Source organism: Hyperolius riggenbachi, chromosome 3 (assembly GCF_040937935.1).
Source record: "Hyperolius riggenbachi isolate aHypRig1 chromosome 3, aHypRig1.pri, whole genome shotgun sequence".
Lineage (NCBI taxonomy): Eukaryota > Metazoa > Chordata > Amphibia > Anura > Hyperoliidae > Hyperolius > Hyperolius riggenbachi.
The window spans coordinates 55,910,321-55,982,409 of record NC_090648.1 but is presented as its reverse complement, the minus strand read 5'-3'; the positions used below and the strand labels follow the sequence as shown (position 1 = coordinate 55,982,409).

The window sequence follows — 72,089 nt, the reverse complement described above, 5'->3', positions numbered from 1 at the left end:
CTTGTTTGTGGAAGTCCATGTAGAGAATTCAAAATGGAGAATTTCCAGCCCCTTCTAATATACAACCCTGCTTTGAGGGCGGTACTCGGAGCCTGCCCCTGTCCTGGAGGGTAGGAGTCCCCTGACTTTTTGGAGGGAAAATTGCTTTTAAAATGTATGATCGTCCATATTTCAGGCATCACACATCGCCGGCATACAATAATGGCATATTCATGATCCATGACAAATTTGCAGCATTTTGGTTCTAAGCTTAGATATTGTAGGGCAGTGATGAATAACCTTGGCACTCCAGCTTTGACAAAACTACAAATCCCATCATGCCTCTGCCTCCCCGAGTTATGCTTAGAACTGTCAGAGTATTGCAATGCCTCATGGGACTTGTAGTTCCACCACAGCTGGAGTGCCAAGGTTAGCCATCACTGTTGTAGGGTATTCCATTACAAAGCCGTTTAATAACTGGGTTCCTGCTTTTGGCTGCCCAATGAAAGACACACAGTACAGTTAATTTAATAGTATTCTTAAACAATGAAACACCCCAATCTGCACTCATATAAGTATGGTTAAAAAAGTCCAAGCAAGCAAAGGCCACTAATCAGTCCAATATAGACAGGATATATGTAGTGGGAGCGCTTCTTCCCAGATGCATGTACCATCAGTCAAGTCTCTTAGTATGTAGGTGTGGATAAGCGCTCAAGATATTACTTGCACATTAATAAGGAGTAATAAACGGGTCAAGTGGCCTCCCTTCGGGGAAAGACTCACCAGATGTTGCGGCCTACGGGCCCGTAGTCACTTCTGGGGTATTGGCCACCCCGCAGCCTCACAGGCAATCCACTGACTTCCGTTTCAGATCTGCATAAGCAAGAGATGGACTCCTCATAGCGTAAAAGTGTATAAAATGTATTGATACATCTAAAAGCTCAGCGCAATAGGCTGGCAGGTCCAATTAAAAGTCAGAAGAAAAAACAATTTCTTTCAACAGCCAGTCCCCATAACATAGACATCCACCGCAGAAGCGGGGCAAGAGGTGCAGGGTTCCTCTGTGCCAAGCTTGCGGCAAGGCGTACACCTCTGCCGCTTCGTTCACCCTCTGGATCTATTAGGGGGGTCCCCACTGGCTGATACTCTGGTATCAGCCAGTGGGGACCCCCCTAATAGATCTTTCCCTGAAGGGGGGCCACTTGACCCGTTTATTTCTCCTTATTGATGTGCAAGTAATATCTTGAGCGCTTATCCACACCTACATACTAAGAAATTTAATAGTATTAGTTGTTTTGAATCTCCATGACATAAATGGATCATTCCTTTACCTCACAGCTCTTATCATTTAGTGTTGTGTAACGTCAAAGTATGTTTATTTGCACAATTAAGACCAAGAGAGAGAAAAAGGTACATTGCAAGGGGCATATGAGTGACACGAGGATACAATGGTAATAAGAATATGTAAGTGACACCACATTGCTCTACAAACATAACACAGATTTCTTCACATAAGTACACATAGTGTAGGTCTGTTGTCACAAGAGCATTGCTTCCATTGTCTCTGCTTTTCATGTATGGCCAGTGCTATAGCTGTAGGGAGGGCCAATAAGATGCAAATAACTCTGACTTGTATGCAAATGTAATGCAAATTGTTTTCAGATAATCAAAATGATTATACTTGGGATTGAGGGAATTTCTAGCTGATAAAAGGCAAAGTTATTGTCGTGATTGGCCGCCTGTAGTGAGCACAATTCTCTGTCAGGTTGATAACTAGTGATCGTCAGTGGCATGCAAATAACTCTGAGATGGTGCAAATTGTATGCTAATTATATGCAAAGTTATGCAGCTGCTGAAATTGGTCCATTTCTTATCTAGATAAACTTTGTATCAATTTGGAATTATCAGCAGCTCACTGACCAACCCTAATAATTGTTCCTCTTGTCAGTCTTCTCTAACAGGAAGTGATTATCTTTTTCTATTTGCAGCGTGGAGCCCGGGCATCAGGAACCTCTCAGAGGCTCATCTCTCTGTATCCACAGACTGTACAACGAATGATGATGTCATTGGACAAGAGTCTCCTGCAGATATCCTGGTTACCCCAAAAATTCTCTTAGACTCCCCTCACCTGTCTAACTCTGAGGGGCCTCATACCCAGTACAGCTCTCCCACTGCTGGAGGATCTTATTCCTGTTTCACATGTGGAAAATGTTTTGCATGGACATTTCAGCTTGTCAGTCATGAAAGATCTCATACTGGAGAGAAGCCATATTGTTGTGCTGAGTGTGGGAAATGTTTTGCATATACATTTCAGCTTGTCAATCATGAAAGATCTCATACTGGAGAGAAGCCATATTCATGTTCTGAGTGTGGCAAATGTTTTGAACAGAAATTTCAGCTCGTCAGTCATGAGAGATCTCACACCAGTGATAAGCCATATTCATGTGCTGAGTGTGGGAAATGTTTTGCACAGAAATATCAGCTTGTCAGTCATGAGAGATCTCACGCTGGTGATAAGCTATATTCATGTGCTGAGTGTGGGAAATATTTTGCACATAAATGTAAGCTTATCAGCCATGAGAGATCCCATACTGGAGAAAAGCCATTTTCATGTTTTGAGTGTGGGAAATGTTTTGCACGTAAATTTCAGCTTGTCAATCATAAGAAATCTCACACTGGTAAGAAGCAATTTTCATGTGCTGAGTGTGGGAAAAGTTTTATACAGAAATCAAATCTTGTCACTCATGAGAGATCTCACACAGGAGAGAAGCCATATTCATGTGCGGAGTGTGATAAAAGTTATGCACGTAAATCACATCTTGTTATACACAAGAGATCTCACACTGGTGAGAAGCCATATTTATGTGCAAAGTGTGGTAAATGTTATGCAAGCAAACCGCATCTTGTTTTGCATGAGAGATCTCACACTGGAGAGAAGAACTATTCATGTACTGAGTGTGGGAAATGTTTTATACAGAAATCTCATCTTACCAGTCATCAGAGATCTCATACTGGGGAGAAACCATATCCATGTGCTGAGTGTGGGAAATGTTTTGCACAGAAATCTCACCTTGTGAATCATAAGAGATCTCACACTGGTGAGACGCCATATGCTGAGTGTGAGAAATGCTTTCCTCAGGAATGTCATCTTGTCGGTCATAGAAGATTACTCACTGAAAAGAAGCCACATTCATGTGCCGAGTGTGGGAAATGTTTTGCACAAAGAGCTAAACTTGAAATTCATGAGAGATCTCACAGCGGGGAAAAGCCATATTCATGTGCTGAGTGTGGGAAATGTTATGCTCAGAAATCTAATCTTGTCAGGCATAAGAGATCTCACACTGGAGAGAAGATGTAATCCTGTGCTGAGTGTGGGAAATGTTTTGCACAGAAATTAAATCTTGTCAATCTTGAGATATCTCACTCTGGTGAGAAGTCATATTCTGGCACAGAGTGTGGGAAATATTTCATACAGATATCAAAACTTGTCATGTACAGTAATGAAAGACCTCACACTAGTGAGAAGCCACATCCATGTGCTGAGTATGGGAATTGTTCTGTATGGCTTAATATTCTTGAGATCTCAAGCTCTGTTACAGCACTGAGTATGGGAAATGTTTTGGCCATAAGTGTTCTTTTCCAATGTTTCTTTTATTTCTTGCTAGACGCACATAGCAGCATATTTACATATTTACACAGAATCCTGAGGACTCTTTCATGCTGCTCAGTGGATAGATTTGTAAAGCATTAAAGTCCCTGAACTGAGGTGATATGATGAGATAAACATGGGTACATATAGTACTAAGCCCAGTTACACCTTGTCCTGTGTTCACTTTCTATTTATTCCGTTGTACAGATTAAAGTAAATCTGTAATTTGAAATAAAATTAATCTGATTCATTTAAATGCTGCTTCACTAAAAATCTTTATTCAGAACCCCCCCCCCCCCCAATACACAGAGATTCCTAGGAAATGGAAGACCCATATCTTGTTTTGACAGTGAAGTTCATTAGTATGCAGGCTGAGAGGGGTTCCTATACGTTTTCATATGATTGTATATTCAGAAAACATGAAGAGTTATGAGCTGAATGCACACAGTCCAGTAAGATGAGAAGAGAGGGATTTATCTTCCAGCCATGGTAAGCTGGACACACACAGGACTGATATTCAGAGAGATCGGATCACTGGGACTGTGACGGGATCTTCCAGGGATTTCCTGATTGCTCTAAATAATTTTAGGGGTAGCCTTATAGATATTTATTGTTAGATCCTTACAGAGGCAACTTTTTTTTTTTACATGATAACATCCTAAATATGATAGCAGAAAAAAAATAACATATTAGAAGTCAAATGTATTCCTAGGTCATATTATCCTCCAGCACAAATAATGCAGATTTACCCCAATGCCTCAGTGCTGTACCCCAAATGTAAATTAGAAGCAGATGATTGGACACAGGTGTTAGTCTTGAGGTGAGATCCAGGAATTCTGGGGTGGCGAGGTGGACAGGTTATTGTTATATGTGTTACAATCACATGCTATAGATAAATGTGGGAAGCTGCTGCTGGAAATGATTCTGCATTATTCAACAAAATAAATCGGGTGCATCTGCAAGTATCTCTCTTGTGATTAAAGTGGCTTATAAATGTATTCCTCTGAATAAGAAAAACCTTCTTTGGATGCTACAGTCCTCTCTAGCTGTTGTCCATTCTCACTTCTTACCTTTGCTTCCTAACTGCTGGAACAACACATCTGTTCAGAACTGTGCATTTGGGGTAATCGTCCCTTGGTGCTGGTTGCCTGGGGTTCCGCTTTGTGACTGCTGTCTCTGATGCCCTGGCCCCGCCGGTTCCTCCTGTGTCTGAATTCATTTCGACCCCGTGAAAATCATGGGCCGATCCTGTGCTTGAACCTTCTGGTTGTGACCCCTCAGAGGTCTTCGCAGTAGTGCTTCCTCTCCCGCTGGCAGTGGGGTAACGCCACTCTGGTCACCGCTTGCATCTGTTAGGCTTCCTGGGATCACTTCCGGGTCGCGGCTTTCCGCTTCCAGTTGGCGGCTGGAGGGGAGGAAGTCCCGGTCCGGCTCCTGTCTTGCTCCCCACTGGTTCCTGAGGCTGTCGGCATCCTGCTGCCAGGTATACACACGCCCAGCCTTGTAATCCTCTGTCACACCGCAACTTGGCCTGTTTCACCGCTGCTGAATCCTTTTTTAGTGTGGCTAGCTGTAAGTTGTGTTGAACATTCAAGGAAGTATATTCCAATGGTGGTAAGGCAGACACCAAACAAATCCTCCTGTAGCCTTGCTACGTCTGTGCGGATTCCAGTGATAGGCACTTGCAATCATTCTATGGTTAAAACCATCACATCTAGACATTGTTGTGTGTTTTGCATGTTGTACAGCATTATAGAATATGCCGGTGCTCTGTAAATTAAAACACTAATAAAATAACAATGTGCTGAATATCAGCTGTTTACAGTTCACATAGTGTGAAGTATTTTGTTACTCTGCCTGTAATGTAAGATGTACTATTAACTGCATCAATCTACTGTAAAAAAATAAATTGCATTCTTATAATTGAGACTAAGGCCCCATTCTTAGATGCGCAAAACGGTTTGCTGGAGTGATTTTTCCACGATTTCACACGGAAAAATCTCTGGACAGTGCAGCGATTTCTCCGCGAACGCGTTTAGTGCTTCTATAGCACTAAAACGCGATCGCCGGGAAATCGCCTGAAAATTGTGCAGGCTACACATTTGCGTTTTGCGATTTTGGACGATTTGCGGTGATTAGCGCAAATCGCCCAAGTAAGAACAGGCCCATAGGGTTTCATTACACTAGCGCTTTCAAAAGCGATAGCATTTGAGCATTTTGCCGAAATTGCCGGCAAAACACTCTAGTGTGAATGCGGCCTAAGGGCCTGTTTCCACTACACGCAGATTGGATAGAGAAAAACGGACTCCCATGAATGCTTATGGGCCTGTTTCCACTAAATGTGATTTTTCTGAGGCTGATTTTCCAACAGGCATTTATTGGAGTGAGTTTTTCTGCATCCAATCTGCATGTAGTGGAAACAGGCCCTAAGCTCAGTGTTTGTAGCCAGAGCACTCTGTAACATTGCACGCCTGTAGTATGATGATGGTCAATGATATGCAATTAATTCTGAGTTGATGTAAAATACATTACATTTTCTGTAAATGTATACAGCTTGAAAGTGGACCAATCAAATGGAGCTGGGGTGGGAAACGATTGGTCCATTTTCAATCTGCATACATTTGCATAGTCCTGCAGCAACTTGGAGAGACACAGGCTTATTCCCCATCCCAGCAGGGTGACCTCCCTTCACCTCCATCCACTCCAAGATTCTGCCACAAATTACCAGATGCCATTGCCGACCTTCACACTGCAAAGCTGAATCAAAGGGTTACTAGTAAAAAAAAGAAAAATCAGACACAGTTTTTATATTTGTTTTATTATTGTTAATAATACATACTTCCATGTAATGAATGACCTTATGCCAATATCCTGTAAATCCCAATTGAAGAGCCCCTGATGCGCGTCCGCACGCTGCTCACCCACCACACTAGCTACAGTACAATCTCATTATAGTAAGCTCTGATATAGTAAATTCAGTCTGCGGGTCCCGGAAAATGTGTATTTATAAGTATACAGTACAATGTATGACCAATTTTGGTATAGTAAACCACTTTTCCTGGACCCTTGGATTTTACTATAAAGGGATTCTACTGTATACGAAGTGCAGGGCTTGTGGTATGGCAGTTTATCAGCTCTAAGTAGTTTATTCCCTGACGACGGCTTCAATTTAGGGAGCCGAAACATGTTTGATTTGTGGTGGGGGGAATCTGTATAGCACATAAGCAATCTATCTGAGGAGTAGGTTGATCAGAACTTATTTTGGCCTTAATAGTCAAATGTCTGATCGAGAGATTGGAAACTTACCTCAGTTACGATGATTTTATTAAAAATGAAATACATATGATTTTTTTTAAAAATGAGAAAAAAAGTTATTTTATACATATATAAATTACTCTGGACAGGAATCAACTCTTGTTTTGCGGTATGGCAGTTTATCAGCTCTAAGTAGTTCAGGGCTTGTGGTATGGCAGTTATTCTCCTATGGCCAGAAGCCCACTCGGAGTGATTTCTAATCGCTAGTGATTTGAAAAAGCTCTTGCAATGTTATGGGGGATTTTTAAAAAATCACATGGCTCAAATGGGATTACACTCATAGCATTAAATTAGCAAGTTTTCAAATCGCAAAGCGCTCAGGAAATCGCTCCTAGTGGGTTTCCGGCCTATAGTGAGTGCAGGACTTGCAACGTGGGAGTTATTCAGCTACACTGTGGCTGCAGAGTTGCTGAAGGATATCTGACCTGAGAAAAATACTACCTAAGGTAAGCACAGAGGTGTATTCATGCTGGATCGCTGCTTCATTTACTCCCCTTAAAGTGTCCCTGAGCCAAAGCTTAGGTACAAAATGAGATACTTAACTAAAGAGAGGGAGGCCTAGCATCCTATTGAGGCTTCCTCTGTGCCCTGATGTGCCCTCTTGCTGTGCGTTCCTCCTCTGTTACGAGTGTGGCCATCCAGTAACTGCGTAAGCACGGCCATGCATGCGCAGTACCACGGAGCTGCTCACAGGCGAAAAGCTCCGCCTTACTGCACATGCGTGGGCGGGATCCTGCAGCCACATTGCAGGAAGAGGAGCTGTATGGCCTCAATATGATTAGTAACAATGCCTTGTCGCTAATCTTCCGGGGGCCACGCTCAAGGACAGCAGAATACGGAGGGAAGCCTTAATAGGATCCTGAGACTTCCTTCTCTTTAGGTAAGTATCTCATTTTTTACCAAAGCTTTGGCACAGGTACAAAATATGACACAATGTAGCTGAATAACTCCCATGTTGCAAGTCCTGTGAATAACTGTCATAAAGCAAGCCCTGCACTCCCTGTAGCTGATAAGCTGCCATACCACAAGCCCTGCACTCACTATAGCTGATAAACTAATATACCACAAGCTCTGCACTCACTATAGCTGATAAACTGCCATACCACAAGCCCTGCACTCACTATAGCTGATAACCTGCCATACTACAAGCCCTGCACTCACTATAGCTGATAAACTAATATACCACAAGCCCTGCACTCACTATAGCTGATAAACTAATATACCACAAGCCCTGCACTCACTATAGCTGATAACCTTACATACCACAAGCCCTGCACTCACTATAGCTGATAAACTAATATACCACAAGCCCTGCACTCACTATAGCTGATAACCTTACATACCACAAGCCCTGCACTCACTATAGCTGATAAACTAATATACCACAAGCCCTGCACTCACTATAGCTGATAACCTTACATACCACAAGCCCTGCACTCCCTATAGCTGATAAACTGCCATACCACAAGCTCTGCACTCACTATAGCTGATAAACTAATATACCACAAGCTCTGCACTCACTATAGCTGATAAACTAATATACCACAAGCTCTGCACTCACTATAGCTGATAAATTAATATACCACAAGCTCTGCACTCACTATAGCTGATAAACTTACATACCACAAGCCCTGCACTCACTATAGCTGATAACCTTACATACCACAAGCTCTGCACTCACTATGGCTGATAAACTAATATACCACAAGCCCGGCACTCACTATAGCTGATAAACTCCCATACCACAAGCCCTGCACTCACTATAGCTGATAACCTGCCATACCACAAGCCCTGCACTCACTATAGCTGATAACCTGCCATACCACAAGCCCTACACTCACTATAGCTGAGTAACTCCCATACCACAAGCCCTGCACTCACTATAGCTGATAAACTAATATACCACAAGCCCTACACTCACTATAGCTGATAACCTTCCATACCACAAGCCCCGCACTCACTATAGCTGATAAACTAATATACCACAAGCCCTGCACTCACTATAGCTGATAAACTAATATACCACAAGCCCTGCACTCACTATAGCTGATAACCTGCCATACCACAAGCCCTACACTCACTATAGCTGATAACCTGCCATACCACAAGCCCTGCACTCACTATAGCTGATAACCTTACATACCACAAGCCCTGCACTCACTATAGCTGATACACTAATATACCACAAGCCCTGCACTCACTATAGCTGATAACCTGCCATACCACAAGCCCTGCACTCACTATAGCTGATAAACTAATATACCACAAGCCCTGCACTCACTATAGCTGATAAACTAATATACCACAAGCTCTGCACTCACTATAGCTGATAACCTGCCATACCACAAGCCCTACACTCACTATAGCTGATAAACTAATATACCACAAGCTCTGCACTCACTATAGCTGATAAACTGCCATATCACAAGCCCTGCACTCACTATAGCTGATAAACTAATATACCACAAGCTCTGCACTCACTATAGCTGATAACCTTCCATACCACAAACCCTGCACTCCCTATAGCTGATAACCTGCCATACCACAAGCCCTGCACTCCCTATAGCTGATAAACTGCCATACCACAAGCCCACACTCACTATAGCTGATAAACTCCTATACCACAAGCCCTGCACTCACTATAGCTGATAAACTCCTATACCACAAGCCCTGCACTCCCTATAGCTGATAAACTGCCATACCACAAGCCCTGCACTCACTATAGCTGATAACCTGCCATACCACAAGTCCTGCACTCACTATAGCTGATAAATTCCCATGCCACAAGCCCTGCACTCACTATACAGTAGAGATTCGGCTTTGCATCACTTTAAGAGGAGGAAATAAGAGGGTGATAGGCCTACATTTAAAAGTAATGCAAGGTAAAATGGGAAGGAGATATTGCTAAATGTAGAATATATTAGATATTCTACTATTACCTGTTATTGATAATGGAATGTCTGTAGTGTTACCAATATTCTACTACAGTGTAATCTCATTATAGTAAACTCCAAAGGACCGGGAAAAGTGATTTACTATTTCAGAAGTTTACTATATGAGAAATTCTAGAGATGACCCAGAATGCCCTGATGCATTCTCTTCTGCAAAGAAGCAACTCTATCCTCCCATTGGAGGTATAGTCAAGCAATTGCAGATTTGGTGGACTACAAGGTTATGTATACCTTAGAGCTGCATAATCAGACTGGACAAATTGCTGGTATAGTTTCCAGGGCGCAGCCGTCACTGAATAGAGGCAGCCACTTGCTGGCTCTGATACCTCAGTGGGTGGGACTTGCAGGACATGTCTTGCAAACATTCTGCTTACACTTGGGCCAATCTTGAAACTGTCTTCAAAATGCAGCCAATCATGATATGCCACTCGCATCTGTAATGCTTCCGGCATGCGCGCTGCTATGGGAGCTGCTGCGGGTCATGTGGATTCTGAGCTCTGCTAAGGGCTCTTTCACACCAGAGCCCTTTTTCGGCGTTTTAACGCAAAGTCTATACTTTGCGTTAACCAAGGTAAAAGGAAAGTCCATAGACTTTCATTTTACCTTTCACACCCGACGCTGCGTTTCGATGCGTTGCGGTATGACGCATTCCGGTGCATTTTATCGTCGGGAATCGGCGTTTCCCCTTCGGGTAAATTAACTACTACCGCTTCTACTCAGCTTCGCAACGCAGATTCCTGACGACACGCCGCAACACCTGCAGGAGCCTTTCTCCTGCACGTTTTGAGTGTGTAACCGGCCTAAGCAGAACACGCAAGGGGAACCGAGTGAGCCTGTCCTAAGTGACGGTCTGGGAGGGAGGGAGTTTCTGCAGGGCTGGGGGAACCTGGTGGCAACTATACTAACTACCTATCCTTTGCCAACTATACTAGCCACCTATACTGGAGGGCAACTATACTAGCTACCTATACTGGGGCAACTATACTAGCTACCTATACTGGGGCAACTATACTAACTACTTATACTGGGGCAACTATACTAGGGGCTACTACAGTATACTAGCTACCTATACTGGGGCAACAATACTATATATTCTGGGGCAACTATACTAACTACCTATACTGGTGCACCTATACTAACTACTTATACTGGGGCAACTATATTAGCTACCTATACCGGGGTAACTATACTAGCTATTCTGGGGGCAACTAAACTAGCTACTTTCTTTAGATTGTAAGCTTGCAAGGGCAGAGTCATCCTCTTAATGTTTACTGTTTTATTGCAATATTTGTGCTGCTTGAGACTCTGCTGTACATTTTTTGGTTGTACCGATGTTTCCCTTGTCGTCTTATTGTGCTTTGGAAAGCGCTGCGGAATATGTTGGCGCTATATACATAAAAAATAATAATAAGCTACCTATACTGGGGCAACTATACTGGCTACCTATTCAGGGGGGCAACAATATTGGCTACCTCTACGGGGGGGGGGGGGGGTGAACTATACCTGGATACCCTATACAGGGGGCACCTATACCTGGTTATCTACCTACCTATACTGAGGATGAAAATTTCTGGGTGCTGTGTGATAATTCCAATTCAAGGGGGGGGAGGGGGGCACGCATCCTCACAAGTTCAAAAACTCTAGAACCAGCCCTGCTCTTATCATGTTACCAGAGAGTCTCAAGCTGCTGGAGAGTGATGCAGACTGAAGCGGCTGGAAAAGGAGGGATAAATTAAGATACGGCGCTGCAGTGGAGCCTAAATGCAGTATTTCTGTGCTCGCCACGCTGCTGGACTATAGGCTCTCAGTTGCCTTGTAAGTAATCCGGCCATGATCATGTCACTGACTGGCTTTAGAGGAATCACTAAATAATCCCTTACATTGTACAGCACAACAGAAAGTGGGAGAATGTCACATAAATAGATACGTTTGGGAAATGCCGTCATGATGCTGGCTATGCCCAAATTATATTGGCCCCGCTCTTATCCCTTGCTACACCCCATTATCTCCTGGATACTCTCTGGCTGCTCTCTGTTAAAGGAAAGGACCAGGAAGAAAAGAAATCAAAAATCTACTTACCTGGGGCTTCCTCCAGCCCCTGGCAGCCGTCTTGTGCCCTCGCCACAGCTTTGGTGGCTCCCGGTTCCCTTGCCAGGTCGGCATCTGCTTATGCTCACTGACATTCAGATTGTACTGTGTAGGTGCGGAGCTACTGCGCCTGCACAGTACAGTCCGGATGATGTCAGCGTGACTCTGAGAGCCGCAGGCGCAGTGTGAATCTTGAGCTGGAGGGGACGCTGGACCACCAGCGTGGAGCGGAGCTGCGGCGAAGGCACAGGACAGCTGGCAAGGGCTGGAGTAAGCCCCAGGTAAGTGAATTTTTATTTTTAACCTCGGATGTGTCATTTAAGAAGGCAAATCACACCAAGCTCTCTCTTCCTTTAACAGATTATTGACCACTAGTAAAAAGGCCCGCCCGTTAAACGGGTGCTAAGCTATACCCCGCAATGCGCGCACATAGGCGTCCCGCTTCCTCGTTCCCCAACACTGTCTGAAGTATATGCACACAGGGAGCTGCTTGCTTGGCAGTTGGAAAAAGCAGTTATTTCCCACAATGCAATGAAAACCTCTGCGAACCACAGAGAGCAAACTGTCAGGTCCGGTGTAATATCAGATAGTGCAGCCCGGAAGCAGCCTTCCTCACTGAGTATCACGCATGCTCAGTGGAAAGTTAGATATTATTTTCCTGAAATATATCCGCTTTCACACCACATACACTCCCAAAATTTTCAGGGTAGGGAGGGGACCCCCTGATCTAGCTCTGTGCCGAATTGCACCCCCCGAGCCCCGCTAGTTCCCGAGATAGGTTTGCTGTAATCAGTCTCGGGAACCAGCGGGGCTCGGGGGCTGCAATTCGGCACAGAGCTGGATCGAGGGGTCCCCTCCCTACCCAGGCTCCTACTGCACATGCGGGGCTGCACTATCTGTCATTACCGTCCCTGTGTCCTAACTGCCCTGGCTGCGCACATGCTCAGTACAAAAATGCCAGGGACACACAAGACAGGGAAACACGGTGACGCAGGGACAGTTTTTATTATAGAGGATGCAGTTAGCTCACTGACCACAAGATGGCGCATGAACACCACTTACCAGCCGGAACGCAGAAAACGGAAATACAGAACCACAGAGAGGAGGTGATGAGATAGGCCCGAAGTTCAGAGGCATATTGTCTTGCAGCCCAGCCCCAGCAGCCTCTGGTAGCGCTACAATAAAACGGGATAACACGTGAGTATAATCCAAGCCCAATGCTCTCTGTCTTTCCTGTTTTAGGGAGAAAGAGACGGGAAGTGGTTACATACAGAGCGGAAGTACTGAGAGCAGAGCACGTGCTGACAGCAAAGGAGGGGGTGGAAGTTTATTTTATTTTCATTTCTGCCGTCTGTAATCAATACATCAAATATAGCATATTTTCATAGAGTGGGAGAGTGGAGGACAGGTATTAAGATGAGGGAGGCGAGGCTCGGTATTGTGGTGGTGGAGGAGCACATAGGCTATCATAAAAGCATACCTCCTAACTTTTTGAGATGAGAAAGAGGGACACTTAAGCCATGCCCCTGCTAAACCCATGATCACGCCCCCGGCACACCCCTAGTCATGGCTACTATAAAGATTTCATAAGAAAAATATGATGTTTTATAATTCAATTCACACTTCTCCTTTCTATCCTGGTTCATTTTCCTTCATATTAACATTTTAAAATTAGTAATATATCAATTTAAAGGATGAGAACAAAGTTTAGAGTCAAACACATTTTTTAGTAGAGAAATATATATATTTACATAGAAAGAGGAACAAATTCCTGAAAGAGGGACAAATGAGGAGGAAAGAGGGACAAAGAGGCACGGCTCCCAAAGAGGGACTGTCCCTCCAAAAGTGGGACAGTTGGGAGTTGAACTGTGTGCAGGGCCGGATTTGTGGGAAGGCCAGATAGGCACGTGCATAGGGCAGAGCCAAGCAAGGGGCGGGTTGACAAGCAGTCAACCTACCAACCAGTGTCCTCACTGCCGCTGACACTATTCCCCACAGTAATGAAGTGCTAGTGCCATGTTTGTGCACAGCCGCCCCCTGCTTTGCTCTGCACACAGTCCCATGTTTGTGTGTGCAGCAGCAGCGGCTACAGACTGGGCCAGCTTTACTAATGTGAGTGTGACAGGAGCAGTGGCTGTATCGCTGCAGCCCTGCTCGCTGTCATTGTCTTTAGACATCAAATGGTAAGGCTGCCCCCCCCCCCCCATCTTCCTCATCCTTGCTTGTGTGCCTGGGTAATATGAAGCAAGAAGAGATCTGTTCTGTGTTCAGCAGACACGAAGTGAAAGGAGGCTCATCTTCTTCGCCTCTTTCCACATGGTTACACACTACTGTGTGCAGGAATTGTACAGCTGCTGGGTCCGTCCTGGTGTGACATCCTGTAAGGGAGTGAGAGAGCACGTATGATTGAGTGGAGGACCCAGGACACTGTAAGTTGATTGAGATGAAGAAGTACTGTGTGTTTTAAACAAGAACTAAAGCTAAAAAAAAGCTTAAACAGGATTTACACATTTCTGTTTCTTCCAACCCCCCAGAGTGTTCTTGCCCCCAGTTTCTTAGGACTCCTCTCTGTCATATAGCTGTCACCCCTCTTAACCTCCTTGCCGGTTATCCCGAGCTGAGCTCGGGATAACCCGCCGCGGAGGATTGCTCTGGCCCTGCTGGGCCGATTTACATAATTTTTTTTTTAAAATCATGCAGCAAGCACTTTGCTTGCTGCGTGTTACCTGCGATCGCCACCGATTCGCCCCTACTTGCCGCGGTTGAGGGCCCCCCCCCCCCGGCAAGACCCCGTGCGCAGCCTGGCCAATCAGTGTCAGGCAGCGCTGAGGGGTGGATCGGGACTCCCGCTGACGTCGGTGACGTCATCACGATCGTCGCCATGGCGACGGGGGAAGCCCTAAAGGAAATCCCGTTCAGAACGGGATTTCCTTATGGGTGAGTGTGCCGGCGGCGATCGGAGGGGTGGGAGGGACGACGCAGGGAGGGGGGCATCATGTAACTAGCGCTAGGCTAGCTACATGATAAAAAAAAAAAAGATGCAAAAAACTGCGGACGCGGGAATTAGAACGGCAAGGAGGTTAAAAAGCTGACTGGGCACAGTCACAGCTATGGCACATGCAATGTCCTGTGTGCACAGCTCCTCCTTAATCATGCTCCCCAGTGACTGCACAGCAGCGATGGCTAGTGAGGTTCTGTGCTTGTACGATTTGGATTATTTCCCAGCTAAGCATGTGCAGAATGCTCTAGACCACGGTTGCCTTGCCGCTTGGAAGCATAATGGAGAAGATTGCATGCATGCGCCATAGCTGCAACTGAGGCCAGTTGCAGCTTTTTAAGTGTGGCTATAGCAGATGGAGAGGAGTCTAAAGGAACTGAGGGGCCAGAAGCAGTATTCCACCCCTGATGCGGGAAGAAGCCCCAGATATGTGTAAATCCTGTTTTTGCTTAGTTCATGTTTTCTGGAATTGTGTGTGGTGGTGTTTTTTTATTCTTTAAAGCATACCTGAGCTGTGTTTAAAACTATGCATTTTTACTTACCTGGGGCTTCTTCCAGCTCCCCGAAGTCCATGAGGCCCCACAGCATTCTCTGGGCCCCCTCCATTCTTTCGCAAGCGGCTCTGTAAGTTTGGCACTCTGACTGCGCATACACAGTCCCATTCACGCGCCCTTCTCAAGTATGCCTCTCATTCCATCCTGGTCCTTTAGCTCACACTGCGGCCCCCAGTTCTGATCCACACATCCCTCTAATGCTGGGTACACATGTTACGATTTCCCACTCGATCCGCAGGATCGATCAATTATTTTCGACATATTCGATCGGGTTTTGATCGATACAGCTGTTGATTTTGCATACTTAACATGCAAAATCGTTGGCTGTATCGATCGAAACCCGATCAAACATGTCGGAAATAATCGATCGATCCCGTGGATCGAGCGGGAAATCGCAACGTGTGTACCCAGCATAATGCATGGGTGGGAGGGGAGGTCATCCAATTACCTATAATGAGTGTGTACAAGCACAACTGTACTCGGTATGTGCAAGTACATGCCCAGTAGAACAAAGCAGCTTGTGCAAAGAGGAAAAGGCCATACACAAGTGGGTTTGTGTTACTGGGCATGTGCAGACCATACTCGAGCATGTCAAGTACAATGGGGCTTGTACACAGAGGGAAGTGCAGACTCGAGAAAGAAGAGAGCCTCAAACAGCAGTGGTGGGGTCTGAATATGTTCAGAGGTTCCCAGCACTGGAACAGTGGGCTCCAGGAGGATCTACTATGGTAAGTATCTAATCTTTATTTTGCTATATGTTAGGGGGGAAAGTGTGTGTAAGTTGGGGGTTGTGGTTGGTTGAGATGCTGTTAGGTTGGTCAGGGGGCAGCTGGTGACAGTGGGCCTTGGGCGGTAAAAAGTAGATATCCGGCCCTGACTGTGTGCTTAGCAAGCAGTTCCCAGGCAGCAGTGAGCAGTTATCAGGCAGCAGTGAGCAGCTACCAGACAGCAGCAAGCAGTTGTGAGAGTTTGAGAGGCATTTCACTGCTTATCAACTGTCCGTGACAGAAACCTATGAGGTTTAAATGGCGCATCATTTGCATCTCAAGCGAACTCAGAACGGCGCAGAGTTTGTGGTTCAACCACTGAGAAACAGAGCATGCGCACACCCATTAGAGGCGGTGCCTTCACTACATTAGACGACGGCCGCGCTTGTGACGTCAGCCCCTGATGAGTCCACAGGACGAAACGCGTAGGGTGGAGCCAGGTGCGTCTGGCGTCACTGGAGGCGGGACCTCACCGATCGGAGGAGTTTGTGTGGAAGCGCAGTAAGAGGAAACGGGATGCCGTGACCATACAGAGTGACCGCTACCACTGGGCTGGGGAGCCCGATAGGCCTGGAAATTTCTGACATATGTGATTGGATTAGCGCAGGGCAAAGCGCCACTTTTAAAAATTGTTTTACACTATGAGCTTTTTATTGTCTTTTTATATGTAAACTATGGATTAAACCTTCTGCTACTGGAATATGGAATTTGGTCGTAAATTGGTCCACTGATATTACACGCTAGATCCACCTGGATGTGAGGTGTCCAGTATCCGATGAGCTGCTACTATATAGGGGAGAGTGTGGACATGCACAAAGTGTGGAGCACAATTTGATCACTGGACACCCTGGGTGGGCATGCATAATATCAGTTTAACAGTAATGCACTATGTGTAGTATTCTTTGAATTGTGCATGTTTATGGATTGCTGCCAGTGAAGAGGATCGCTGTCTTTTATATTATCTGATTGTATGGTGGACATTCTGATAGCGAAGACTCTAAGGTGGATTTAAGATTCTAAAAAAAACGGGCTGGTGCAGTTTACCCATATATAGTAAAAAAAAGAGAGAATCCTTAGCTTTTCCCATTTTAAGAGTGGCTATTTTTAAGCCAATCCTGATGTAATTTCCTCCCTAACGCTCCTCTTCCTGATTTGCCCACCCCTCACAATAGAAAGTGCATTGTCTCAGCATGAGAAATATTGGCCAATCAGAGAGGAACAGAGGTGTGGGAGGGGAAAACATGAGGGGAAGAGGCTTCAGCCAATTAGGCTGCATTAGTTAAGTCTGAGGGGAAGTAAAGAAGCAAAAAAGGACAACCCAGCATGCCCTGCAACTTCTTTTGTGTACCAAATAAGAGTCAGGTAAACTGGGGAATGATCATTTATCAACAAGAGAAGTAATAGTGATTTTAACTGTTGGATTGCCTGGTTAGCATCCTTATTACTTCTTTACCAGATAAAAATAAAGAATTGATTTTTTATTTTATGCCCGACAGTTAGACTTTAATGAGAGCAGACTGGAAAGGTGAGGGGGGATTCTGGAACTGTCACATGACCTTATTTTCAGTCTTTTCATACAGATTTTTCCTTCTGTGAAGTCTAGTGACCATCACGGTGCCCCCACCTCACACCTGTTATTTGAAACTCACGTGAAGCAGGATATCCTCGTTGATCTGCTATTGGGGTGAGTTGAGTATTTCCAGGAATTATGGGACCGTATGCAGTGACAGTGATTTGTATGGGTAGTGACTGTATCCTTTTATCTGTAAGGTTCCTATAAGGAAGCACAGTCTCATCTATTTCTCTATGGAGGAAGGGCAGTATATAGAAGGACACCAGGACCTCTACAAGGGCACCATGATGGAGAATTAGCCACCCCTCACATCACCGGGTAAGAGGAGACTTTCATTTCTTATAAAGGGGAGAGCAATACTTGGGGTTTACCGAGATTCCCCCCTTATATCCATCATCCGGTAAACACATACAGTTTCTCACAAAATTGATCTCTCTGACTTTTCTAAATATTTTATATCTATTCATGAGACAACACTGAATATATGACACTTTGATACATTGTAAAGTAGTCAGGGTACATTTTGTATAACAGTGTGGATTTGCTGTCCCATCAAAATAACTCAATCCATTCCCAAAAGAGTTAAGACAGTGTTGAAAAATAATGGTGGGCACATAAAATATTCTATTGATAGAATGGCAAATTAGACTGTTACAAAAAGCTGTACACTGTCTACTTGACATTGCATCACAGTATCATATCTCTGTGTGTGATATGTGCTCGCTTTTGTGAGGTACTGTAAATTCATTCAGTGAGTGTGTGTTACCTACAGATATCCAGTAACTGAAAGCCACCAGAGAGGTGTACAGTCTTTTTATTCCCAGTATTGTCCACCTATATCTCCCATCATCTGATAATCACATAGAGACCAGGTATTCAGTCTGTGTGTTTTTCCTACAGCTATTTTAAAGTGGATCCGAGATGAACTTTTACTCATTGCATAATTGTGTTCCTTTTCTATTGTTTTATAGGGCATTCCTCAAGCCAAATGCTTTTTTGTTTTTGTTTTAATACTCTAATTCCCTATAAACTAAACAAGCCTCACCCACAGCTTTTAAGAGAACTTCGGCATTTTCAGACAAGTAGCAAGGGCTCATGGGATCTCAGTCTGGGCAGGAGGAGGGGGAGGTATTACTAGCCAGAGATTTCAGAGGCAGAGGGGAGGAGGGGGGATTAGTTTTTTTCATAGGCTGAGTGCTGAAGATGCAGATAAGCCTGCCTGTGTGTAATGTTTACAAACAACATGGCTGCTGTCATTGTATCACTGGAAGAAATAATCATATTCTATTGAAGCTGTTTGCAGCTAGATTTGCTGTGTAAACTTTAGATGAGATATATAGACAAGTTACTTCTGATAGTTAGTTTTTGATCTCGGATTCGCTTTAACAAAAACTCACCAGCGAAATTTATAGGTTCACTTTACTCCCAAGATTATCCACCTATATCTCCCATCATCAGATAAACACATAGGGCTCGATTCACAAAGCGGTGATAACCCAGTTAAAGACTTTAGGCGTGATAACCATTTTTATCATGCCTAAACTCAGTTTAGGCATGCTAAGTTTAGGCATGCTAAGTTTAGGCATGATAAGTTTAGGTGTGATAAGTTTAGGCATGCTAAGTTTAGATAAGGTTATTACGTGCGCAAAGTCCCGCACGCAAAGCAGCGCCATTAAACTCTATGCAAAGTGCACCAGACTTTGCTAGCACAAAACTTTTGATCAGCTGTGCACTGCGGTGCTAACCCAGTTGGTGCTTAAACTTATCACGCCTAAAAACTTATTACACCTAAACTTATCACGCCTAAACTTATCACACCTAAACTTATCATGCCTAAACAGAGTTTAGGCGTGATAAAGAGCTTTTCACCACGGTGCTAACTGTTAGCACCGCTTTGTGAATCAGGCCCATAGAGACAACGTATTGAGTCAGCGTGTGTGTTTCCTACAGATGAATCAAGCAACAGAAACCCATCAGAGAGAAGTACAGGTCCTCTTTATTCTCGGGATTGTCCATTGGCAGGTCACACCACCACCCACCATTATCAGGTAGGTACAACTGAGGGTCCCCAGAGACTCCAAACTGTATTACATTATCCTTCTCCATACGCTGTTATCTGTGTACATAATATACAATTAGCTCTCATTTTGTGAACTTAGGGTGGAGAACTGATACATGCAAGTGTTGTTGTTAAAGTGAAAGAAGAAGAGACATGTGTGAGGGTTGATCATCAGATGCCTATGGAGAAGTGTGACATGATGAAGACCATTAAGGAGGAAGAAGAAGAGGCCTATGTGAGGAGTTATCAGCAGCCTGCAGAGGAGGGTGACGTGAGGATAATCAAAGAAGAAGAAAATGAGATGTTTGTGAGGGGTGACATGATGGGGACAACTAAAGAGGAAGAAGAAGACACCATTGTGAGGAGTGATCAGCAGTCTATGGAGGAAGGTGACACTATGAGGATAAAAGAAAAGGTGACATATGTGAGGAATGATCATCAGTCTATGCAGAATTGTGACATTAGGAGGAGAACTGAAGAGGAAGAAGACGACACCATTATGGGAAGTGATCAGCTGTCTATTAAGTTGGGTGACATAATGGGGACAAGAAAAGAGGAAGAAGAGGAGACATATGAGAGGGTTGATCCACAGTTTATGAAGAAGTGTGACATTATGGAGACAAGTAAAGAGGAAGAAGAAGAGATGTATGTGAAGAGTGACCCGCAGTCTATGGTGGAGTGTGAAATAATGAGGACAAGTAAAGACAAAGAAGAAGAGACCTATGTGAGGGGTGATCAGCAGTCCATGGAGAAGGGTGACATGATGACGACAATCAAAGAGGAAGTAGAGGAGACATATGTGCAGGGTAATCAGTGGTCTATGAAGGAGGGTGACCTGATGAGGACAAGTAAAGAGGAAGAAGAGGAGACATATGTGAGGCATGACCAGCAGTCTATGGCGGAGGGTGACATGATGAGGGCATGTAAAGAGGAAGAAGATGAGACATATGTAAGGAGTGACCAGCAGTCTATGGAGGAGGGTGACATGATGAGGACGAGTAAAGAGGAGGACGATGTTACAGAGGGCAGAACAGGTGAGTAATCAGCAGTAAATATAGAATAAATGTGTCTCTTTATTGCTGGTGTGACTGTGTCCCTGTTTACAGACTGGCCTGATTCGGGTTATGCTGTGTACTCATTAGATTTTTGTCATCTTAAACTATCATTCTTGATTGTGTTTTGGTGACAGCTTACTAGCAATAACAGTACAGACATCCTGATGGCTTTGGAGTTCCCTGTTCTGTTCTGTGGAGAGGGGATGTGGTGAAGGAGTGAGAAGCATCCGCTATATCTTGCAGCAGCAATACAATGCTGATCAGGCAAGGACTTTGCAATTGTGAGAGTCATTAAATTGTCACATGTAGTTATAATCACTGATCATTTCAAGTATTAGCAGTAGGGTATTGTACCCGTTTAGCCATCAGTAAAAGCAAGAAGTTTTAAATCAGGATGATACCATTTATTGGCTAACTAAAAATAATAAGAACAAGCAAGCTTTCGGCCTTGCAGCCTTCGTCGGATGTAAGGCAAGGCCGAAAGCTTGCTTATTCTTATTCTTTTTAGTTAGCCAATAAATGGTATCATCCTGATTTAAAACTTCTTGATCATTTCAAGTGATAGAAATCTACCATGTGTGTAGTTTAAATTAGCTCTACCAGCCTGTAATAAGCTAATAATGGGCACTGCATATTGCTGTATACAGATTGGTCACAGTAGAGGTGACTTAGGGTTTCCCGCCTGTAATAAGCTGATAAAGGCTACTGTACATTACTGTACACATATTGTTTACAGTAGGGGGTTACTTGGTGTTACTGACCTTTAATAAGCCAATAATGATTACTGTACATAAATTGGTTACAGTATGGGGAGACTTAGTGTTTCTGGCCTGCAATAAGCTGATAATGGTTACTGTACATCAGTTGGTTACAGTAGGGGATAAGTTAGTGTTTCCGGCCTGTTATAAGCTGATAATGGGTACTGTACATAACTGTATATAGATTGGTCACAGTAGGGGATGAGTTAGTGTTTCCATCCTGTTATAATCTGATAATGGGTACTGTACATAACTGTATATAGATTGGTCACAGTAGGGGATAAGTTAGTGTTTCCGGCCTGTAAAAAGCTTGTACTGGTCACTGTACATTACTGTACATAGATTGGTTACAGTAGAGGGTAATGTCACGTGTCCCCTACTGGCCAGAACACGTAGATCCTCCCAATCTGCTTCAGCCCACAGATCATCCAGTCTTGTGGATGCAGTTGATGTGCGGGAGCAGCTGACATTGGGCAAACAGACAGGCCAGGAGGAAATGTATTATAAACTCAGCACTCTACTATGCACATGTTTATGGTAAAAAGCCTGCCACCACCTCTTTTATTTGGGAAAAGAGGAACCTGCTATCTAATCTGAGCTAAGAAGAAAGGGTTAACACAATCTATACTCACTGAAACAATACAACACTCTGGGTAACGTCTCTTCAGAAAAGCAAGGTTCATTCTGCTGAACTCAAATCAGGTAAATAGCCATAAAAATGACTTTTTTTGTCATTCTGAAATTTAAAATGTTACAATATAAGTTACTGATCTCCACAGAACAAAAATATTATAAATAATAATTATAAAAAATCATAGCAAACAGTATGAAATTTAACCTCCCTGGCGTTCTATTAAGATCGCCAGGGCGGCTGCGGGAGGTTTTTTTTTAAATTAAAAAAAAACTGTTTCATGCAGCCAACTGAAAGTTGGCTGCATGAAAGCCCACTAGAGGGCGCTCCGGAAGCGTCATTCTGATCGCCTCCGGCGACCAGAATAAACAAGGAAGGCCGCAATGAGCAGCCTTCCTTGTTTTGCTTACATCGTCGCCATAGCGACGAGCGGAGTGACGTCAGCCGCCTCCGATCCAGCCCTTAGCGCTGGCCGGAACTTTTGTTCCGGCTGCGCAGGGCTCGGGCGGCTGGGGGGACCCTCTTTCGCCGCAGAGCGGCGGCGATCAGGCAGCACACGCGGCTGGCAAAGTGCCGGCTGCGTGTGCTGCTTTTTATTTTGCAAAAATCGGCCCAGCAGGGCCTGAGCGGCGACCTCCGGCGGTGATGGACGGATATATTCGTTCATACCGCTAAGGAGGTTAAAAAGCAGAAATGAAGAAAATAACACTTAATAGGTTGGAGGTGTCTGAATCCCTTGTTTGTAATAGTCCATGTGGAATGTTCTCGTTTTAAAGGACAACTGAAGTGAGAGGGATATGGAGGCTGCCATATTTATTTCCGTTTAAACTATACCGGTTACCTGGTTATCCTACTGATCCTCTGCCTCTAATACTTTTAACCATAGACCCTGAACAAGCATGCAGATCAGATGGCTCTGACATTATTGTCAGATTTGAGAACCGGGCCAGATTTGTACTCTTTACCGCCCAAGGCCGCTGTCACCAGCCTCCCCCCCCCCTCCAGTATAGGTAGTGAGATGACCCCTCCCCAATTCTCTCCAGTATAGGTAGCCAGATGACCCCTCCCCCTTTCCTCTAGTATAGTATCCCTTAATCACTCCTTTTCCCACTTCCCCCCTTTCAGTATAGGTAGCCAGCTTTCCTTCACACCGCAGCAGCCATCAGTGTCACTCATTTCTCTGCTTATCTCCAGTGCAGAAGCTTCCTTTTCCCCTCTGTCTCCAAGGCTGCCCAAGTCCATAGCCGCCCGCCACAATGCAAGCGTGTACAGAGAGCAAGGTGGCTGCTGCACAGGTGGTTAGCAGCAGAGTACCACGGTCAGGCGCTCGCCTGATCTCCCTGCATTGCAAGATTTGCAAATGCTGCATAAGTTCAGCCTGCTGCTTTGGTGCCCTTTCCTCTGTGGTGCCCTAGGCCATGGCCTAGTGGCCTTGTCCTAAATCCGGCCCTGTTTGAGAAGATTAGCTTCATGCTTACTGCAGCCAAATAGGGCTGCCAGGCAACTGGTATTGTTTAAAAGGAAATAAATATGTCAACTTCCATATTCTTCTTACTTCAGTTGTCCTTTAAAAGTCCATTTAAAATGGAAGCCGGCCTCAGGAGTTCTCTGGCTGCCTCCAGGTTCCTTCACTGATGTTACAAAATGGAGAACTGTGACTGAATTCCAGAGCCTCTTCTTTTATACAACCCTGCTTTGAGGGCGGCACTCCGAGCCGGCCCCCGTACTGGAGGGTAGGAGACCCCTGACTATTTGGAGTGAAAAATTGCTCTTAAAAAGTATGATCATCCATATTTCGCTTTATACAGTAATGACATATTCATGATTTGTCAAATTTTCAGCGCTTTAGTACTAAGTGTGGATATTGTAGGGCATTCCGTTACAGAGAAGTTTAATGACGTGGTTGCTGCTTATGTCAGCCCAGTGAAAAAGATATAGCTATATTCGGCAGGACGCTAGCAATTCAGCTAAATTTTATCATACTGATCAAAAGTACAACATCTCTTAGGACAGACTAATGAAGTACAGTTATCTTTAATAGGGTGGCGTGTGGCTCCATTCTGCTGCCCTCCTGCTGAGTTTCAGGGCTGCTCTGCCATGCCACTACACCAACTGGCTTGTTTACACCTATTTGTAAGCTCCCTGAAAGGGGGATGCTTTCTTCCAGGCAATAGGAACACACTGTAATTTAGGAACAAGGTTTTTGTCTCTGGTGTGGAGAACAGACCTCAAGTGTCCTGTCCCTACACAATGCAACCTCAAATTGGATTGTAATTGACAATCTGTGTACAAAAAATGATTATGATCGTGATTTTCTTGGTTCTGTCGTGACAGGTGAGTTAGTGTCATTGGACTGTAACAAGCTGATAATGGTCACTGCACATTACTGTGCACAGATTGATTGCAGTAGGGGTGACTTATGTATAGGAGTATACAGTATATGTAAGTATTAATATCCAGCTACAGAAGTATTAGTTGTTTTGGATCTCTACGACATAAATGGATAATTCCTTTACCTCGCAGCTCCTATAATTTAGTGTTGTGTAATGTCACAATATCGTTTGCAGAATTAGGAACAAGAGAGAGGAAAAGGTACATTACAAGGGGCATATGAGTGACACGAGGATACAATGGTAGTAAGAATGTGTAAGTGAAAGCCCATTGCTCTACAAACATGACACAGAATTCTTGCTATAAGTACATATAGGTCTGTTGTCACAGGAGTAAAATATTGCTTCCATTGTCTCATCAAGCTCTACAATTTACTGCTATTCCAAGTACGGCCAATGCTTTAGCTGTAGGGAGGGTCAATGAGATGCAAATAACTGACTTTTCTGCAAATGTAATGCAAATTCTTTGCAGGTAATCAAATTTGTCAGGAAGTGAGTTTGATTAGTGGAATTCTTCGCTGATAAAATATGAACGCAAAGATAAGTTATTGTCATGTGATTTGCCACCTGTAATGAGCACAGTTCTCTGTCAGGCTGATAACTAGTGAAGGTCAGTGACATGTCATTGTCAACAACTCTGAGATGGTGCAAATTGTATTCTAATTCTATGCAATGTTATGCAGCTACTGCATCTAGTCTATTTCTTATATATAGTTACATAGTTATTTTGGTTGAAAAAAGACATACGTCCATCGAGTTCAACCAGTACAAAGTACAACTCCAGCCCGTCCCCCACATACACCTGTTGATCCAGAGGAAGGCGAAAAAACCCCCACAAGGGGTATAACCTTTGCATCAGCTTGGTATTATCAGCCGCTTACTAACCATCCCTAATGATAATTGTTCCTTCCATCAGAATTCTCTAACAGGAAACAATGATGTTTCTCTATTTGCAGCACGGAGTCCCAGCATCAGGAACATCTCAGAGACTCGTCTCGCTGTATCCACTTACTGTACAATGGATGATGATGATGTCATTGGACAAGAGTCTCCTACAGATATCCTGATTACCCCAAATCTTCCCCTAGACCCTCCTCACCTGTCTAACCCTGAGGGGCCTCATACCCAGCACAGCTCTCCCACTGCTGGAGGATCTTATTCCTGTTCCACGTGTGGGAAATATTTTGCATGCAAATCACAGGTTGTCATACATGAGAGATCTCATACTGGAGAGAAGCCCTATTCATGTGCTGAGTGTGGGAAATGTTTTACAGTGAAATCTCATCTTGTTAATCATGAGAGATCTCACACTAGTGTGAAGCCATATTCATGTGCTGAGTGTGGGAAATGTTTTGCACGGAAATTACATCTTGTTAATCATGAGAGGTTTCACACTGGTGAGAAGCCATATTCATGTGCAGAGTGTGGGAAATGTTTTGCACAGAAATCTCAGCTTATTAGACATGAGAGATCTCATACTGGTGAGAAGCCATTTTCATGTGCAGAGTGTGGGAAACGTTTTATACAGAAATCAAATCTTATTAGTCATGAGAGATCTCATACTGGTGAGAAGCCATATTCATGTACTGAGTGTGGGAAATGTTTTGCAAGGAAATATCAGCTTGTCAATCATGAGAGATCTCATACTGGAGAGAAGCCATATTCATGTGCTGAGTGTGGGAAATGTTTTGCACAGAAATCTCAGCTTATTAGACATGAGAGATCTCATACTGGTGAGAAGCCATATTCATGTACTGAGTGTGGGAAACGTTTTATACAGAAATCAAATCTTATTAGTCATGAGAGATCTCATACTGGTGAGAAGCCATATTCATGTGCTGAGTGTGGGAAACGTTTTATACAGAAATCAAATCTTATTAGTCATGAGAGATCTCATACTGGTGAGAAGCCATATTCATGTGCTGAGTGTGGGAAATGTTTTGCACAGAAAAATTGTCTTGTCACTCATGAGAGATGTCACACTGGTGAGAAGCCATATTCATGTGCTGAGTGTGGGAAATGTTTTGCATATAAAGCTTGGTTTGTCACTCATGCGCGATCTCACACTGGTGATAAGTAAGGGTTAGTGAAATATAGCTCCACCTTTAGGGCTCTTTTCCTCAAGCAGTTGATAGGCAGTGAAAAGAGTCTCAGTCTCTCGCATCTAATTGCTCGCTGTTGCTTGGTAACTGTTCACTGAGCACGCAGTTCTGCCACTTGTGGAAAAGGGCCTTCAGCGAACATGAACTGGCCACAGCATACTGCTCTCCATCTCCCCAACATAGTCAGAAGTAGGGAGGATGAGGTGTGGAGTGCAGCAGTTTCACTTATCCCTCTCTCATCACTGGTGATAAGATCTATTATTGTATTGAGTTTGCAAAATGCTTTGGCCATAAGCGTTCTTTTATTTCTCGCTAGGTGCACATGGCAGCATATTTACACAGAATCCTGAGGACTCTTTCATGCTGCTCAGTGGATTGACTTGCAAAGCATTAAAGTCCCTGAACTGAGGTGTCATGATAAGATAAACATGGGTACATATAGTACTACGCCCAGTTACAATTTCCCCTGTGTTCACTTTCTATTTATTCCATTGTAAAGATTAAAGTAAATCTGTAATTTGAAATAAATCAAATCTTATACAATTAAATACTGTTTCACTATAAATCTTTATTCAGAGAACACCCCAATACACAGATATTCCTAGGATATGAAAGAAATATAAACTTTTTATCAACAGTAGAGTTAATTAGTATGCAGGCTGAGAGGGGTTCCTATGTGTTTTCATATGATTGTATATTCAGAAAACATGAAGAGATATGAGCTGAATGCACACAGTCCAGTAAGATGAGAAGAGAGGGATTTATCTTCCAGCAATGGTAAGCTGGACACACACAGGACTGATATTCAGAGAGATTGGATCACTGTGACTGTGACGGGATCTTCCAGGGATCTCCTGATTGCTCTAAATAATTTTAGGGGTAGCCTTATAGATCCTTATTGTTAGATCCTGACAAAGGAAGATGGGCAAGTATTTTACATGAAGTTATAAACATGATCGCAGCAAACGGTAATGTATTAGCAGTCAGATGTACTCCCAGGTCATAATATACTCCAGCACAAATAGTGCAGATATACCCCAATGCCTCAGTGCTGTACCACAAATGTAAATTGGAAGCAGATGATTGGATACAGGTGTTTTGGGCTTGAAGTGAGATCCAGGAATTCTGGGGTGGCGAGGTGGACAGGTTATTGTTATGTGTTACAATCAAATGCCATAGATAAATGTGGGAAGCTGTTGCTGAAAACGGTTCTGCATTATGCAACAGAATAAAACCTATTACAATGGAAATCTGATGCATCTCCAAGTATCTCTCCTGTGATAAAAGTGGCTAATAAAGTTATTACTCTGGATAAGATAACCCTTCTTTGGACGCTACAGTCCTCTCTATCATCCAGTCTCACTTCTTACATTTGCTTCCAAACTGCTGGAACGACACATCTATTCTGAATTGTCTGATTTTTCTGTCTACTAAAGATAGCCATACGTCTAGTGATGATGGGCAGATTCCACCAAGAGGCAAATCTCTCTCATCAAATCTGATAAGAGAAAGATATGTCAGCTGCCCATACACCGCAGGCCGATTCCCAATCAATTTCATGCTGAAATCAATCTGGAATCAGCCCTTTGTGCTGCCTCACCGCTGTTCCCCCCCAATGCCCGTCGTGCTAATGTGTATACTTTACCCGTCCGCGGCCTCCGCTTGTCCCCCGCTGCACCGGGCACATTCTTCTCTTCCGCATACACGCACGCCCCACGTGGTTTCCTTGTAAGGGTGCGCATGTGTGACGTCACACGCACACCCTTACCAGGAAACCACGTGGGGCGTGCATGTATGGAGAGGAGAGTGCACCCGGAGCAGCAGGGGATAAATGGAGGCCGCAGACATGTAAAGTTTACACATTGGCACGACGGGCATTAGGGGGGACATCGCAGCGAAGCAGCGGATGGTTTTGTTGGGAAATTGCACGCTGTTCCCGCCGCACACCGACCAACCAACTTTGGTCCAACATTTTGCAGCATGCGTTATGGACAATGCGAACAATTTCCATCCCGAAATTGGTCACTTTGTTGGTCGGGCATGCATTTGGTGGCACCAACTTTCATCCAATTCGATTATAATAATATATCTGTTAGTGTACCACAAAGCTTCGTTCTAGGACCTTTCGGAATAGGACTTCTCTTCTCCATCTATACTCGTGGCCTGGGACAATTACAATTCTTTTGGTTTGCAGTATCATCTCTATGCTGATGACACTCAAATCTAGCTCTGAGCTCCCTACTCTATTATCTCAAGTCCTTGACTGTCTGTCTGCTTTTTCTGCATTAATGTCATCCCGTTTCCTCAAATTTACCATGAACAAAACAGAAATTGTGACATTTCCTCCAGCTTTCTCTGCTCTCCCACCTACAGTTACAATTAATTTAGAAAATACCCGATCAACCTCAACTCCAAAAGCTCGCTGTCAGGGGTTAACTTTGGACTCTGAGCTCTCATATAACCACATATTAACTCATTAAAAATCTCCTGCTACTTCCATCTCAAATATATCTCCAGAATTTGTCTCCTCCTTACACAAGAGGCTACTAATATGCTTGTACATGCTCTAATCATGTCTTGTCATGATGACTATAATACCCTACTCTGTGGCCCACTAAAAAACAGACTGTAACCTCTCCAGTACCTACTGAACTCTGCAGCTCCTCTCATCCACCTCTCCTCCTGCTCCTCTGATGCTGCCCCTCTCTGCCAATTCTTCCATTGGCTATCAATCACCAAAAGGATCCAGTTCAAACCCGGCCTGTGGAGTCAGAGTCGAGGAGTTAGAGCAATTTTTGAGCACCTGGAGTTGGACTCAGTAATTTCATAAACTGAGAAGTCGGAGTTGGAGTTGAATGATTTTTGTACCAACTCCATAGCCATGCAAGGGCTGTGGAGTAGGAATCGGAGTCAGGGCAATTTTGGGTACCTGGAGTCAGAGTTAGAGTAGGAGTCAGTGGTTTCATAAACTGAGGAATCGGATGATTTTTGTACCGACTCCACAGCCCTGGTTCAAACTCCTAACACTATCATACAAAGCTCTATATAGGCCATCCCCTCCATACATTTCCTCATTAATATTCAGATATCATCCATCCCAGAACCTTCGCTCCTCCCAAGAGACCATTTTGTTGTCCAGCTTTGTCACCTCCTCTCACTCTTGCATCCAGGACTTCTCATGAGTGTCACCTCTCCTTTAGAACTCTCTACCACAACTCATGCTCCAAGCCTGGAAATTTTCATACATACCCTCAAGACACACTTTTTCAGACACGCCTATAATTTGCTATAGCTAGAATTTAAAACTCACTGCCCATCTGCTGACCCCTGTGCCCCCTCCCCCAGTGTCTCAACTCCACTACCCTCTAGATTGTAAGATCACAAGGGCAGTGAACTCCCCTTTCCCTTTTTGTTTCCTGTTTCTGGGCAATTTATCAAATGAACATCATTCAGTAGTGGTAATGTCATTCAAACTACACATCAATTGTATGTGTCTGGACTTGTCACTGGTTGTCCTGATTGTACAGTATGTTGAGCTGCTCATGTGTCTATGCTCCCCATTGTTGTATGATTTGAATGTTGTACAGCGCAACAGAACATGCTGGTCCTCTATGAATAAAAATAATAATGTGCTGAATATCAGCGGTATAGTGTGATGTATTTTGTTCTTCTGCGTGCAATATATGGTGTACTATTAACTGCATCAATCCAGATTTACTGTAATAAATAAATGCATTCTTATAATTAATGTGGCCATTCTAAACTCAGTGTTTGTAGCCAGAGCACTCTGTAACATTGCACGTCTGTAGTATGATGATGGTCAATGATATACAATTAATTCTTAGTTGATGTAAAATACAGTACATTTTATGTAAATGTATGCAGTTTGACTTTAAAGTGGACCAATCAAATTAAGCTGGGGTGGGATAAGATTGGCCCATTTTTAACCACTTAATGACAAAGCTTACTTATAAAAATGTCCTGCTAGAGCCTCTTAATGGCTCCAGGACGTTTTTATAAGTCAGACAGCGCTGCTGCCGCTGTGCGCGCTCCCGCGCGTGCGTTCCCGTGGAGGTGCACGTGAAAATAGTGGGGAAAAAACCCACCAAAGAAAAAATACACCTTTATTTCCAAATACTATATTGTCACCATACTTTGTACTAGGAACATACCGGTAATTAAAATCTTGTGATAACCAGGACAAATAGGCAGATAAAATGTGTGGGTTGAATGTACAGTAGCAGTGTTTGTATTAAAACGATAAGGGATGAAATTGGAGAAATAGTGTATTTTTTCATTTTTTCCTAGTTTTTCCCCTTTAAAATGCATTGAAAATAAAGTAATTACTGAAAACAAATATCAACCCCAAAAAGCCCAAGTGGTGGTGAAAAAAACAAAATATAGATCATTTCATTGTGATTAGTAGTAATTGAGCTATTTGGAAAATGAAAGGGAAGAGCACTGAAAGGTGAAAATCGCTCTTGTCCGTTAGGGTAAAAACCGCTTTGGGGTGAAGTGGTTAATCTGCATACATTTGCATAGTCCCGCAGCAACTTGGCTTGTTCCCCATCCCAACAGGGTGACTTCCCTTCACCTCCATCCACGCCACAAGATTCTGCCACAAAATACCAGATGCCATTGCCGACCTTCACACTGCAAAGCTGAATCACAGGAAGAGGAGGGAGCAGGGATACCCTTCAGTATGGCCACACTGTGATGGGCGACGCTGCAGGGGGATATGGTGCTGTCCTTGTGTAGGTATACAGCACACACACTGCTTAGCATCCTCTGTATGATCTGATATGACCCAGCCTGCCCTCCAGCTACAGTCACACAGCCACTCATTCACACTAATGTCAGCAGCCTTCCCCATCATCTGACTGACTGTTCACTGGCTGCCCTCAGACTGAAGATCCCCACCCCCAGTGCCTAGGAGGAGGTGGGGGTAACTACAACCGACCCCAGTGGTAACACATGGTGGAATCTGGAACCCCCTTTGTAGCATAAAGGGGGCAACAAGATGTCCTCTACCCCCTTCCCAGAAGGTGAAATCGGCGTACGTAATTTATCCCTTACCCATCTCACAAAGCAGCAGTATGAAAAACAGAGGCGCCAGCAGGTTAAAATCGGATAAAATTCTTAAAAATTGCGTGGAGGAAGTGGTGGGCTTACCTCCAGAAAGCAGACAAGAAAAACTGTCTGAATAGTTACAAACACATTTATTATACGGTACCCCAAAGGTGCAACGCGTTTCACAGGCCAAGCCCGCTTCATCAGGCAATAAATGGGGACAACAGTATTTCGGCAGTATCAAGTATAGCGCCTTGACTGAGGCGCTATACTTGATACTGCCGAAATACTGTTGTATTTCAGCAGTAGGTGTCAGCGCACCTCTGGTGTCAGTGCACCTCTGATTGTAGGCCATTCAGAAGCGGCCAGGTGATCTGCTGATCCACCTTTTGCGCAATTTTCAATTTTTTATTTTATTTGGTAGCGCATCCAGGCTATGCATAGGTTAGGATTTAGTGAGTGTTAGGTCCCCTCCCATATGAGGATGACTTCTCCGCAGTGGGAGGGACGAGTACTTAACAAGTTGCATGCAAGTTGTTACAGGAAACCAACATCCTCCAGTGGTAGACAGGTTATGTGTATGCTAGGTGTGTATTTTATCCCACAAGTGGGGCTTGCACTCTCTTGCAGGTAGGCACTTATCTGTTTTTAAGTAGCGCTGATCATTTCTTTGCAATGTACTAATTTCATTTTTGGTCAGCTGCTCCCACTTAGCAGCCTTGCTTTTGGTGTATATGCAGAGCTTCTGTTTGAGTTCAAGGTGCGTTTGCAGTTTCTGGGGGGGCTCAGCACACCTCTGATTGTAGGCCATTAGGAAGCGGCCTGGTGATGCGCTGATCCACCTTTTGCGCAATTTTAAATTTTCGATTTTACTTGGTAGCGCGCCCAGGCTATGCATATGCATAGGTTAGGATTTAGTTAGTGTTAGGTCCCCTCCCATAGGGGGATGACTTCTCCGCAGTGGGAGGGACGAGTACTTAACAAGTTGCATGCAAGCTGTTACAGGACACCAACATCCTCCAGTGGTAGACAGGTTATGTGTATGCTAGGTGTGTATTTTATCCCACAAGTGGGGCTTGCACTCTTTTGCAGGTAGGCACTTATCTGTTTTTAAGTAGCGCTGTTCATTTCTTTGACATGTGTTAGATGACACTCAGCCGAGGAGGCCATTCAGGACCATCTCAGCCAAGAATGTAGTGTGTGACCAGGTGTCCCCTGACACAGCATACAGATACCGCCTGACTGACACCCGAGCCCAGTGCTTCCTCTTCACTCCCCCCCCCCACCACCACAATCCCACATCTACCTGCCTGTAAGCCACTCTGCTATCTCTTTCCTCATTGCGATGTGTCTATATAGCACTCATCCTTGACCTGTCGCAGGAGTGATTGAGTGCTGTCTCTGCAGGCAACAATCTTCATTCACGTGTATACACCGATACCTTCTACCTACTGCAAACTGATAAACCTTCACACCAGCTATAGTGAGTGCAGGGCTGGTGGTATGGGAGTTACTCAGCTATAGTAAGTGCAGGGCTTGTGGCGTGGAAGTTTATCAGTTGTAGTGAGTGCAGGGATTGTAGTATGGCAGGTTATCAGCTATAGGGAGTGCAGGGCTTGTAGTATGGGAGTTACTCAGCTATAGTTAGTGCAGGGCTTGTAGTATGGCAGGTTATCAGCTATAGTGAGTGCCGGGCTTGTACTATGGCAGGTTATCAGCTATAGTGAGTGCAGGGCTTGTGGTATGGGAGTAACTCAGTTATAAGGAGTAGAGATGTCGGCGAACCGTTCACAGGCGGACATCTCACCATGTACTACTTCCAGGTCGCTATGACCCTGAGTAGTACGCTTGCGCTGGCCCGGCGGTGCGCGTCCTAGATCGCGCTCCTGTTGCCGTGAAGTTACTGAGCATGTGCATGATGTCATGAGTGACGTCACGCTCATGCGAGGAGAGTGCCCGACAACAGGCGCGCGATCAAAGACAAGCACGGCCGGGCCAGTGCAGGCGTACTACTCAGGGTCATAGTGACGTGGAAGTAGTACAGTACCCACAGAGATTTGCCTGCAAATGGTTCGGGCCATCTCTAATAGGGAGTGCAGGGCTTGTGGTATGGGAGTGGATCAGCTATAGTGAGTGTAGGGCTTGTGGTATGGCAGGTTATCAGCTATAGTAAGTGTAGGGCTTGTGGTATGGCAGGTTATCAGCTATAGTGAGTGCAGGGCTTGTGGTATGGGTATTTATCGGCTATAGTGAGTGCAGGGCTTGTGGTATGGCAGGTTATCAGCTATAGTGAGTGTAGGGCTTGTGGTATGGCAGGTTATCAGCTATAGCGAGTGCAGGGCTTGTAGTATGGCAGGTTATCAGCTATAGTGAGTGTAGGGCTTGTGGTGTGGCAGGTTATTAGCTATAGTGAGTGCAGGGCTTGTGGTATGGCAGGTTATCAGCTATAGTGAGTGCAGGGCTTGTGGTATGGCAGGTTATCAGCTATAGTGAGTGCAGGGGTTGTGGTATGTCAGGTTATCAGCTATAGTGAGTGTAGGGCTTGTGGTATGGGAGTTACTCAGCTATAGTGAGTGCAGGGCTTGTGGTATGGGAGTTACTCAGTTATAGTGAGTGCAGGGCTTGTGGTATGGGAGTTACTCAGTTATAGTGAGTGCAGGGCTTGTGGTATGGGAGTTACTCAGCTATAGTGAGTGCAGGGCTTGTGGTATGGGAGTTACTCAGCTATAAAGAGTGCAGGGCTTGTGGTATGGCAGGTTATCAGCTATAGTGAGTGCAGGGCTTGTGGTATGGCAGGTTATCAGCTATAGTGAGTGTAGGGCTTGTGGTATGGCAGGTTATCAGCTATAGTGAGTGCAGGGCTTGTGGTATGGCAGGTCATCAGCTATAGTGAGTGTAGGGCTTGTGGTATGGGAGTGTATCAGCTATAGTGAGTGTAGGGCTTGTGGTATGGCAGGTTATCAGCTATAGTAAGTGTAGGGCTTGTGGTATGGCAGGTTATCAGCTATAGTGAGTGCAGGGCTTGTGGTATGGGTATTTATCAGCTATAGTGAGTGCAGGGCTTGTGGTATGGCAGGTTATCAGCTATAGTGAGTGTAGGGCTTGTGGTATGGCAGGTTATCAGCTATAGCGAGTGCAGGGCTTGTAGTATGGCAGGTTATCAGCTATAGTGAGTGTAGGGCTTGTGGTGTGGCAGGTTATCAGCTATAGTGAGTGTAGGGCTTGTGGTATGGCAGGTTATCAGCTATAGCGAGTGCAGGGCTTGTAGTATGGCAGGTTATCAGCTATAGTGAGTGTAGGGCTTGTGGTGTGGCTGGTTATCAGCTATAGTGAGTGCAGGGCTTGTGGTATGGCAGGTTATCAGCTATAGTGAGTGCAGGGCTTGTGGTATGGCAGGTTATCAGCTATAGTGAGTGCAGGGCTTGTGGTATGGCAGGTTATCAGCTATAGTGAGTGTAGGGCTTGTGGTATGGGAGTTACTCAGCTATAGTGAGTGCATGGCTTGTGGTATGGGAGTTACTCAGTTATAGTGAGTGCAGGGCTTGTGGTATGGGAGTTACTCAGCTATAGTGAGTGCAGGGCTTGTGGTATGGGAGTTACTCAGCTATAAAGAGTGCAGGGCTTGTGGTATGGCAGGTTATCAGCTATAGTGAGTGCAGGGCTTGTGGTATGGCAGGTTATCAGCTATAGTGAGTGTAGGGCTTGTGGTATGGCAGGTTATCAGCTATAGTGAGTGCAGGGCTTGTAGTATGGCAGGTCATCAGCTATAGTGAGTGTAGGGCTTGTGGTATGGGTGTTTATAAGCTATAGTGAGTGCAGGGCTTGTGGTATGGCAGGTTATCAGCTATAGTGAGTGCAGGGCTTGTGGTATGGCAGGTTATCAGCTATAGTGAGTGCAGGGCTTGTGGTATGGCAGGTTATCAGCTATAGTGAGTGCAGGGCTTGTAGTATGGCAGGTTATCAGCTATAGTGAGTGCAGGGCTTGTAGTATGGCAGGTTATCAGCTATAGTGAGTGCAGGGCTTGTAGTATGGCAGGTTATCAGCTATAGTGAGTGCAGGGCTTGTGGTATGGGAGTTACTCAGCTATAGTGAGTGCAGGGCTTGTGGTATGGCAGGTTATCAGCTATAGTGAGTGCAGGGCTTGTAGTATGGCAGGTTATCAGCTATAGTGAGTGCAGGGCTTGTGGTATGGGAATGTATCAGCTATAGTGAGTGCAGGGCTTGTGGTATGGCAGGTTATCAGCTATAGTGAGTGCAGGGCTTGTGGTATGGGAGTTTATCAGCTATAGTGAGTGCAGGGCTTGTGGTATGGGAATGTATCAGCTATAGTGAGTGCAGGGCTTGTGGTATGGGAATGTATGCTTAAATTGTATGCTTAAATTCTAAATTCTGCATCAATCTGCTTTTATGGTATGCAACTGTTTCATTTTCCTGGCTGTATGCTTAAATTCTAAATTCTGCATCAATCTGCTTTTATGGTATGCAACTGTTTCATTTTCCTGGCTGTATGCTTAAATTCTAAATTCTGCATCAATCTGCTTAATTATAAGTGTTAATAATTGGGGCTTCTTCCTGTGTTACCATTTGCTTATTTCATTTCATTAGCCACAATTTGCATATCTTTAGACTGGCCCTGCCCCTGTGTGGCTAGAGTCTAGTGTCTAGTATATTCACAGCTGCAATCAGTCTGCTTGTTAGCATCAATCTAGTCAGGGATATATTAGCAGGTCATATAGTCAGCATGACCTTGGTCAGCAGTGTATACATTTAAGGGTATAAATTTAAAGGGTATTAATTTTAAGGGTACTTTAGACAAACCGAATTATACCAGAATTGAGCTAGAAGGGAACAGAAGTGAACTAGCACAAAATTCTGGGCTGCTGATTTTCTACACCCTGCATTGAAAGACCTTCAATACCATATTGAACATACACCACCTAAACATACAGCCAGCTAAATGTAAGCACTGCTCTCCCGCTTACCAAACTACTGATGGTTTCACCGTGCCTCACCAACCACACTACTGCTGATCTTCACTGGCTGCTCCACTGCTGAACTCCCCATCAACTGATCCATTGCTGACCTCCAGACAAGCTACTTCATTACCATCCAGACACCCCATCTACCAATCACACACAGCTGTATTTTTTTTCCTTTTCTTTGCCATCATTGAGGTTCTGCCAACTTCACTGCTGATCTCCTGTGGACTTCTCCTTACCAGATTGATTACTGATGCAACTTTGCTGAACCCCTTCAGCCACATCATTGGTGACATTTACCTCATTTTGGTCTAACTGCTGTCCCCCTGTCTATGCTTCCACTCTCCACACCCCATCCTACCTTATCCCATCAGTACAAAATGCTCCCTCCTATTCACTCCCTTACCCCTCCACCATTTCCTAGCCATCTCCCTCCCCATCTCGTTCTCCCCCATCACCACATGCTCTACCTCCACCTCCTTCTACACCTTGTCCCCCTTCTGTTTCCCTGCACCCTCTCCCCTTTTGTCCTTAGACTCCCTGTTGGCCCTCAACCCCCATGCACCTCCCTTCCCTCCACCCACCCAAACTCTACCCACACACCCCCTCGGCATAACCTTATTCCTATCCATCCTACCCCTAGGCATTCGCTCCGTGTTTCCTGTGGCCTCTGGAATGCCAGGTGCACCCGCAATTAGCTGCTCTCTGGAAATCGCTTCCTCCAGCCACCAGACTACTCGCCCCCACTTTTAATACCTTCACACAAGCTCTCAAGACTCACCCTTTCATGCTCACATACCCCCCTAAACCAGCACCATAATATGTTCTGTTAGACACCCTCTCAACAGATGCACCTATTGTCTCCACCCCCACCCTTTAGATTGTAAGCCTCTGGCAGGGCCATCTGCCTTAGTGTTTCCAACTTGATTATGCAATTTTACTGACAATCACCCCTCTTGTGGACTAGAACAGTCTCTATTTTGACCTATGACACCGTATTATCAAATCATTTGCATGATCTTGTTTTGTTGTGAGTTTCCTGTATGTCCTACCTTGTATGTTAACCCTTTTATCTATTGTGCAGCGCTGCGTAATATATTGGCGCTATATAAATACAATAAATAATAATAATCAGCTATAGTGAGTGCAGGGCTTGTAGTATGGCAGGTTATCAGCTATAGTGAGTGCAGGGCTTGTGGTATGGGAGTTTATCAGCTATAGTGAGTGCAGGGCTTGTGGTATGGGAATGTATCAGCTATAGTGAGTGCAGGGCTTGTGGTATGGGAGTTACTCAGCTATAGTGAGTGCAGGGTTTGTAGTATGGCAGGTTATCAGCTATAGTGAGTGCAGGATTTGTGGTATGGGAGTTACTCAGCTATAGTGAGTGCAGGGCTTGTGGTATGGCAGGTTATCAGCTATAGTGAGTGCGGGGCTTGTGGTATGGGAGTTATTCAGCTACACTGTGGCTGCAGAGTTTCTGAAGGATACCAGACCGGAGAAAAATACTACCTAAGGTAAGCACAGAGGTGTATTCATGGTGGATCGCTGCCTTATTTACTCCCCTTAAAGGGAACCACAAATGAGGGGTATGTCTCCAGAGAGCGGACTCTCTTCCTGCTCAGCTGCTCAGAGCGGAGACTCCTCCACCTCCTCCGGCTGGCAATCACTCGAGCGTGCTGTGTCCGCGGAGCTGGAAATATATAAGGAGGCTCAAACAAATGACTGAACAAGTCCAGCACTTTGCAATAACTGGAAGAACTTCATTCTCAAGGGGCAAATTACTTCTTACTTCTAAGGCACATGACTACCGAACTCGGCTACTTAGATGGTGTATCAGATCAGATCCACCAGGATGTTTTTTCAGATCTGCAGATGATTGCCAGATATGCAGATGAAGTCTGTTAAACAAGGTACATTGGAGACAACTACCCTCTATGAGGAGTATTGAAGACATTGGACTCATCTATCCATATTGGAGGCATCATTCTACACGGATAACGTGCAGTGCAATAAGGACTCCACGGACGGATGCCACCGAGGAACATCTACAATACGTGATTGCCCAGTCTGACAGTGGTCCATCTGAACGGTTGAGTGCGTTCCTAAAGGGGACAAACTATCCTGTATTCATCTATTAATGTGGAGCGCTACCTACACAGAACATTTAGTAAATGTGCTGAACCTGGCACAGTATAGCAATTAGCAAGGGCCAGCTGTGACAGACAGGGCTGTATATGCAAGTGTCAGTGGGCCACACACACACACAAAAAAAAAAAACACACATCACAAGAACATTCGCTCTCAAAAGAGCTGTTTTGGAGGTGCTTTTCAGCAATAAGTATCAGCAAGGAGCAAGCTAACAGACCTCCTAACTAACGCTTTCCCTAACTCTCCAATGTCTCTCCCTTCTCTTACTAAAATCAGCAGCAGACAGAGTGAGAAAATGGCCGAAGCTACTGCCTTTTATAAGGGGGGGGGGGGCTCCAGGAGGGAGTGCAGCCTGATTGGCTGCCATGTGTCTGCTGATTGTGATGTAGAGGGTCAAAGTTTAGCCCAATGATGTAGTATAGGGGGCGGGTCAGACTCGCATAAAGTTTGCTTTCGATCGCGAACCCAATTGCATGCGAACTGTTCGGGCTATCTCTAACAATGATATAAGAAATCAATAATGGTCAAAAAATCACTGTGTAAATAAACAGTCCCACATGTCTCAAAGTTACAGTCAATGTCTGTATATACATCCACTGAATATTACGATAAAATCACAAGATCAGAATAGAAGATAAGAAGAAAATGTGCAAATAGCAATATAAAGTGCAGAAGGTGGACAGAAATCAGAATGTAGTCCCCAAATCAGACCCCATGAGGGGAAGAAGTAAAGGCCAAAATAGTGTGAACCAAGAAAACCGAAACAGTGAACACTGTAGGTAAGAGCAGCAATGCAGTGCTAACAAGAAAGTATGAAACGAGGACAGTGCAGGAAGCACTGACAAGTGTATAAGATAGGGCTCACCAAAAAGTAATCAGAGAGGCATGTTGGGCGTGGGGGATGCTATTTGCACATTTTTACTGATGGCTGCTGATCTTCTATACTGATCTTGTGATTTTATCATAATATTCAGTGGATGTATATACAGACATTGACTGTAACTTTGAGACATGTGGGACTGTTTATTTACAGTGATTTTTGACCATTATTGATTTCTTATATCATTGTATTGTGATTTATATATATTCATGGCTACCTTGCCACTGTGAGTTTTAAGTGTTTTTATTGCGCTTTTGTAGTTTAATAAAGATGGTATAATTGGAATTTATTCATTTTGGAGTGGTGCAGTTTTTTGGAATAATTTTTGTTAGTTTGAGAATCATGTTAAACCACTCACATCTGTAATGCAAATGGTTCCGATTTCTCTGCAGGCGGGGCTTAGCACTCTCCTCTCCATTCTTCTTAGTTTTGCAACAAGTAGGTCTGCTCTGATCTGCACTACAAGTGAGAGCAGCCCGTACTGCACTCCAAGCACCATTGCTAACAAGGGAAGAGAGATAACTGGGAGTGCGTACAATCCCGTGGGTGGACTGTGACGATACTTTCATCAGTGATTGCAAAGTGAAAGTGGTAATGCTGCAGCCTCTTATGTTTACATTCACATTATTCCTTATTTTCCCCAGGCTGCTTATTCTTACAGTACTATAGTATATCCAGCGCTGGTGCCATTCTTCTTGTCTTACAAATTTTTTCAGGCATCAGCTCACAAACAGCCTGAAAAGAGCTGCTGATCATGGGATTCATAGTGACATATGAAGCATGTGCTGCCCAAAAAACATGTTTACTATAACCAAAGTTGTATTATAGCTACATGCGCAGTAGACCCGGACTGACCCGACTGAGCTAGTTACCTTGGCTGAATGGCAGACCGAGGGAGGATGGCGTGGGACTCAAACGTGTTCATGGGGCGGGAGGAGGCATCGGGTAAGTATCAAATCTTTATTTTTCAAGATCTCTGGTTTACTTTAAGGGCTCTTTCAAAGTGGGACATTAAAGTTGCACATTATAAAAAATTATAACGCAGACTAACGCACAGCAATACAAAGTCTGTGCGACATTCACAGTGCACACGTTGCGTTGTGTGTAACGTGTAGCAATATTTAGAAGGTGCTGCATGCACAAGGAGTAGGACCCTGCCAAAGGCTTACAATCTAGAGGGAGCAGTAGGGACACGAAAGTAGGGGACCAGAGTTCAGCTGTGGGTTTAGAGCACTAGTGAGGGAGGGTAGGCCAGAGTGAAATGATGCGTTTTTAGTGCCTTCTTGAAGATGTTGAAGGAGGGGGCAACCCTAATGGGGGGAGGTAGGTAGGTAGGGAGTTCCATAGTGTTGGAGCAGCTCTACAATGCCAAGCAAAGTGAGCTAAAGCCAATAAAATTATGTGATGCATACAATGGGAAATAAAATCTTGAGATATCAGTATACTACTTCCTTTTTATAAAACACTAATATGTCCAGATCTGGTGTATGGTATACAGTTTTGGGCATCACACTATAGAAAGGACATTGACCTTCTAGAAAAGGTACAGAGACAGGCAACTAAATTGATCAGAGGGATGGAAGGTCTCACTTACCAGGAAAAGTTGGACAAGCTGGGCTTATTTAGCTTGGAAAAAAGACAACTGAGAGATGACCTGATTAACATGTATAAATAAACGATCAGCTGAGAGGTGACTAAATGCGTCTTGCCAACACTCAGTCACACCCAGGCCTTTTATGTGCACAAGATATAAATGCTGAGGTTAGGAAATCAATGCAGTACCACAACACACTTAAGCAATGTCCACAAAAGCCAAGTTCAAACCAGGAATCAGATGACAGTCTTACCAAGAAATAGTCCAACACAGGGTCCAGGAACAAGCCAAGGGTCATATACAAGAGATCAATAAGCCAAATACTAATTCCAGGGTGTATATGAATCCGCAGTCCAGGAGCACGACAAGGGTCATACACAGGAGATTGTTAAGCCAGGCAACAGGTTACAGGTTACAACATCAGACCTATCCCTGGCCAGCAATCCAATACAGAGTAAGCCAAAAGTCACAACCAGGGAAATCACAGAGAAGCAGACCCAAGCAGTAGATGCGCTGTCAGAGGCAATAAATGCAAGTCCAGAGCAGCTTAAATACTAAAGCCAGCCAATCACACTCTACCACAACTCCCAGCAGCCAACCAGAATCTACTTCCTGCACACATGCAAAACTGGGATAATGAGCTGGCAGCTGACAGCTGACAGCTAATAGCATCTGTGACATTTAGGAGTAGGCAGATCGAGTTACTGTGCAACCCACCTCATAGCACAGATACTCTGTGCGGATCTTCGCCTTTCAACACATGTGCGCAGACTTCCTTCCTGTGCAATGGATTTATTAGAGGGAGCTGTCAGTTACATGCCTACAGGGATGCCAGGAGGAACTTTCAAACTGACTTCCTGTCTTGCTCATTCCACTGCAAGTATGCGGCACAGGTAAATCATGACAATAGATAACCAATTGATACTTCAGTGTAAGTAGCCAGATGACCCCCCCCCCCCATTTTCAGTATAGGTAGCCATATGACCCCCCATCCCCCATCAAAATAGGTAACCAGATGACCAACCTCTCTTCAGTATAGGTAGCCAGAGGATCACTCCTTCTTCAGTATAAGTAGTGAGATAAACCCCTTCTGTATAGGTAGAAGATGACCCCCCCATTGGTATAAATAGCCAGATTACACCTCACCCCTTCAGTATAGGTAGCCAGGTTTTACACTCCCTTCAGTACAGGAAGATAGGTGACCCTGTGCAGAATAGTTAGCAAGGTATAGGTAGCCAGGTCACATCCCCCTACTCCAAATATTGTTCTTCGAAGCTGAGCACCGACTTACCGCTTGAAGCTACAGCAGTTCCACATCATTATCCTTACATTCTCGGTCAGCATCACTCTCCATTAGTCAGCTTCTCTCCTCATGTGACCTGAGGGTCTGCTGGAGAGTGACGCAGACCAAAGCGGCTGGAGAAGGAGGGAGAGATGAAGATGCGGCACTGCAGTGGAGCCTACAAGCGCTATTCCTATGCTCGCCATGCTGCTATTCATGAGGCCTACTGCTGGTCTGGTCTATATGCCTCTCAGTTGCCTTGTGGGTAATCTGGTCATGGTCATGTCGTCAGACTGGCCTCAGAAGAGCTCACTAAATAAGCCCTTACATGCAGTGGCGTACCTAAGGAGCTATGGGCCCCACTGCGAGTTTTACATGGGGCCCTACAAGCACTCTATATATAACAATTTATATGGTGCACCAAAACCTGCCAAGGACAACATAGCGTCAGAGGTGCTAGAAGAGGATAGGGAACAGCTTGTTAATGATTATTATAATTTAAAACATTTATAGAGGTAATCATTACAAGAAGGTGTACTGGTAGGTGATCAGAGGCGCCAGCAGAATAAAATTAATATAAAATTGTTAAAAATTGCTGGGAGGGAAAGTGGTGGACTTCCCCTCAATAATTAGACACCAAGGTCTGTCATCAAATCAAACAAATACGTTTATTCAATAGTACCCCAAAATCTGCAACGCGTTTCGTGGGAACAGACCCACTTCTTCAGGCAATGAAACGGGGACAACAAACATGCAGTGAATTTGGCGCCTCTGTGACAGAGGAGCTAAATTCAATGCACATTGATTGCTGTGTTTGTTGTCCCTGTCCACTTTCCCTCCCAGCAATTTTTAACAATTTTATATTAATTTTATTCTGCTGGCGCCTCTGATCACCTACCAGTATACTTGAGTCCACCCCAGGTGGAGGGGTGACCCTACCCCATTTTTTCTGATCTACAGAGAGCGACTTCTTAATCCTGATTGAGGACAGGTCTAATCTCCTCACCTGCCTATACAGTGGTTGCCTGAGCGGTAACCCACGTTTGTGAGTATAACCAGGCCCGGATTTCTGGGAAGGTCACAGAGGCCATGGCCTAGGGCGATAAAAATTAGCAGGGCGCAGGACTTGGAGAGATAAGAGGTCACATGTCAAAGTAAATCACCTCTCCTGCTTTGCTCTGGTCTGCCTGAATTCCAGAGATCCCTGCATCTCTCTTACTTGTGCAAAGTGTGTGTTATGGCAGTCAGCATCTGCTGTCACTTGTATGATGAGAGGGGACAAACAATCTGCTGTGAGAAGAAAAATATATGGTCTCAAGTAGCAGAACTCTTGAGTTCTGATTAGTTTTTTCATGCAGCACGCATTCACGGGCAGAAATTAGCAGCTCTCCCCCTCCCTGACTGATGTTAGTTTATTACTAGTAGGTCAGTGCTGTTAAAGACCTCAGATCTGTTGAATTTATGGCTTTTTTTTTCCTCCTAGAGAATGACAACAACATTCTTTCTGCTACAGTTTAACTCTTTCCTGGCTTGTTTTTGTCAGCAAAGTACTGTGTTGACCATCAGTGAAAGCAGGATGTTTTGAAACAGAATGACAACTGTGTTACATTTATTTATATTTACAAAACAATCAATGCATCTCCTGCTGACTGTATCTATTGCTGTGTGCCTAACATCTTGTATACAGTAACAAAGTCTGAAGACGGCTCATTAACCAAAGGCTCACTGTTTTTCTTTGGATTAGCCAATAAAAAGTGTTATTTTGTTACAAAACTTCCTGCTGACTGATTTTAAAATCTGTCTTAAGTGCTAAATTGTCACTGTGTAAAGTACACCTGAGCTTATGCTGGGTACACACAATGCAATTTTCTGACAGCTTTAATGTCAGATCGACTATTTCCAACATGTCCGATCTGCTTTTCAATCAATTTTCTGAATGATTTTTCATAGAAGTGAACAGCAAATTGATCGAAAAATTGAAATTAGATCAGACATGATGGAAATAATCGACCTGACAGTAAATCTGTCAGAAAATTGCATGTGTACCTAGCATTACACTACATCTATGCCAGTGTGTGTAGTGTTGAATCCTTCTACTTACCTTCTCTCTGTTTTGGATGGGCTTCTCTGCATTGTGCTGCACTGTTCCCTATTTGTGCCTCTGACGGCAGCAAGTAGCACAGAGGACAAAGAAGCAGCGCTGTCCACTGGGGCTCCTTGTGATTTTGCACTCCTGTATGCAGGTGCACAGGAGCCGAGGGAGTGTTATGGGTATGTGTACTTTACAAGTGCTGCTGAGTGTGCATACATAAGCATCATTTCTGAAGTATGCAAGCCCAGAACACTATCGCCTGCTGTGCATGCAGACAGGAGCGCAAAATCACATGAAGTGGACAGAGCATGCACTGCTTCTTTGTTGAACGGGGCAAAGCAGCAAAACAGAGGGGGGCCCATTCAAACTAGTCAGAGTTGGACAGAATGTTGGGGGAGGGGGGGGGGCGGTTGGTGACAGCCGGCCTAGGGCGCTGGAAAGTACAAATCCGGCCCTGAGTATAACCATCTCACTTATTCATTTCCCTTCGTATCTCTGACATACTACACCATATTGGGCTCTCGATTTCTCTCTTTTCTACATTACAAGAAGGGGGGAAAATGTCACATAAATATATAACTTTGGGAAATTATCCTGGCCACGCCCAGATTATATTGGCCCCGCCCTTGTACCTTGCCACACCCAGGGACGGATCTAGGGGGGGCGGGGGGGGGCGAGCGGGTATGTTGCCCCAGGCGCAGTTTGTTGAATTCTTAAAAAGGCGGCAAAATGAATGCCGGTTTAGGCGCCAAAACCTGACCTTTAGGCGCCAAAACCTGACCTTGCCCCAGGCGCAACTTGGTCTTGCTCCGTCCCTGGCCACACCCCTTTGTCTCCCTGATATTCCACGGGTGCTCTTGCTTTCTATAATTGATGATAGAGACTGCAGTTAGCTCACTGACCACAAGATGGCGCATAAACTCCACCACCAGGTGGAACGCAGAAACCGGAAATACAGAACCACAGAGAGAGAGGTGATGAGAAAGGTCGGAAGTTAAAAGGATCATATCGTCCTGTAGCCCAGCCCCAGCAGCCTATGATAGCGCTACAGTGACACAGGGAAGGTCCCGTGGAGAGGTGACGTCGCTGGCAATCCCTGCCCAATGCACTCCGCTCTTACTGTAGTCACTCACTTCCGGTTCGAGCTCGTCTAGGAAGAAAGAGACGGGAAGTGGTTATAGAGCGGAGCTGGTGCTGGCAGCAGAGGAAAAGGTGAAAATTTGCTTTGTTTATTTTACAGAGTGGGGAGGGGAGGTCAGGTATTGAGATGGGGAGTAGCACAAAGTTAGGGTGGGAGGACAGGTATTGGGTTGGGGGAGGAGCACACAATTAGGAAGGGGAGGACAGATAGTGGAGGAGCAAATAGTGAGGGAGAGGAGAACAGGTATTGGGGTGGGGGAAAGAGCAGATAGTGGGGAGGACAGGTATTGGGGTGAGGAAGGAGCGCGTAGTAGAGAGGAGCACATAGTGAAGGAGGGGAGGACAGATATTGGGGTGGAGAAGAAGCACATAGTGGAGATGGGAAGGACAGGATTTGGGGTGGGAAGGAGCAAATAGCAGGGAGGACCGGTGTTCCAACATTTTAGCATACCCGACAGAATAGCATACAAATGCTACTGAGCATGTGCAAAGTCATGCAGGGCAGACATTAACCCCATAATACCCATCAGCAGCAATAACCTTTTCAACCCCAGTTAGCTGCCTGTGTGGTGATGTGCAATCTCCACTATCCAAGTGGACATAGAGTTAGAATAAAAAGTTGTCCGAGCGAAGCGAGGACCGAGCCCGCAGCCCAGCGAGCGAAGCGAACGGGCAAGGGAACACTGATTCTACTAATAAGGGGTATATCACTTTAAATGTATGCTATTCTGTCAATGTATGCTAGTTAGTTGGAACACCGGTATTGGAGTGGGGAAGTGTATAGCCTAGAGAACATTCTGTGCACTTCCTGTCTGTCACACCAAGCAGACAGACACACCTGTTTAAATAAGAGCAGGCTTAGACTGGAAAGGGGGGTTCTGGGACTGTCAGTGTCACATGACCCTATTTTCACTCTTCTCATACAGATTTTTTCTTCTGTGAAGACTGGTGACTATCGCGGTGGCCCCACCTCACCCCTGATATCTGAGAGACATTCGCGAGAAGCAGAACTTCTTCATTGATCTGCTGTCAGCGTGAGTTGAGCTTTACCAGGAAATAAGGCACAGTTTCCAGAGCTGCAGATTGCCCCGAAAGCTCATGGTGAACCAGAGTGTGCAAGGGGCTAAAAGGGACCAAAAAGCCTGCTTACTAAAACGCTATGCACAACAGAAATTTGCCCTCTAAAACAGAAGGTATTTGCAATTATTCAGGTTGAATATGCAAATCACCTCATTGTTGTCCCTGAAAGCTAAACACACCTACAGAAGCTTGCTGGGCAATCTTTAACTCTGGGTATTTCAAGTCCTACCCCATAGAGCCACACTTATCTAAACCATGCACTGATGAGGATCAACTCGTCCGAAACAGTCTGTGGCCCATATGCAATTCACTTTTTCTCTTGAGTTTTATCCTAGGTGATAATGTTTCAGCTTCTCTTAAAATGACTTTTCAACACTCAGCAATTAAAATAATACAAAAATGTAGATGAAAAAGTACTATCAAAATTATTTTGAGTAGTTTCTTGGTTGCTAGTGGTTTTAAAAGCATTTTATTGGCAAGTAGTGAACATATCACCTGGGAGAAAACTGAGGAGAAAACGTTAATTGCATGTGGGCCCATATGCATGTTGGATTATTGTGGCTCTTTTAAATTAGCAAGCTGACACATCTTTGCAATCAGCGGGTCTAAATGTGTGTTTAGCTTTCAGGGACAACAAAGGGCTAGTATCCAGTAACAGTTAGGGCCTGTTTCCACTAGCATTCTGCATCCAGCTTTTCGCATCGCACACAGCCAAAGGTGTCTTAAAGTGTACCAGAGATGGCACACTATCTCTAATTTATACTTACCTGGGGCTTGCTTCAACCCCATAACGCTCTGGCTTCCCTCGCCATTGTCTTCAGCCCCTACAATCTGACGCTATGACTCAGTACTACTGTGCAAGAGCAGAACGCTCCAGGGGATGGTAGTGTGACTAACAGTGCATGCGGCCGATCCGCGCATGCACAGAAGGCCGCAACTGCCCGGGCTTAATGGGAGTCATAGTGGCATAACGGAGGGGCCGAGGAGGACGGTGAGGGAGGCCAAGGTACTTATCGGGCTGGAGGCAGCCCCAGGTAAATCTAAATTAGCGCTAGAAAATCATCTCTGGTTCACTTTAAGGTTGTCTTCCGGAAGTCCGGATGCGACTGCCACTGGTTGCTAAAGTGAATCGGATGTGTGCTGCAGGAATCTGCAGAGTGCAATCCATATTTTGCTCCGCACCACATCGTATCGCGCCACAATGACTCAACCACATTCAATAGAAACTACTCCATTAGTATGCATTTATTGCGGCAAATCGCAATACTAATTTGTGTCTAGTAGAATCGGGCACTTAGTGATTTGTACTAATGGTAACTGTCATTCTATGTTTCAGATTCCTATAAGGAGGCACATTGTCTCATCTATTTCCCCATGGAGGAGGGGCAGTATATAGAAGGACACCAGGACCTCTGCAAGGACGCCATGATAGAGAATCAGCCGTCCCTCACATCCATGGGTAAGAGGAGTCTTTCATTTCTAGTAAAGGAGAGAGAAATACTTGGGTTCTACCTAGATCCCGTTATATCCATTATCTAGTAAACACATACAGTATCTCACAAAAGGGACCTATCCCACTTTTCTAAAGATTTTAGCATATCTTTTCATGATATGACACTTGGATATAAAGTAGTCACTGTACAGCTTGTATAACAGTGCATTTGCAGTCCCATCAAAATAACTCAATCCATGCCCCAAATAGTTAAGGCGGTGCTGGAAAATAATGGTGGGCACATAAAATATTGACACTTTGGGCAGAATTTTGTCATTCTTCAATTACGGGTTTGCTCACTTTTGTTGCCACTGGTTTAGATGTTAAGGGCCCATTTCCACTTGTGACGCACGCGTCTGCGAGATGTGCGTTGGCACTTCCTGGTGTGCGGGTACGCAGACTAAGCACATCAGCCATGCCATGCACGGCTATGGGATGCGCAGCCTCCCGCACCATTTCGGATGGTAATGTCGGCTGAATCACTAACGCAAGCGATTCGACCGGCGCCGCCATTGTACCCTATGGCAGAGTTTCCCCACGTGATTTGCATCCAGGGAAATTCTGCGGTGTGTGATGTGTGCTCGCTTTTGTGAGATACTGTAAAGATGATGAATTCAGTGTGTGTGTGTGTGTGTGTGTGTGTGTGTGTGTGTGTGTGTGTGTGTGTGTGTGTGTGTGTGTGTGTTACCTACAGATAACCAGTAACTAAAGGCCACCAGAGAGTTGTACAGGTCCTTTATTCTCAGGGTTGTCCACCTATACCCCCCGTCATCTGATAAACACATAGAGACAATGGATTCTGTCAGTATGTATTTTTCCTACAGCTATCTAATAAAAGAAACCCACCAGAGAGATTTACAAGTCTTTATTCCCGGGAGTAACCACAAATATTCCCCATCATCTGATAAACACATAGAGACAATGTATAGACTGATGGATCCAGTAATAGAAACCCACCAAGGGAGGATGTACATGTCCTGTTTATTGTTGGGCTTGTCCACCTAGTTCCCTAATCAATTGCTAAACACAGATACTCTGTGTGTGTGTGTGTTTCCTACAGATGGATCCAGCAAGAGAAACCCACCAGAGAGGGCTTTACATGTTCTAATTATGCTCAGGATTGTCCACCTAAATCCCCCATCATCTGATGCACACACATAGACAATGTTTTTAGTGAGTGTGTGTGTGTTTCCTACAGATGGATCAAGTAACAGAGACCCACCAGAGAGATGTGCAGGTCCTTCTTATTTTCAGGATTGTCCACAGGAAGGTCACACCACTCCCCACCATTATCAGGTAGGTGGAACTGAGAATCCCTAGAGACTCCAAACTGTACTACATTATCCTTCATCATATGATGTTATTTGTGTTCCCAATTTTAATTTGCTCTCATTTTGTTAACTTAGGGTGGAGAACTGATACATGTAAGTGTTGTGGTTAAAGAGGAAGAAGAAGAGACATATGTGAGGGGTGATCATCAGTCTATGGAGAAGGGTGACATGATTAGGGCAAATAAAGAGGATGAAGAAGAGACGTATGCGAGGAGTTATCAGCAGTCTGCGGAAGAGGGTGACATGAGGACAATCAAAGAAGAGGAAAATGAGATGTATGTGAGGGGTGACCAGCAGTCTACGGAGGAGGCTATCACAATGAAGACAATTAAAGAAGAAGAAACTTATCTGTGGGGTGACAAACAGTTTATAGAGAAGGGTGACGTGATGAGTTCAATTAAAGATGAAGAAGAGGAGACGTGCGTGAGGAGTGACCAGCTTTCGATGGAGGAGGGGGACATAATGAGGACAATTAAAGAGGAAGATGAAGAGACGTATGTGTGGGGTGACCAGCAGTTTATGGAGAAGGATGACATGATGAGGGCAATTAAAGAGGAAGAAGAAGAGCCATATGTAAGGCATGACCAGCAGTCTATGGCAGTGGCTGACATGATGAGGACAAGTAAAGAGGGGGATAATGTTACAGAGGGCAGAACAGGTGAGTAATCGGCAGTAAATATAGAATAAATGTGTATCTTTATTGCTGGTGTGACTGTGTCACTGCTCACACACTGGCCTGATTCCGGGTTATGCTATATACTGGGTTATGCTATATTAAATTTTGGTAATTTTAACTACTTACTGCACCAGGTGCAATATAATCATGCCCTGGGAAACGTCATTTGAAGTCCCAGGACCGCAAAAATTAGTCAGTGGGAGAGTTACCATTATCGCCGGTTAGCGGGGACATCAATGAATGGGAACAGCATTCCCATTCATTAATCTATGTCCCCGATGCAATGAACTCCGCTGTCTGAGATGCCTGCATTCATTGTATCTTCCTGTTGTTACAGTGCATGCATTACTTCTGATTCACATCCTTGCAACCCTGAATCGGGAATAATGACTGAGTACATCTTGTGGCTAAATAGTAAAACTACATCAAAAAACATTTTATTCAATAAAAAAAAACCACACTCCCCCATAGTACCCAAACATTTTTATATATACAGTGGTTTGCAAAAGTATTAGGCCCCCTTGAAGTTTTCCACATTTTGTCACATTACTGCCACAAACATGAATCCATTTTATTGGAATTCCACGTGAAAGACAAATGCAAAGTGTACTTGTGAAAAGTGGATCGAAAATCATACATCATTCCAAACATTTTTTTTTTACAAATAAATAACTGCAAAGTGGGGTGTGTGTAATTATTCAGCCCCCTGAGTCAATACTTTGTAGAACCACCTTTTGCTGCAATTACAGGTGTCATCTAGAGACTGAAATCATTGCCCATTCTTCTTTGCAAAACAGCTCCAGCTCAGTCAGATTAGATGGACAGCGTTTGTGAACAGCAGTTTTCAGATCTTGCCACAGATTCTTGATTGGATTTAGATCTGGACTTTGACTGGGCCATTCTAACACATGGATATGTTTTTGTTTTAAACCATTCCATTGTTGCCCTGGCTTTATGTTTAGGGTCGTTGTCCTGCTGGAAGGTGAACCTCCGCCCCAGTCTCAAGTCTGTTGCAGACTCCAAGAGGTTTTCTTCCAAGATTGCCCTGTATTTGGCTCCATACATCTTCCCATCAACTCTGACCAGCTTCCCTGTCCCTGCTGAAGAGAAGCACCCCCAGAGCATGATGCTGCCACCATCATATTTGACAGTGGGGATGGTGTGTTCAGATTGATGTGCAGTGTTTTCTGCCACACATAGCGTTTTGCATTTTGGCGAAAAAATTCAATTTTGGTCTCATCTGACCAGAGCACCTTCTTCCACATACATACTTCCACATGGCTTCTGGCAAACTGCAAAAGGGACTTCTTATGCTTTTCTGTTAACAATGGCTTTCTTCTTGCCACTCTTCCATAAAGGCCAACTTTGTGCAGTGCACAAATAATAGTTGGCAAGGAAATGAACAGCGCTACTTAAAAACGCAATTTTCAATTTTACTTGGTTGGTCGCACCCAGGCTATGCATATACATAGGTTAGGATTTAGTTAGTGTTAGATCCCCTCCCATCAAGCATGACTTCTCCGCAGTGGGAGCAGGGCTGTGGAGTCGGAGTCGGAGTCGTGGAGTCGGAGTCGTGGAGTCGGGCAATTTTGGGTGCCTGGAGTCGGAGTCGGGAAAAAATGCACCGACTCCGACTCCGACTCCTAATGAATTTGTAACTGTAATTAAAATAGAAAATATGATAAAATGTTCTATTTCTCAGATAATAGTCATTAAAAATAATGTATAAATACAGTATATATACAGTAATAGCTGTCCACAAAAATGAAATAAACCAATCAAAATTAGTTACTTGTGCTGCTTCAATAAAGCAGTTCCCGTATTTTTAAAGAGGAGCTGTTAGGTATAAGGTCTCAGAGAAAATAAACACATATATCAGTAGCTAAAGATTGGCTGTACTTACATTACATATGCATTTCACTGTCCACGTTTGGATTTCACAGAATTTGTATATAGTATATGCAGAGATAGATGCTCCTGACAGCTCATGGCAGGCTCCATGTTTTTCTGTCAAATGTGTCTTCATGTCCTGCCTGCTTCCTGATCACAGATAAGCTTGTACTGAATAACACAGTGTGCAGTGAATATTAATGAGCCATGTGGCTAGGAACAATAGCTGACTCCTGCAGTGTACTCTGCCCCGGAGATTTATCAGTGCTATGCACTGGACTGAGTTACAAGCTGCTGAAACGTCTCATTAGCAGCCGAGGGGAGGGCCCCAGAATGCTTTGCAGTATAGTATGCGGCTTGCGTCCTCTTAGGTCTAACAGCTTTTCTGATAAGAACACATCAAAGGTAAAAGAGATTTTTATCTTCAATAATGCCTTTATGACTTCCTTCTAAACTGTTTAACACAGGAGAATAGAGGTTTAAATTAGCTTCTGCAGCCTGACAGTTACTCTTTAAGGTCAGATATACATATCTGATTGTGACTGTACAGTATATATGATGTGTACACAGGAATCTCTTATATATACTAAATAACATCTATGCTGTAAGAATACAGCCTAATGTGTAGCTGTGTCACTAATAGAGATGGTCAATGAGATGGAAATAATTGTGCACTGATGCTGATTTATGCAAATGTATGCACTCCCTTTGCTGATGAAATAAAAAATTTGACATGTTGTTAAAATTTGGTTTGGTGACTACAAATTAAAAGGTACCTGAGACAGATGAAAAGTAAAGTTTTATACATACCTGGGGCTTCCTCCAGCCCCCTTCAGGCTAATCAGTCCCTCGCTGTCCTCCACCACCCGAAACTTCTGCTATGAGTCCTGGTAATTCAGCCAGTCAGCGCTGTCCGGCCGCATGCCGCTCCCACAGCCATGAACATTCTACACCTGCGCAATAGTGCTGCACAGGTGTAGTATGCTCCTGGCGGCGGAGAGTGTGCATGCGCACTACGCCCGACTGGCTCAAGTACCTGGACTCATAGCAGAAGATCCAGGTGGTGGAGGAGGACAACGAGGGACTGATTATCCTGAAGGCGGCTGGAGGAAGCCCCAGGTATGTATAAAACTTTAATTTCATCTGTCTCAGGTTTACTTTGTTACACAGTAGTACTATACTCTACATATGCACTCCCCACAGAGCTGCAGGGAATCCACTGAGAATGCTGTACACATTGAACACAGAGGTGTTGTCTGTCACCCATAAACCTTGTTCAGATTGTGCATGAAGAATGTGTAATAGAGGAAGAATCTCCTCATTCCCCTGCAGAGTACCTGCACATCATTCTTACATGTACCCACACTTACATTGCCTAGGGCCTGATAGATGTTCTTTGTTCCGGTTTGTACCTTTTACAAGTACTCTTACCAAGGACTAGTTTTAGTCTAAAGGGAATAAATATAGTAGTCTACATATCCTTCTCACTTCAGTTGTCTTGTAAAATTCCTAGGCGTTGGCAGTTAAGAGACGAATTTCATGTTATATACTTTTAATCAACAAAATTGTAATATGCAAATTAGAGGAGTCGGAGTCGAGGAGTCGGAGTCGGTGGAATCCTAAACTAAGGAGTCGGAGTCGGTGGATTTTTGGACCGACTCCACAGCCCTGAGTGGGAGGGACGAGTACTTAACAAGTTGCATGCAAGCTGTTACAGGAAACCAACATCCTTCAGTGGTAGACAGGTTATGTGTATGCTAGGTTTGTATTTTATCCCACAAGTGGGGCTTGCACTCTCTTGCATGGAGGCACTTATCTGTTTTTAAGTAGCGCTGTTCATTTCCTTGCCTTGTACTAATTAAATTCATTTTTGGTCAGCCGCTCCCACTTAACAGCTTTGCTTTTGGTGTGTATATGCAGAGCTTCTGTTTGGGTTCAAGGTGCGTTTGCAGTTTCTGGGGGGCTCAGCGCACCTCTGATTGTAGGCGGTCTGGTGATGCGCTGATCCACCTTTTGCACAACTAATAGTTGTCCTATGGACAGATTCCCCTACCTGAGCAGCTCGTCCAGAGTCACCATGGGCCTCTTGACTGCATTTCTGATCAGCGCTCTCCTTGTTCGGCCTGTGAGTTTAGGTGGACGGCCTTGTCTTGGTAGGTTTACAGTTGTGCCATACTCCTTCCATTTCTGAATGATCGCTTGAACAGTGCTCCGTGGGATGTTCAAGGCTTTGGAAATCTTTTTGTAGCCTAAGCCTGCTTTAAATTTCTCAATAATTTTATCCCTGACCTGTCTAGTGTGTTCTTTGGACTTCATGGTGTTGTTGCTCCCAATATTCTCTTAGACAACCTCTGAGGCCGTCACAGAGCAGCTGTATTTGTAGTGACATTAGATTACATACAGGTGCACTCTATTTAGTCATTAGCACTCATCAGGCAATGTCTATGGGCAACTGACTGCACTCAGACCAAAGGGGCTGAATAATTACGCACACCCCACTTTGCAGTTATGTATTTGTAAAAAATGTTTGGAATCATGTATGATTTTCATTCCACTTCTCACGTGTACACCACTTTGTATTGGTCTTCCACGTGGAATTCCAATGAAATTGATTCATGTTTGTGGCAGTAAATAGTGATGGACGCAAAACTGAAAAAATACACCTTTATTTCCAAATAAAATATTGCCGCCATACATTGAACTAAGGAAAATATTTAAATGTTGCAATAACCAGGACAAATGTGCAAATAAAATGTGCGGTTTTTAGCCACACTGGAACGTTTTATTTTAACACTATAATAGCCGAAAACTTAGAAATAATTATTTTTTTTCCATTTTTTTTTTATTGTATCAATTAAAATGTGTTTAGAATAAAATAATTCTTAGCATAATGTACCCCCCCCATCCCCAAAGAAAGCCTAATTGGTGGCGAAAAAACAAGATATAGATCATGTAGTTGTGATTACGTTATTGGCAAATGAATGGAGACAGGTGAAAATTGCTTTGGTCCTAAAGGGGAAAAACCCCTCAGTGGTCAAGTAGTTAAACTACCGTTTTTGATTGTGTTTGGTGACCACTTACTAACAACAACAGTACAGACATCCTGATGGCTTTGGAGTTCCCTGTTCTGTTCTCTGGAGAGGGGAGGTGGTGAAGGAGTGAGAAGCAGGCGAGGACTTTCCAACTGTGAGAGTCACTATATTAAAACATGTAGCTGTAATCACCGATCATTTCAAGTGATAGACATCTTCCATGTGTGTGGTTTAAATTCATTCCAGCCTGTAATAAGCTGATAATGGTCACTGTACATTTACAATAATAATGATGTGACAGGCAGTTGGTTAGCATTGCAATGGTGGCTCACATCTCAAACTCCAGGCACCTGACCAGCTCAGAGCACACAGCTTCACAACCAAAGTATCTCCTACAGACTAAAAAACTTCATGTTGTATGAAACCATCTAACATTTTATTAATAGAGCATTACTTACAAGCCGCCAGTAAAAACAAGCAATGGGAGGATGTCTCCTCCAGCATGTTCATCTGTTCACTTCCTGCCCTTAAAGGTGAATATACACTTGCACTACGGAAGCCAACGACGGGTCTGTCAGACCCTCCTGCTGGGCGGACTTTCAGCCGACAGTAGTGCGTGTGTACGCACTGTCGGCGGACTGATAAGGCTGTTCCTGAACGATCCGCTCAGCGACTGCCTGTCACATTATTATTGTAAATGTACAGTGACCATTATCAGCTTATTACAAGTTGGAATGAATTTAAATCACACACATGGAAGATGTCTATCACTTGAAATGATCGGTGATTATAGCTACATGTTTTAATATAGTGACTCTCACAGTTGGAAAGTCCTCGCCTGCTTCTTACTCCTTCACCACCTCCCACTGTGGGAGCGTGATAGGGGAGTGCTTGCGGCATGCTCGATAAGCCTGAGGGGGCTGGAGGAAGCCCTAGGGATGTGTAAAACTTTTATTTTGGCCCATCTTGGGTACAATTTAACCTCTTCAGGACCAGAGGTTTACACCTTCCTAGTGACCAGGCTATTTGTACAATTTAGCACTTCACAACTTTAATGTTTATTGCTCAGTCATACAACTTAGCACCCAAATGAATTTTACATCATTTTCTTCGCACAACTAGAGCTTTTTTTTAGGAGGTACTTGATTGCTGCTGCTAGTTTTAATTAATTTAATTAAAAAAAAAATCTTCTACGAACTCACCATACTCCTAACGGAATACCTTTGGGTGTCTTCTTTCTAGAATGATACTACTGCACAGAGGTAGCGCACTCAGGTGTTATGTAATATGTGCATAAACAGTATAAAAACACTCTAAAAATTCATATCATATTTATGAGTTGAAACACAGTGGTCTCTTATAGTGCTACTTCAATCACAAAGTCCATGTAATGTATACACAGTCTAAAATAAAATCACAAGGAGGGCTTCTCATTCCATCCAGATGAATACAATTGCCAAGCATACGTCCAATAGAACAGCCTCCACCTCACCCTTTGGTGCCTGACTCACCGTCTAAAAAGACCCTCAATTGGGTCTATTACAGCATTGGGACCGTTCCCGGGTCGTCCCCCACCACTCAGGCACACAGCTGGACGGGTTCCACCACTCTAGGAAGCCGCTATTGTATTCAGCTTGTTGCATCTAAAAACTCAGACAAAGGCCTCTCATAGCGTAAAAACGTCTCATTTATTAAGTATAAAAAAAATTTATTGCACTCACACTTTCCCAGAAGTTAAGATCACATAGAGTTTTTTTCTTGAACACTGGCTCTCCCCCGCTATTGTTGGCCACTGGCTGGCTGCTCCTAGTAGTCCCACTTAGTTCCGCCGTTGGTGCGCGCTACTCCCGGCTTACACTCTCGTAGGACGCCGCCGTACGCCTTTCCCCAGTTCCTGGCTCTGGAGCCTAACCACGCAACCAGGAACTGGGGAAAGGCGTACGGCGGCGTCCTACGAGAGTGTAAGCCGGGAGTAGCGCGCACCAACGGCGGAACTAAGTGGGACTACTAGGAGCAGCCAGCCGGTGGCCAACAATAGCGGGGGAGAGCCCGTGTTCAAGAAAAAACTCTATGTGATCTTAACTTCTGGGGAAGTGTGAGTGCAATAAATTTTTTTTATACTTAACCACCCTGGCGTTCTATTAAGATCGCCAGGGCAGCTGCGGGAGGGTTTTTTTTTTTAATAAAAAAAAAACTATTTAATGCATGAAAGCCCACTAGAGGGCGCTCCTATCCCGTATTTCTGATCGCCTCCGGCGATCCGCAGTAACAAGGAAGGCCGCAATGAGCGGCCTTCCTTGTTTCGTTTTGCTCGTCGCCATGGCGACTTCGTGAATCGAATTGAAATCGCAATTTCTGACAATTCAATATTTTCCGAAAATCGTTCAGGCCTACCTGGTGGTACCTCAGGAGGCAGCCTGTATAATACACTTTGTATACATTACAAAGTGTATTATACACTTTGTATGCGGCGATCCGGGTGCTAGTAACCCGCCAGCGCTTCCGAACGGCCGGCGGGTTACAGCGCGAGGGGGGCGGAGCCAGTCCCCGGCGGAGCGATCGCGTCACTAATGACGCAATCGCTCCGCCCACGCCCGTACAAGGACCGCTGCCATTTGTACATGCGGCGGTCCTTGCGGGCTCCACTTCCCGGCCGCCATTTGTACATGCGGCGGTCGGGAAGTGGTTAATGCACAGGCACTGGGGGGGGCCTGGGGTTTACATTGTGTTCATCTGTGGTTATCGCACACCGCATGCTGGCCCGACATTTCCCAGCATGTCCGATCGATATGTGTCCAATTTCGGCTCTGAAAATTGGTCAAATTGACAATTTGGCATGCTCTTGGCAGCACCAGTTTTCATCAGATTGGTTAATAATTATCAAAGCTGATGGTCGTTGGCTGCCAAGTCTTCAAATTTATGGCCACCTTAACACAGGTTTCTTTCTGTAAATACGTATAGGTCTGCTGTCAGAATTTCCATGCATGGCCATTCTTTAGCTGTAGGGGGGGGGGGGTCAATGAGATGCAAATAACTCTGACTTGTTTGTAAATGAAATGCAAGTTGTATGCAGATACTCAGATTTGTTAGTAAATTATTATTATTGATTTTTAAAGCGCCAACATATTCCGTGGCGCTGTACAAAGTAAGAAACTAACATGGGGTGCATAATAATACAGACAATGGTGTATGCCAAAATACAAGATACATAATTAGTGACAAAATACAAAATAAATACAAAATACAGAGTTGGTAATGACAGTGATAAAAGTAACATGATGAATAAAATGTTTAGTGATTTCCTAGACACAAAAGGGGGAGAGAGCCCTGCCCTTGTGAGCTTACAATCTAAAGGAAATGCCTTTGATTGATGGAATTCTTAGCTGACACAATTTGAACGCAAGGCAAAGTTATTGTCATATGATTGGCCGCCTGTAATGAGCACATTTTTCTGTCGGGCTGATAACTAGTGATGGTCAGTGACATGCCATTAGCTCTGAGATGGAGCAAATTGTATGCTAATTATATGCAGTTATGCAGCTGCTGCATCCGGTCCATTTCTTATCTGCATAAACTTTGCATCAACTTGGAATTATCAGCAGCTCACTGACCATCTCTAACGATAATTGTTCCTTTCCTCAGGATTCTCTAACAGGACTTAATGATGTTTCTCTATTTGCAGCGTGGAGTCCTGGCATCAGGAACCTCTCAGAGACTCGTCTCTCTGTATCCACAGACTGTACAACGGATGATGATGACATTGGACAAAAGTCTCCTGCAGCTATCCTGGTTACCCCAAATATTCCCCTAGATTCCCCTCACCTGTCTAACCCTGATGGGCCTCATACCCAGCAGAGCTCTCCAACTGCTGGAGTCTCTTATTCCTGTTCCACATGTGGGAAATGTTTTGCATGGAAATCGCAGCTTGTTGTACATAAGAAATCTCACACTGGTGGGAAGCTCTATTCATGTGCTGAGTGTGGGAGATGTTTTGCACATAAATCGAAGCTTGTTATACATGAGAGATATCACAGTGGGGAGAAGCCCTTTCAATGTCCTGAGTGTGGAAAATGTTTTACACTTAATTCATATCTTGTCAGTCATGAGAGATCTCACAGGGGAGAAAAGCCATATTCATGTACAAAGTGCGGGAAATGTTTTGCAGTGAAAAAGTATCTTTCCATACATGAGAAAGCTCACACTGGTGAGAAGCCATATTCATGTGCTGAGTGTGGAAAATGTTTTACACATAAATCAGATTGTGTCATTCATGAGAGAACTCACACTGGAGAGAAGCCATATTCATGTGCTGAGTGCGGGAAATGTTTTCCATGGAAATCGTATCTTGTCAAGCATGAGAGATCTCACACTGGTGAGAAGCCACATTTGTGTGTTGAGTGTGGGAAATGTTTTATAAGGAAATCGGTTCTTATCAGTCATGTGAGATCTCACACTGGTGAGAAGCCATTTTCATGTGCTGAGTGTGGGAAATGTTTTTCACAGAAATCATATCTTGTCAGTCATGAAAGATCTCACACTGGGGAGAAGCCATATTCATGTGCTGAGTGTGGAAAATGTTTTTCACAGAAATCTCAGCTTGTCAGACATGAGAGAACTCATACTGGTGAGAAGCCATATTCATGTGCTGAGTGTGGGAAATGTTTTGCACGGAAAGCCCATCTTGTCTGTCATGAGAGGTCTCACACTGGTGAGAAGCCATATTCATGTGCTGAGTGTGGGAAATGTTTTGTACAGAAATGTCAGCTTGTTGTTCATGAGAAATATCATGCTGGTGAGAAGCCGTATTCATGCGCTAAGTGTGGGAAATGTTTTGCACGGAAATATCGGCTAGTCAATCATGAGAAATCTCACGCTGGTAATATACTCTTATGCTGAGTGTGGGAATGTCTTGTTGTTTTATGAAAATCGTATCGAGTCATGAGTGATCTCACACTGATGAAAAGCCGTATTGATATTCGGAAATGTTTTGAGCTGAATGTTTTGTTGTATGATCAATGTTTTGGCCACAGTGAAAAGGTGAGTTTTGAGGGCCTTCTTGAAGATGTTGAAGGAGGAGGCAACCCTAATGGGGGGGAGGTAGGGAGTTCCATAGTGTTGAAGCAGCGCTTGAGAAGTCCTGGAGGCATGCATGGGATTGGGTGATGCAGGGTGCAGTCAGGCAAAGTATTGTGCACCTCTCAATAAATGCCACCTATGTGGCCTTCAGGCATTTTTCCTTTCCTGGCAATACTCCATGGCAGCATGACATATAGGCAGGTCTCCGCCCTGAACTGCCAGATAGGACCTCCTCTAACTATAAAAGCGAGCTCCACCCTATGGTCAGCACTCCTTCTATCGGACGAGCCGCCATAAAAAGGGTGGGTATGTATGCTACCATGGAGTATTGCCAGGAAAGGAAAATTGCCTGAAGGTAAGTATACAATTTCCTTAATTCCCTGGCAACTCCATGGCAGCATGACATATGGGCAATAACTAGTAAATAAATACATGGGAGGGTATGCAGGTAAACAATTTTTAATCACACCACAAAATATAATCAATGACAAAGTTCACAGCGACTGATCTATAGCTAAGGAACTTTCTTTCCAAAAGCAGCAGTCGACAATGTAGCTGGTTCTATCTTATAGTATTTGATGAATGTATGGCTAGAGGCCCATTTGGCCGCCCTACATATAGTCTCTATTGAGATATTGCCTAGTGAAGCCCACGAAGCCGACATTGCCCTGGTAGAGTGGGCTGATATAATCTGAGGCACTGGAAGCTTTCTCGCTCTGTAGGCTCCCTGAATTGTGGAGACTATCCACCTGGCTATGCTTCTGACTGAAGCATTCTTTCCTTTGTTTATTCCAACCGGAACCACAAAAAGTCTGTCCGAGACTCTGTCTTCTGTGATATCGAGATAAGCTCTGATGTTGGATACTGGATCCAGGGGATGAAAAACCTCCGGGTTTAACGGATCTTTAAAGGCTGGCAAAGTCTACTCTTGGTTAAATTGAAAGTATGACGCTACTTTTGGTATGAAAGCCTCTACCGGGTTTAACACCACCCTGTCTTCAAAGAAGGACATAAATGGCTCTTTCCAACTTAAAGCCTGAAGTTCCGAAACCCTTCGGCCTGACGTTATGGCAATCAGAAAAGCCGTTTTAAGGGTTAGATGGTAAATTGAACACTTTTCCGTCGGAACAAAGGGTGGACCTGACAGGTAATCTAACACAAGTGGCAAATCCAATTGCGGGAACTTTGGCTTCCTAGGGGGATTCTTCTTTAGGACAGCCCTAAAGAATTGTCTAACTAGAACATTTGATGCCCATGGAATTCCAAGGATGGAAGACAGTGCTGAGGTATGAGAGCGAAGTGTGTTATAGGCTAGACCCATCTGAAGACCTTTCTGAAGAAAAGCCAAGATATTTGAAACGTTAGGTGCCAATGGATCAAATGAAGAGAGAAGAGAAAATTCTACATATTTCCCCAAATCTTATTGTATACGTTATTAGTTGTAGGTTTCCTGGCCAACAACAAAGTCTCTACCACATCATTGGAGCATCCCTGGTTTAAAAGCCTACGTTTTTCAATTTCCAGGCAGTCAACCTGAGCCTCACCAAGTTGGGATGTAGAAACTCCCTCTGAGTCAACAGGTCTGGAACAAGTGGCAACGGAATTAGATCTTCCAGGCTCAGGGATTTCAGTAGAGTAAACCACGGGCGTTTCGGCCAATTTGGTAGGACCGCTACCACCTCCACTTTTGACAGCATTAGTTTTTGTAGGAATCTGAATATGAGGGGTACAGGAGGGAATGCATATGCTCTGCGAAACGTCCATTTCTGGGACAATGCATCTGTCGCTACTGCCGCCTTCTCCGGAAAGGAGAAGTTTCCTGTTGGTTTTCGATGCAAATAAGTCTATTTCCGGCATGCCCCATTTGTCCACTATCAGCTGAAAGATCTTCGGGTTCAGAGACCATTCGTTGTTCGATATTAGCTGTCTTGACAGATTGTCAGCCTGAAAGTTGTCAAGACCGGGAATATATATTGCTGTTAAATCTGCTAGATGTCGTTGGGCTAGGACCATTATTGGATATACCTCCCTCATCAGAGACTTGCTGTGCGTTCCCCCCTGTCTCCTGATATGGGAGACTGCCGCTTTGTTGTCTAGTTTTGGGAGAACCGCTTTGGATGAGATCTTTGGAAGAAAGGCTTTCAGAGCTTGATGGGCAGCTCTGAGTTCTATTACATTGGACACCAACTGTGTGGCTGTCTTTGACCAGGTCCCCTGTACTGCCCAATCTTCGTAGGTTTCTCCCCAACCCTGAGCGCTGGCGTCCGAAGTTACGGTCACCCAATTTGGGGGAGTTATTGGAAAGCAGTTGCCTAGATTCTTTTGTCGCAGCCACCATTTCAGGCTCTTCCAAACTCTGAAAGGAATTGTGATCCGACAATTCAAACTCAGACCATCCCACTGGGATAGAAAGTTTTTCCTGAAACTTCCTGAGATGCCAATGAGCCCACTTTACTAGCAGAATCGTGGATGACATGAGCCCCAGAATTCTCATGCAATTCCTGGCCGTGAGGACCGAATTTTTTTGTATTGCCGCTATGTTGCGTATTAGAGTATCTTGTTTGTCTTTTGGCAGTGAGATGGTATCTTCTAGAGTGGAAAATAGAGCACCTAGGAAGACCATTTCCTGACATGGACGCATCTGACTTTTTTCGAGGTTGATTAACCACCCGAACTGAATGAAGAAGTCTATTACGATAACTCGATGTTCTACTAATTGACTTCTTGAATTTGACAGGATTAAGACATCGTCGAGATAATGCAGTATTCTTATCCCCTTCTGTCTCAACAAGGCTACCACAGCCAGAAGCAGTTTTGAGAATGTCCTCGGGGAAGTAGACAGCCCGAAAGGCAGACAACAGAACTGGAGATGGATGCCTCCCACGAAAAAACGAAGATACTTTTGATATGAATAAGCAATAGGAACATGAAAATATGCATCTTTTAAATCGAGGGAGCACATCCAATCTCCAGCTCTGACCGCCCTGATGACTGTCTGCAGCGATTCCATTTTGAATTTTGGTATCACTATGTATTTGTTGAGGGATTTTAAATCTATGACCGGTCTCCAATCTCCCGTTTTTTTGTGAACTAAGAATATTGGGGAATAGTATCTGGTGAACTCTTCTTGAACTGGAACAGGAACTGCTGCTCCTTGAGAAATGAGGTTTTTTACGTACTCTAAGAGAATCCTCTTTTTTTGTACATCTTGGGGAATTCTTGTCTCCACCCAGCGTGGAGTGACTGGTTTTGCTTTGAAGGCCCATCTGTGACCTTGAGATACGACTTGTACTACCCAAGGGTTCGTTATGTGCTTTGCCCAAACCAACGAGTAATGCAGAAGCCTTGCACCTACTCGACCAGTTTGAGCGGGCCTCACGTCAAAAAGATTTTGTATTTCCTGTCCCCGGGGTAGTCGGTCTTGGTCTTGATGACTTCACAAATGTAGGTTGAGAATTTCTCCACGGCTTGTTGTACTGGCGCGTTGGTCTAAATGACTTTTGGTCTCTGAATTTTTGAGAAGACTGTTGTCGTTGTTGATTCCATCTTTGACGCCTGAATTTTCTATCCTGCGGTAATAATCCAGTCTTTCCTCCCGTCACCCTGGATATGGCAGTGCCCATCTTTTGACCGAACAGGTTTTTCCCGTCATATGTAATTCGAGTCCAGGTGACTTTTGAAGAAGGATCAGCAGCCCAAGACTTCAGCCAGAGGGACCTTTTCGCCAATACTGAGTAGAGCATTGCTCTGCTTGCAGCCTTGATGACATCCAAAGAGGCCTCTCCTACAAAGTCAGCGGATAATTTCATGTTATCCAGATAAGACAAAAGTTCCTGTTCATCTGTTCTGCGGGACACTGCTTTCATCAAATCTGATATCCACGTTTTCAATGCCCTGGACACTGATGTTAAGGCCACTGCTGGCCTAGCGGCCTCTCCTGCTGCCATATAAGCTTTTTTCAAATCTATGTCTAGCTGTCTGTCTTGTATATCTCTAAAGGACACAGCATCCTCCAATGGCAGAGTTGTGTTCTTTGCCAGTCTCGCCACTGAAGCATCTATGATAGGACAGGACTCCACTAATGGCTCATCATTTTGAGACAGCGGGTACATCTTCCTTAAACGATTACGCATAGATGGTTTTTTAGTTGGCTGAGACCATTCATCCTGGAATAACTCCCTAACCTCTTCCATAAGGGGAAACGCAGGCCGCGATTTATCGAGGTTTAAAATATCTCTTTTTCTTCGGTAGCTGCTCATCTTCTAACTCTTCCCATTCTATGGCCTGTTTAACTTGGGCGATGAATGAGGGTATTGTTGCAAAATCAATGACCGAGTCCCAGTCCTCTGAGACATCTGATTGATCAGCTGACGCTTCTCCTGAGTCTGACCTCATTTGTTCTGAAGATTGGGCCTGATGGGATTTGCTTTTTAATTGCGCCATTGTATCTTTAACAGTTTGCTTTATCATTTCAGAAAAGTCATTAGTTCCGACTGAAATCTCTCCTAGGCATCCTCTGCAGACCATCTTGTCTGGTAACTTATCTTTCCCGCAAATCCAACATTGGTCCTCGGAAGGTCTATTTGATTTTCCTGATAATTTACGTGGAGGAGATGATTGAATACTTTCTGAAGAAGATGATGGAAGTCGAGATGTAATTTTTCTTTTCCTTGACCCTATTTCAGGCGAGAGCATTGATGAAGAGTGTCCTGCTGAACATGGTTTTCTCTTTGAATTATAACCACTTGAAGAGTTATATGGTCTTCTTCCACCAGCCGAATTCTCCTTTCTTCGAGAATATTTCTGGCTAAAAACAAAGTATTCAAAAGATGGTATTACTAAACATTCTCCCACAAGAGAATAAAGCCTTTTTAAAACTCACCTTCCTTACCTTTCATCTTTCCTTTGGTCTTTCCCATACTGTCTCCCCATTACAGGATATATCCTGCAATCAACCAGCAATAGAAGTCTATCACTTTAAGTGTACAGCCAGAGGGAGATGAGCAGGCAGTATAAGCAGTGATGTATAAATGAAAATACCATTATAAATCATAATTTACCTCAAGGATCCGTTGATGCTCTTGGAGTATCTCCCTGCAGCCCTGCGCCGACCACCTTCCGCGTACAAAGACTACTCAGGCAGCGAGCGGTGATTTCCGTCTGCCTTATATGACGCTTTTCCGCATACAAAATACTAGCCTTTCCCATACTAAAGATGGCCGCCATGACCCCTAACCTCTTCGCGCATGCGCGAAGACTACCAGACGCCGATACGCCCACCTGGGAGACGGCCGGCAAGATGCGCTTGCGTCGTACGCGGAAGTACCGGACGCCGCCCCTATACGGAGAACGGCCGGCAGCTGCGTCACAAGCCAAACTACCAGACGCCGCCTCCATACGGAGGACGGCCGGCAACAATAACAGCAGAAAAAATTATACCAGACGCTGCCTTAACGCACAGCCGGCAAACTGTAAGTTAAAAACTGCGGCTAGGGGACAATTGGCAGGCCAGAACACCATGTTTAATGGGTTCTTTTAACACACTGGAGACCAACCAGCTATTCCTACCCCACAAATCCTTTAGATTCTCCGGGTATAGGACTCCAGTCAGAAGGCTTAGAAACTGACTGGTAGGCCAAAATGCAGCTGAGGTAAGGTAAAACGTAGATTTATATATTCAAAAACATTGCCTCTCAAAAAATGGGCATACAAAAGAAGGGAAAAATAACACAGACCTATCTGGCGGTGAGGACGAAAAAAGGAGTGCTGACCATAGGGTTTTTATAGTTAGAGGAGGTCCTATCTGGCAGTTCAGGGCGGAGAACTGCCCATATGTCATGCTGCCATGGAGTTGCCAGGGAAAAATGAATTTTGTTAATAACAATAATATAACAGTAGAAAATCTTATTGATATTTTACTACAGCTTAACCTAACCCTACTTTCATACCTGCACTGCCGATGCCTAACCCTAAGACCCCCCCCCTCCCCCCCCCCCCCCCCCGCTGGTGGTGCGTAACCCAATGACCCTCCAGGTGCCTAAACTTTCCCTTCCCCTGCAAAAATGACCCTCCTGATGCCTAACCCTAACTGTTCCTGTCACTGATGACCTGTGAAAAAAAACTCAATATCAATCAGTTTTCTGCACTGATTGTGATTCATGTTACACTTCATATTGCATGTGTAGGGGCAGAGCACTGGGGTCTGTCTATTCAAGTTAGATACAAGATTCTACTTTGACAGTGTGTTTTCTTTAATTACCTGGAACAAAAGAGCATCCTTCAGTCAGGCATCTCACACAGAGATGTGAATACCAGCCTGAAAAGGACCATTTGGCTCTGCTGCTGCCAGAGAAGCCTACAGCACAGGAGGAGGCTGACACCCAGGAGACAGAGTCCTTGCCATATTCCATAACTATTTTATTATTTTTGCCTTTTTAAGAGATACTGTACTTTTAACCTATATAAAAAGTATAGTGTTGAGCTCTAATTTCCTGCTGATCATCAACATACCCCTTTTATGAAACTGGCATAAGCCGCAATCCCGGTATTCAACTTCCCAAAAATGGAATGTTACACCTTATCCATGTCTGGTATTGATGTGATCCATATTCTTTAAAGGTTTAGAATTTTCTATTTATTATTTGTGTGCGACACACACACACACACACACACACACACACACACACACACACACACACACACACACACACACACACACACACGCCCCCCCCCCCCTCCCCACACACACACGCCCCTACACACACACGCACGCCCCTACACACACACACGCCCCCCCACACCCGCCCCCCCCCCCCACATCCGCCCCCCCACACACACACACACACGCGCCCCCCCACACACACACACGCGGCCCCCCCCACACACACGCGCCCCCCCCACACACACACGCCCCCCCACACACACACACGCCCCCCCACACACATGCCCCTACACACACACGCACGCACGCCCCTACACACACACACACACACACACACACACACGCAAGCCCCTACACACACACACACACGCCCCTACACACACACACACACACACACACACGCCCCCCCACACGCGCACACACGCCTCCCCCACACCCACCCCCCCCCCCCACATCCGCCCCCCACACACACACACACACGCCCCACACACACACACGCGCCCAACACACACACACCCACACACACGCGCACGCCCCCCCCCACACGCGCACGCCCCCCCCACACATGCGCACGCCCCTACACACACACACACGCCCCTACACACACACACGCCCCTACACACACACACACACACACACACGCCCCTACACACACACACACACACGCCCCTACACACACGCCCTTTACACACACACACATGCACGCCCCTACACACACACGCCCCTACACCCACACACACGCCCCTACACACACGCCCCCAGAGCAGCATTCTACAAAAGCGGCTGAAGTGCAGCTCAGTTCTCCGTTTTGACCATCACCTAAGGACTTGAAACTAGCAAAAGAACCCATGGCTAGCTTCCATTTTGAATGAGTTCTTAAAGACAAAGGATTCTTGGACTCCCACATGGACTCAATAATTATCATTAAGCATTCATTTTCTATGTTTTCTCTTTTATTTTATACTGTGGCTACTGTCTTCACAATTATAATAATTTCCTGTACATATTATTTATATTGCATTTAAAATAAAATGCTTTAAGGTCATTCTTATGGCTATGTACCTGATTTTAGCACCACAGAATAATTCCTAGCTTTTCCAAAGATTTGTTACTAGTATTGTATTGTTTCAGTCAGATTAGAGTGTGTTAAAGTGGATCCGAGATGAACTTTTACTCATTGTATAATTGTGTTCCTTTCCTATTGTTTATAGGGCTTTTCTCAAGCCAAATACTTTTTTTATTTTGTTTTAATACTCTAATTCCCTATAAACTAAACAAGCCTCGCCCACAGTTTTCAGAGAGCCTTGGCATTTTCAGACAGTAGCAAGGGCTCATGGGAGCTCAGTCTGGGCAGGAGGAGGGGGAGGTATTACTAGCCAGAGATTTCGGAGGCAGAGGGGAGGAGGAGGGGGATTAGGTTTTTTTCACAGGCTAATGCTGCATACACACTTGAGATAAAAGTCTCTGGAAAAGGCAAGATCACAGACCAATTATACCCCATTCCATGTAGTATGAGAGCCATACCTTCGCAGTCTATTCTATGGAGCTGCACTCCCCATCAGATAAAATCTTTGCAAGATGCTGCACACAAAGATGCCCGTACACATTCAAAAGATCATTATCTGCAAAAGATCTCTTCCTGCAATAGATCCATTCCGTCAAAATGCATTCATAGTCTATGAGATCTGCAGATCATCATACACACCTTGTTTAGCAGGCAATCATCTGCAGATCATCTGCAGATCAGATCCACCAGGATGGATTTTCAGATCTGCAGATGATTGCCAGATATGCAGATGAAGTCTGTTAAACAAGGTGTGTATGAGGATCTGCAGATCTCATAGACTATGAATGCATTTTGCAGGAATAGATCTATTGCAGGAAGAGATCTTTTGCAGATAATGATCTTTTGAATGTGTAAGGGCATCTTTGTGTGCAGCATCTTGCAAAGATTTTATCTGATGGGGAGTGCAGCTCCATAGAATAGACTGTGTAGAGTATGGCTCTCATACTACACGGAATGGGGTAAAATTGGTCTGTGATCTTGCCTTTTCCAGAGACTTTTATCTCAAGTGTGTATGCAGCATAAGTGCTGAAGATGCATATAAGCTTGCTGTGTGTAATGTTTACAAACAACATGGCTGCTGTCATTGTATCACTGGAAGAAATAATCACTTTCTATTGAAGCTGTTTGCAGCTAGATTTGTAAACTATCTAAACTTTAGATTAGATATATAGACAAGTTACTTGTTATAGTTATCAGTATCAGTACTTGTTATCAGTTATCAGTTATAGTTAGTTTTTCATCTCGGATCCGCTTTAACCATTTTATCCACATGCTTAGAATAGACAGAAAGGTTTCTCTTGTCCCTATAATCAACGGTGGCAGCTTACCTGAAATATTGTGTATTAAAGTGCCGCTTGCAAAATAAAACATATCAAGGAAATTTATATAGCAGGAACTAGGGCTGCACGTTTTTCCGGTTTTAAACCGAAACTGCGGTTCGTGTGGAGACGATCTGGTGATCGTCACTCTCCTCGGTTTTAGACAGCTGCCCGCTGTCTGTACGCTTGGCCCACCTACCGCTGCGCCGCTTGGGCAGAAGCAGTGAATATTTATTATGGTTAATAAGCCGGGCAGCGGGGGGCGGATCCACTCGAGTGAGCGGCACACCGCTTCAATTGCTGGATAGCACTCGAATGACTGCAGCGGTAGCCGGAGCTGTACGCTTTGTATAGCTCCGCCTACCGCTGCAGTCATTCCATCGCTATCCAGCAGTTGGTGAAGCTGTGTGCCGCTCGCTCGAGTGGATCCGCCCACCGCTGCCCGGCTCATTAACGATCATAAATATGCACTGCTTCTGCCCAATCACTGGATCTCCTCGGTGCAACGGAAGGCGGATGCTGAGAATCAATCAGCAGCTCCAGCAAGAGCCTCTCTGCACTGATCCGTTCCAATGACCGGCCTCCGTGTCACATGTCAGAAGGACATGAAAATCCAGCTTGAAAAGAGATTGCGCCCTGTCTGCGAGGTAACATATATCCTGATAAGGACAGTGTGCTTTGTTGCATTGATGTGTATTTTAGAGAACTGCTGTCCAACATTCTTTCAGCATCTACCCCTTTATTGTAAAAGGGTACATTTTAAGTACTCCATGTGGGTAACATCCTCTTTGAAAAAAAATCGTGGAAAAATCGAAATCACAATTTTTTTTAGAGAAAAATCGCAATTTCAATTTTTACCTAAAATCGTGCAGCCCTAGGAACCAGCTGAACCCTGGAGTAATCGTTTGTCTAACTACCTATGCACACTAGACAAAGACAAGACAAATAACATTTATATTGCGCTTTTCTCCTTGCGGACTCAAAGCGCCAGAGCAGAGCAGCAGCCACTAGGGCGCGCTCTATTGGCAGTAGCAGTGTAAGGGAGACTTGCCAAAGGTCTCCTACTGAATTAGTGCTGGCTTACTGAACAGGCAGAGCCGACACATACCTACACATAAGGTCGGTCAGAACCTTTTGAGATCTGAGGAAAAAATTAAAGCTTAAATACTACAGCCAGACAATCACACTCAACCACACCTCCTAGAAGCCAACCAGAATCTACTTCCTGCACACATGCGAAACAAGGATAATGAGCTGGCAACAGAAAACTAATAACATCTGTGAGGCGTAGGCAGACCGAGTGATTGTGCGTGTCCACCTTATAGCACTGATACTCTGTGCGGATCTCCGCCTTTCAACACGTGTGCGCGGACTTCCGTCCTGTGCAATGGATTTATCAGAGGGAGCTGTCCGTTTCACGCCTGCAGGGATGCCAGGAATGCAAGCAGGAACTTCAGGAAAACGCAAACTTTCAATCTGTCTTCCTCATTCCACTGCGAGTATACTGCACAGGTAAATTCATGACCGTAGCTAACCAATGACTCCCTACTTCAGTATAGGTAGCCAGATGACCCCCCACCCACAATGTAGGTAAGATCTCTGAAATTGAGCACAGAAATAACACTTGAAGGTTCCACTGCAGTGCCACATCTTTATCCTTACTGCCTGGGTCAGCGTCACTCTCCATTAGCCAGCGTCTCATCATGTGATCTGAGGGTCTCTGACTGCTGGAGAGTGACGCAGACTAAAGCATCTGGAGTTCTGGACAAGGAAGGAGAGATGATATTGCGGAGCTGCAGTGAAGCCTACAAGCGGTATTACTGTGCTGCTATTCATGAGACCCACTGCTGGATTATATGCCTCCCTCTCGGGTGCCTTGTGGGTAATCTGCCCATGGTCAAGTTACTAACTGGCCTCAGATGAGTCACTAAATAATCCCTTACATTGTACAGCACCACAGAAGGTGGGAGAGTGTCACAAGTTTGGGACATGATCATGGCCACACCTAGATTATATTGGCCCCACCCTTATACTTTGCCACACCCCTTCCCAGCAGGGGCGTAGCAATAGGGGTGCAGAGGTTGTGACTGCAGAGGGGCCCTCCCTCAACCACAGTATTGGCTCTCTGTTGGTTCTGTGCTCATAATAATCACTTCTATAGATATTTTGAACAGTGGTCATCATTAACAACTGCTCCCCATCCCCTTCTTGCACCTCTGACACTGTAGTGGCCATTGGCAAATTTTGGTGCATTGTATCAATTAAGTATAAAGTGCTTGGGGGGCCCCAATGTAAAACTTGCACTGGGGCCCACAGCTTCTTAGCTACTCCCGGATACTCCCCGGGTGATCTTTCTTTCTATAATTTCTATAAAAGAGCCTGCAGTTAGCTGACTGACCACAAGATGGCGC

General features: G+C 44.6%; 2 protein-coding genes across 7 annotated transcripts in view; both read left to right on the top strand.

Annotated features, from left to right (window-relative positions):
* Positions 1–5,472, top strand: part of LOC137562623 (zinc finger protein 568-like) — a 14,291-nt gene extending 8,819 nt beyond the window's left edge. For all 6 annotated transcript variants that reach the window (XM_068274142.1, XM_068274139.1, XM_068274138.1 and 3 more), the window contains one exon: positions 1,968–5,472. In XM_068274142.1, the coding sequence (XP_068130243.1) occupies positions 1,968–3,337 (1,370 nt within the window). In that variant the 3' untranslated portion in view covers positions 3,338–5,472. The remainder of the gene's footprint in view (positions 1–1,967) is intronic.
* A 7,522-nt stretch (positions 5,473–12,994) lies between these two features.
* On the top strand, positions 12,995–66,609 carry LOC137562627 (zinc finger protein 271-like). Its single transcript, XM_068274148.1, has 7 exons — positions 12,995–13,179; positions 17,882–17,985; positions 18,072–18,192; positions 19,825–19,922; positions 20,034–20,967; positions 25,724–26,743; positions 59,752–66,609. Exons 5-7 carry the CDS (start codon positions 20,109–20,111, stop codon positions 60,450–60,452), a joined length of 2,580 nt encoding a protein of 859 aa, XP_068130249.1. The 5' UTR covers positions 12,995–13,179; positions 17,882–17,985; positions 18,072–18,192; positions 19,825–19,922; positions 20,034–20,108; the 3' UTR covers positions 60,453–66,609.
* The last annotated feature ends 5,480 nt before the right edge of the window (positions 66,610–72,089 follow it).

Coding starts and splice junctions, on each gene's coding strand:
- LOC137562627 (XM_068274148.1), top strand. CDS start 20,109: ATGCCTATGGAGAAGTGTGACATGATGAAGACCATTAAGGAGGAAGAA. Junction 20,968..25,723: donor TGTTACAGAGGGCAGAACAG/GTGAGTAATCAG, acceptor CTCTATTTGCAG/CACGGAGTCCCAGCATCAGG. Junction 26,744..59,751: donor TCTTGTCACTCATGAGAGAT/GTCACACTGGTG, acceptor TACATGAGAAAG/CTCACACTGGTGAGAAGCCA.